The sequence below is a fragment of the Pinus tabuliformis genome, chromosome 5_2, assembly GCF_031772625.1.
Source record: "Pinus tabuliformis cultivar Carrire ecotype Pingquan chromosome 5_2, CPIR1, whole genome shotgun sequence".
Lineage (NCBI taxonomy): Eukaryota > Viridiplantae > Streptophyta > Pinopsida > Pinales > Pinaceae > Pinus > Pinus tabuliformis.
In genome coordinates, this window is record NC_142306.1 from 1,111,882,122 (window position 1) to 1,111,954,210 (window position 72,089).

The 72,089-nt window shown below is 41.5% G+C and overlaps 1 protein-coding gene across 1 annotated transcript; it reads left to right on the top strand.

The window, feature by feature from the left end:
• Window positions 1-28,751: 28,751 nt before the first annotated feature.
• Window positions 28,752-31,273, top strand: LOC149163118 (uncharacterized). The gene is made up of 2 exons (XM_089435351.1): window positions 28,752-30,225; window positions 30,405-31,273. The coding sequence occupies exons 1-2, from the start codon at window positions 28,752-28,754 to the stop codon at window positions 31,271-31,273; spliced, it is 2,343 nt and encodes a 780-aa protein (XP_089291477.1).
• The last annotated feature ends 40,816 nt before the right edge of the window (window positions 31,274-72,089 follow it).

The following is a 72,089-nucleotide window of genomic DNA, read 5'->3' on the forward strand; positions in this document are numbered from 1 at the left end:
GTGAAGGCCAAAGGTCGCCCTTCCTGCATTAAGACCGCCCCAATACCGGTCCCTGAAGCATCACATTCAATGACAAAGGATTTGGTGAAGTTAGGTAGTGCTAAGACTGGAGTGGAACACATGGCGTTTTTGAGAGCGGTAAATGCCTGTTGTGCTTCCTCATTCCAGAAGAAGGAATTTTTCTTTAGGAGTTGAGTGAGGGGCTTCGCTATGTGGCCATAATTGCGGACAAATTTACGATAATAGCCTGTGAGACCCAAAAATCCTCTCAAGCTCTTCAAAGTCTTAGGTTGAGGCCATTCTTGCATTGCCTGGATCTTTTTGGGGTCCACCTTGACACCTTCACGCCCCACAATGTGGCCCAAATACTCAACTTCTTCCATGCCAAATGAACACTTGGACATCTTGACAAATAATTTATGCTTGCAGAGTAGGTGTAGGAGTAGATCTACATGCTGAAGATGTGCAGCCCAAGTGCCACTATAGATGAGGATGTCATCGAAGAAGACAAGGACAAATTTCCTGAGATATGGTTTGAGAATGTGATTCATAAGGCTCTGAAAAGTAGAGGGGGCATTACAAAGACCAAATGGCATGACCAGGAACTCATAATGGCCTTCATGAGTTCGGAAAGCAGTCTTGGGAATGTCGACTTCCTTCATGCGAATTTGGTGGTAGCTTGAGCGAAGATCCAACTTAGTGAAGAATTGAGCCCCATTGAGTTCATCCAGCAAATCGTCAACCACCGGAATGGGAAATTTATCTTTGACTGTCAACTTATTGAGGGCCCTGAAGTCGGGACACATCCGCCACTCCCCATCTTTCTTGAGCACCATGACCACTGGGGATGAATAAGGACTAATGCTGGGATGAATGACACCTGCTTCCAAAAGTTCCTTGATGATTTTTTCTATTTCATTCTTTTGGGTGAACGGATATCTGTATGGCCGCACATTTGGGGGTTGGGCCCCTGGAACCAAGGTGATGCTATGATCATGTTCCCCTCGCGAGGGTGGAAGCTCATGAGGCTTTTCAAAGACTGGCAGATGGTTATTTAAAATCTGTTGCATCTCAGGATGAATTGGCAGAGACTTGGTTTCGACGACCTGGATGGCATTAAATTGAGCTACCACTCCATGATTGCCCTTTTTTAACAATTTTTCCATCCGATGCGAGCTGATGATAGAGGGGGTTCCCGCCTGGAGTCCACGGAGGGTATGTGTGTAGTTTTTCTGCTTAAAATTCATATATAACTCCTGAAAATCCATTGTGATTGGCCCAAGCATGCAAATCCATTCAGCGCTGAGGACAATGTCGCAACCCTCCATGTGTATGGCAAACATGTGGGTTTTCAACTGATAATCCCCCATGTGAAGTTTGACATTTTCACAGCGGCCTTCACATTTCATTGTGCCCCCATCCACAATTTGGACTTGGAAGTTATAAACTGCTCGTACAAAACAATGCACTGCTTCTGCGATTTTTTGATGGATGAAATTATGGGTACTTCCACTATCAATCAAGACTACTACTGGGTGATGTTTAAGAAAACCCCTGATTTTGAGAGTTTGAGGGGAAGAAATCCCTTCCAATGCATGAAGCGAAATAACTGGTTCGTTAGAGACATTCTCCTTTGGGTTGTCTTCTTCTAGCGCCTCATGTTCCTCAAGTGGTGGATCTTCCTCTGTTGAGCTGTAGTCAGTGGCATCTATTTGAAAAAATTTGGGCTCCTTGCATTTATGACCTGGGGAGTATTTTTCATCACAGTAGTAACATAGTCCTTGCTTCCTTCTTTCGGCCATTTCCACAGGTGACACCTTTTGGACCTTAAGTGTTTGAGTCGTGTTGTGAGCCTGTGGGAGACGACCTTTAGTGGGGAAATTTGGGCGACTGTATTGGGCTGCTAATGCACGTTCCACGTTACGGGCTACCTTGCAAGCCTCTGTCCAAGTGGGAGGATGGTGCAGTAAGACTTGAGCTTTGATGGCTTCTTTAAGACCACTGATAAAACATTTCGTGTAGAAATCATTTGAGAGACCCCAAGTGTGGAATGCTAAGGCTTCAAAAGCTATAATATATTCATCCACGGTACATGTCTGTCGGAGCTTAGTAAGACGACCCAAAAAAGAGTCCTCCTGTTCAAAGCGGTCTCGAAGAGCTTTGGTAAATTGGGTCCAAGTCTTAAAAGGTCCATTGCAACGTTGATGCCATTCCCACCATTGCCACTGTTCATTGTCCAAGTACATGCTCCCCAACATAAGCTTAGTCGCATCATCTAAGATATGATTCAGTTTGAAATACTGCTCCATTTGTGCTATCCATGCCGACGGGTGAGAACCATCAAATTTATGCATATCCAACTGGGAGGTCGCTGACTGGGTGGTGGGTGGATGTGCCAAACGTGAGGAGAGTGGCTAGACTCACCCTCATTGTATTCATTGTCATTATACACCTCCTCATGGGCTGGCTCCTTGCCCTTCGGGATTAATTGCTGGACCTGGAGAGATAGTTCGGTAAGCTACTTATTGATGGATTGGACAGATTTTTCAAGTTCGTCCATTCTTTCATTGTCCATTGCTTGAGCTCTAGTTTCTACCATACACCAACTTGATGAAAAATTGGGACCGCCTAAAATTTTTCACTAATAATTGAATGGTACCACCGTGCTCAGCTCATCGTCCTGATTCTGATGGGCTAGATCACCAATAAGCGCCCGGGAAGATCTCAGAGATTTTTTTTTTCCTGAAAACTCCTAACGGAGTTTTACTCCTTCCTGATCAATACTGCAGTCGCCAAATCCTCAAAATTTCAATGCGGCCAAAAGTCCTACGAAAATTATACCTCGGTATAGGAACCCTTCACAACAACTCTGATCTGGTGGATTTGAGAGATCTGAATGGCGGATCGAATAGCTCTGGGCGGCGGAACAGACTGCTGCTTCGGATCGGCTGGCTCTAATAGATCAAAATGACTGATTTGCGAACTCGAGACTGCGGGACTGATGTCGGCTGCTTCTGCACCCCTTTGCACCAGCGGATCTGGAATAGATGATGTGCGATCCCCCAATAGAAAAGGGAACTATGGTCTTGAGGAGTGTCAGGTGCTACAGATCGCAATACACATAAGGGTCTGGCAGTAGTACTCGGCCCAATGTTTCAGGGCTCTAACTAAGGAGGATCGACCGTACCCTTATCCGTACAACCCGACTACCCTATCGTACGGGCGAGTGATCTCTCTGAGTGCTGTTCTCGGTGTACTGTAGCCACAAGACGGCCGACGGTTTATCTATGGCGAGGTTTCAAGGGAGCCTAGGGGCTTCCGATATACCCAGAGGGTACGTGGAAAACAGTCCGTGCACGGTTCTGTCTAATGCGCTACTACTCAAAGGGGTACCCACAGGGGTTACAAGGGAGTCCAACAGACGTGACCACCTCTTGTATTTCCTGCGTGCATGCCTCCCCAAATCCGCAGGTTTATGCACTCAATGACAGATCCCGTGGTTTAAAGACGCCGGAACACGTCTCTAGCCAAAAAATTTTTTTGCTAAGAATTGGTGATCCCACCGGCCCTGGAAAGTGCTCTGATACCACTTGTTATTCTCTTAACCTGCAAAATGATACCCAATATAGAATATGCGAAGAAAAGATACCCAGAACACAGAATAGCAATGATTTTATTATTCAGAGAGTGATGTTCACTTGCCTCTTCGAGGGGGCAACCTCCAATAGAGCAGAGCTCGATTACAAAATAAGACACGAAACTCCTCGCAGGGAGTCTCTATCCTTTATATATGACTCATACATGCAATACCACGGGCCAATACCGTGGGTTTTATTAATACCATCTATCTAATACTACAACCCATTTGCAACTAACTGTGGTCCCGTCATTAATTACGGGTTAACCACTTACAAATATTAATATGGGATTTATTGACTCTTGACTATGACATGATCCCATGACATAAATAAGAGGGTTAGGGTGGGACCCTAACAACAGAGGTTTAGAAGAGCCATACAGGCAAGCCGATTGTCAGTCCTGGAAGCGACAATGTGGCCATATGGGGTGCACCAACATCTCCCCAAGAGGAGAAGGGACTAGGATTTCCTCCAAGGGGAATTCCTTGGTTGGTGGATTCCATTTTCTCAACCCAAGATCAACGTAGGAAAGGGTGATGAATATTCCGTTTAAAATAAATTTTAGACGCTTTGACACAACTGGTTTTTTCAATTTTTAAGAGTCGAGAAAAAACAAAAGATGACTCTAGTCGCCTTCGATTTTTAATGAGCCCGAAGTGACAAGTGCTCAGATGGACCTTTTCCGTTAAGGAGTTTAAAAAGGAACGAAAGGGACTGCTCTGGAAATCTAGGTAGAGGGATTACCAAACCAATCGCAAAACTGCAGAATACTTTTTACGATACGGTAGTCAATCTTCCCGAATGCTGTGTTCAGTGCATTGCGATCGATAGGGCGGCAGACACGGCTTCCTATGGATAAATGATTAAGCCTATTGTGGTCTCCCAAAATATACTCGACGGTACATGGGAGCACAAGTCCGTACTGGCACTTATCGTCTCAAAGTGGAGGAATCACCCAACCATCAGTGAGAACAACAGTTACCAGGTTTTACGACGCTGGAATAGGTCTCTAGCCTAGACTTCTAAATGTTGTGCGTTAGGTTCCAAAGCGTTGTTAGATTCATTGAATTTATATTATAGTTTATCTTGTTTATGAAGTTTGCCTTTCAGGTTCACCGTGAGATGTAGTATAATTCCTAAAATGCAATCTAAGATGATAAACAATCTTTTTATCTTCTTTGTGCAATGAAAATCATAGCTACTAAGGAAAGAAAGACAGAATTCTTTCACAAAGAGCAAAGAGCACACTCTAAATGCACTTTCCTAAATCAAACCAATGAGACTGTCTAAATGCAAATTCACATGCATGTATTTGTTTTCGACTTTCTTAGTATATGAATGATAAAAAAAAAGTTGATGCACAAATCTGAATTTCTTTTCAAGTGACAATTATCAACAAGTTTCTTTTTGAAATAAAAAATAGAGGCAATCACAACACCTTACAATTTTGAAATGAATACTTGTTTTTGACACTAGAAAAATTACAAATTCAGACCAAAAACAATAGTAACAGGATAACCGACTATCAACAGCAATCAAACTCTTTCCTATGATTGAAAACGACACTTGCGACACTTTCAAATCAAAGGACGACAGTGCGATTATGTTACTTTTTGAAAGGAGAACTGAAAATGACTCAACAAACACACAAAAACATTTACAGTTGTTTTGTACAAAGGAGGCGGAATAACAACAAGGAAAAGGGGTTTCAAACAGAGATATACTAATCACAGGCAGCAAAATTCATGAATAGAACTGGAAAGAATGAATCACAGAAACGAAAACTGAACAATGCCTAGCCTGATCAGTGCATCTGTAACACAGGGAATTTGAAATGCAGCGCACCTACTACACTCAGGAAGTGCGCTGAATTTCAGATTCTCAGAACAGTACCTGTGCTGGGCCAGAGACGAGACTTTGCTTGGGTTCCAGGTCATAGTTTGCAGTTCAGTTCATGGGTTTTCGCTGAGCAAAAGATAATCAGTAATGCAACAATCAGGGGTAGATCTAAGGAGGATCTAGGACCTATCACAAGGGCATTCAGAGAGTTTGTGAATCAATTGTTTAAATCATAAACAGATCCCAGAGATTAACTGAAGCGACATTTATCTACTTTGCATTTGCATAGCAAATGCAGTTCGAAAGCTACCTGGCACGACTTCAGACTCCGTCTGTAAGTTTATGAAATAGACAACAAGGAAGATAAACAAAAAAATTAATTCATCCCCAGCGGAGTCGCCATTTTGTTACAGGGAAAAGTGCCTACTCAGAACTGCTTATCCCACTAAGGTGTGATAGCTGCCTTAGAAACAAACAAAGTAAATCTACTTTCGGTTTTCCTTTATGAAGTATAGATAGAGAAGAACAAAGAAGACCAACCTCTGTCTTGCACTAATCTCCTAGTTCGATTCCTCTCTTTCTTGATAGTCCTTCACTACTTGTTCGCTTGCACGCCCAGCTTCACAGAGTACCTATAAGATCATAGTAGCATAGCACTATACAAGAACATGGATCTATAATCATAAACAATCTAGGATCAGATGTAAATTGACCATACAAATGCAGCAAACATAAATGACACAAGAGTATGGAGGAAAACTTGAATAGCTTTTATTGATAAACAAGAAAGAGCCAAGGGGAGTTACAACTAGTTGTTCTGACCCAGCATCATCCTCTCAGCAAGGAAGCCCTTCTTCACCTCATACAAAGCTTAGATCACCCAACAATTTGATGTTTTATCTCAAGAAACCAACAACAATTCCTTACAATATGCAAAATTCCAGCCTCTGGATCTCTGGGATGAGGGATCCATATATAGATATTTGTAAGGGAGATGAGTCAGCTTGTGATTTGATTAGTGTCTTCCCTCTAATAGCCCTTGCTTCCACTTGGAGATTGATGATCTCTTACTCATCCTTGGTCGAATTCTGAGAGGCAAGTGTCACAGGAGAAGTTTCTGGAAGCTTCCATTGCCTCTCCACCTCGCGGAATGACACTGCCATTTGTCATTTCTCGCCCATCGCACCCCATAGAAGGGATTTTTGAAATGCAATGCACCCACACAGTGTATTTAGGTGCGATGCAATGCACTTGGCCTATGGAGTAGCTGAAATGATCCTGTTTTGATCAATTCTGAGCAGTTTTTCATGGAGAACTTCTGGGAGAAGCTGTAATCAGTTGACCTTGTTCCTTTAGGGGTTAGAACAACACTTTTAGGGACTTAGGAGCCCTTGGTTTATGGAAATTTCATGCTTGGGGTTGTAGTGCCCAAAAATGTCTATAACACTGGTCCCTCAGCTGAAGACTATCTTCAAGCTTTTGTAGACTTTGCAGAAAACATGAATATCGAACCAGAAAATGTTTACACGAGATTGTTTGTACAGTCACTTGAAGGAAATGTAAGAATCTGGTTTAGTTAGTTCCCTGTAAATTCCATTAGAAATTGGGAAGAGCTTACAAACATATTTAAAAATCAATGGGGTGTAAAGAAATATCCTATTTACTTTCTAACTGAGTTTGAATAACTTAAAAGAAACTTTGGTGAACCTGTATCAGATTTTATCAAAAGGTTCAATAAAATTTATCATAAGATGCCCCCTGATTGTAAACCCCCTGTAGCAGCAGCTAAGTCTAGGTTTTCTAAAGCCTTTGACTATGATTTTGTTGTAATGCTAAGAGAGATAACTTCAAGAACTCTTGAAGATATGCAAACAAATGCTATAGAGGTGGAAGAAAATAGGGCTACTTCAACTTCCTTGAAAGCTAAAGAGGAAAAGGCCCAAAGAAAACTCAAATCTATTCAAGAGGCCTCTAGTTCCTCTAGTTCTTCTAAGACTAAAACATAAGATTCTAAAATAGATGAAATAACTTCTCATCTTAGAAATATATCTAGTAGAATTTCCAAGATTGAGACTCAACCTAGGATAGTTCAAGAAATAGTTACTAGACCCCAAAATCAAAATCAAGGTCAATATAAAAAGAATCCACAATTACAAATTCTTGAGAGACCTAGTAATGATCAACAGGTTCCCACTCCTTTAGTGATAGATGGCCAACAATCTGATGAAAATACTATGACTATTACTAAAGATATCAATAACATGGATACTTCTTCTAATCAAACAGTTATTATTCCTCTCTCACAACAAAATCAGGTTCAAGAAGATCAAGAATCCTCACATGTTTCTAAATACCATTCTTTGTCTAAACTTTTAATTGTAGAGTTGAACAAGAGATATGATCTTAGGCCTAGACCCAGCCCTGGAAGACCTCCTAAGGAGATTGCAATAATTGAACCTTGTACCAAAGCTACTGAAACTTAGACAACTATTATTCGACCATTAAATCAGTCAACTGATACTGCTCAAAATGATAAAAATGATTTGACTACATATAATGTTGAAAAAGAGTTAGAAGGAGTTAAAATCCCAATTCCACTTTCAGAACTTTCCAAAAACCCTGGGTATAAAAATCAAGTCTCCGAATGGATACAAAACACCTCGGTTGATGCTGAAAGTGATATCATTAGTCTGCAAGATGAAAAAACAGTAGTTGTCTTTGGTCCTAGCTTAGATATGATAGATGAAATAGTGCCCCCTTTCTATGTAACTCTTAAGACAAATGATTCCATGTTATATAATTTTGGAGCATCACATAACGTCATGAAAAAACTATCATGGACCATTTGAAACTTGACATAACTAGATCCTATCATGACTTGTACACCTTGTTGGAAATAATACTGAGAGGGGGGGGTGAATCAGTATTATCACATTAATAAAACTTTTTCATTTCCATAATCAGATTCATATATGCTACTTCCACAACTCCTTATGATTAAGTTAATTAATCTTCAATGAGTGCATTAGAACTTTATCAACCATATTATCAGTTAACGAATGCAGTAACATAGAATAGATCATCACACATAAGGCACACACATGAACACCATGATATAAGGTGGAAACCCAATGCGGGAGAAAACCACCTGCTGCAAGTCATCTCAATCTTCTTTAATAAGAAAATCCTTTTACAATATTTTGTACTAGTGCAGTCTTATACCAGCACGGGAGCTACAACCCCCTTTTCTCTTGTACTAGCCGATCCATTTACTAGTACACAGGCTTCTACCTGCTACAATGCTCCAAAGATTTCCTTTAGCTCTTGTACTAGCTTTGATACTAGTACGTAGGTGCTGACCTACAATCTTCTCTCCTCCAGGTACCACGTTTCATCAATTTTCAAACTGGATACACTGAAGCACAACACATAATCTGAAAGGCAACATTTCATCCAATTTTCATACTGAACCCAACAACAACTTTGAAGCTCATAATCAAACAACCTTCTGAATCACCTAATCATCAGATTCATACATATACAATGATATTATGAGAGTTATCAACCAGATCTAGTACATCAGATCACATGAAGATAAGTCATTTTAAACCGATCCATTCATCCAACAAAACTGAAGTTAATCATAATCATTCACTCAATTACTGCTGTTATCTGAACATAATATCAGAACCAAACATCACTTCAACAACCCAGATCATAAGAATGATAAGCAGAGATTTTAAGAGAAGTAAGCAGCTTCACCCATGTATTGCCTGCTTACAGTAAGCACCCTGCTCAACTGCTCGCCTGCTTACGTACGCACTCTGCTCAACTGCTCGCCTGCTTACATACGCACCCTGCTCAACTGCTCGCTTGCTTACATACACACTGTATCCATTGAACTGCCTGCGGACCTCCGCACCTGCAACCCTTCTGTGCCTGCGTACCGGCGCACCTGAAACCCTTCGTTCCTGCGTATGTACACACTTTTCTTTCACTGTACCTGCGTACCTCCGGGCATAGATGATTTCAAGACTTTAAGAATAACGCAGACAGTCAGATCTACAGATCTGTTCATGCGCCGAAGAGATCTCAATCCATCAGTAGATTCGCCTTATTTAGATCTAGACATTGCTCTCAAGAGATCATAATATTTCAGATCTAGCTCTCATAAGATGTTCAACCCAAAACATGCTCAAGCCAAATGATCTCCTTTGCTTTATATAGGCAAGCACCTCCTAAAATCATGGATCAATACCACGAGCCAAAACCATAGAAACACAAATACAGTCGGCTAGTTAAACATAAGAAACCCCACGTGTGCTTTTCTTTGCCTTGAAATGTGTGCACTGGGGTACGCACCTCCTGAACGGGATAACTGCGGATATGTATGCACTTTTTGTAACACCGGCCTGCGTGTATGCACCTTATGTAAGGTGTACCTGCGTACCCCTTATTTTCTTCAATATTTGATAGCTGATCATCAATCTCTGCTGCTGACTTGAAGTACTGTGATCTATCACCTGAATGGGTTGCCATCAAGGACAACACTTTAGCCATAAGCCAACAATCTCCCCCTTTGGACTTGATGGCAAAGCTTACTAAGAACTTGCCATTTGATTCCTTTGAGCTGTCCTGCATCTATTTATTATGTCACATTTGATATCTCTTTTGTAGATTCATCTGAATGTATATAAGTGAGATGATCTTCTATGAGTGGGTTGCCATCAAGTACAACACATGCATCATAATGCCAACACACCTTTTATTCTAAAATGGTGCCCTGCATAGGATTGATTAAGGATTTAGTAGTTACCCTTGCCCAAATTCCAGTGAAAAGTGTAGTGCTCGATATAGTTGTCACAGATATTCCTCCCAAATTTGGAATGCTCCTTTTTAGGTCTTGCTATGCCAAATTAGGGAGAACTCTTCAGATGGATATGTCTTATGCCACTTTTCCATTTTATGGGGGGGAACAACTAAGGTTATATAGAGAGGTAGGACTTGTGCACACTGTTTGCAAAACAGACCAGCCAAGGAACCATCCCATTTATGAAATTGATCAAGATTTTGGTTGCTTTGAACTCTCTTCAAACCAAATACATGAAACTCAAGTTAAAATACAAGATGTAATTGAAAGTCATGTCCCAAATCAAACTGATGTATGGAAACTATTTTTTGATGGTTCTTGTACAAAAGATGGAGTAGGAGTTGTGGTAGTTCTAATTTCACCAAAAAAAAAAAAAATATCACCCAATCATGCAAACTCAACTTCGAAGTTACAAATAATGTGGGTGAATATGAAGATTTTCTTTTGGGACTGCAATATCCAAAAGCTTAAATGTTCAAAACATAAGTGTTTTTACTGATTCAGAACTTATTGTCAAAGCATCGGAAGTACAACAGTCGTTGAAAGAACGAGAAGATCAAATACAAGCACTGCAACTACAATTGCAACAAGCCAACACAAATAATGAGGCACACAAATAGCTTGAAATGTTGCAGGAGGACTTCCAACAAATGTAGATAGGTTATCAAATAAGTTTAGACGGGAAGGGAAAACAGTTACAGGATTTACAAGAGATGCACAAGGACGACCCTAAGCTTACAGAGTTTATTTCAGAATCTATTTCCTTGAATGAACAATTACTGCAGCAGCAAGAAGTGTTGGGCCAAAAGATATCACAGTGGAATTATTATTGCGAAATGAGTGATAAGATCACTAATCAAGTGGTCGACTTACGAAGTGACTATGATCTGATTGATAAACGGGTGACTGAGTACTTGGCTTGGCAGGATGAAGACGAGGGAAAAAGAGCAGGTGCACCAAGGATAAATGAGAACCATAAAGAGCTGCTCTTTAACAAGTGGGACGATCAAATCAGGGAGGCAGAACAAGCGGCAGAAACAGCAGCCATGACAGCAAGCATTCTTATTGACTGTGTAAATGAGAATTTGCACAGAGCAAATTTGATCGCAAAAACCACCCCGGGATATTTACCAAACTAACTACAACGAGAGGCGGAATGGAAACAGAGAGCGCAAGAAGAGGAAAAAGCAATCCAAGCGTTGAATAGGTTAAATTGGGAATGTTACTGGACATACTTGGTAGAGTCGCATAGTCAGTGGATGACTGTGAAGTGTATCATAAATATGGCTGAAAAGATGGTACCAGCTCTCATCGATTCTGTTTTCTCAGCCCAGTTCAAAGCAAAAGTCAGCCAACCGACTCTCCTTAAACCAATGCTGAATATATGCAGTTTTAAAGACCAGATACAAAAGTAGTTTAGTTCTGAATTTAATTTTCACTTTAAATTTTGCTTAGAAAAAGGGCAGTCATTTTAAACCGCATCCTAAATTTTTGTAAATAAGCTATTATTAGATTTAGGAAGTAGTATTTAAACCCTTCTCATGCATTTAGAGAAGTGTCCAGAAATTTATCAAAAACTTGTCCTCAAAACATGCACTTTTTCACCCTCAGAGGAGGTTTTTGTGAATGAATGGATCAAGATTTGTTGATGTTTGCATTTGATATTTGCTACTGATGTTGCACTTCTGTACTCTTAGGGGATGTTAGAGCAAGGAGAGATAAATCATTTTTGCTTGAAGCTTATGAGTAGGACTAGTCATAAATGGTACTTTTATCTCTTGACCATTTCTGCTTATATGTTAAAGTGATATACAATTTTTAGTTGTTTATGTATTATTACATGAATGCTTGAGTTATCATTTGGCACTTTTGTACGGTGATAGCTATTTATTTATGCCTAATGTATGAATAGCTCATTATGCGATATGCTATTCACAACTATTTCATCTAACTTTTTATGCAAAGTGGTTCATCTTGATTGATTTCCTTTCTTATAATCGCTGAATGATCTTTATTACCAGTTGTTATTTGAAATCTCTTTAGATCGCATAATAGAAGAATTACATCCCGGGTTAGTATAGATTTAGATGTGCTGTTTATTATATTACAAAAGTATAGAATTAGATTAAAGTTTGAATTAGAATAGCTTAGACAGGAACTGTTAGATCAACAACATCAAATTCCACACACACACTCATAGATTGGGAAACTGGTCCCATTATCCCCAGTCGGACCCGCTATACCAAAGGGATAAGGAGCTGCCAACCAAGGTCCGGACCAGGCGGGTATCCCCCTTGTTGTCGACCTGATTTTCGGGGCTTCAACATATTTGGCGCTAGAAGGAGGGCTTGAAAATGTTGTCTGTTGGGGTTTGTTTTCAATTGTAACATTCGAATTAGGATGGCTTCTCTTAAACTTCCCATTTGTAGTTGTATCCATGTTCGTGCCTCTTCCAACACTCCACCCGAAGTGGTAAGTCTCTTGTTTCAGGTAAAATTCAATGGTAAGAGAAATTATTCTGCTTTTAATCATGCCCTTCAATTTATTCAAAATGTTTCAAATTCAAATTTTCAAGGAATTGATGAAGGCATTTTATGCAGAATTTTTACTCTCACATTTGTAGCAGAAGCTAGAAACTGGTGTAGAACCCTCCCAGTTGCCTCAATTCAGAGCTGGGACCAATTTGTCACGACTTTCATTTGTAAATTTGATTTCTATGATTACGATTATGTATATGATGAAATTGAATATCTACGCAAAGAAAATGAGTCTGTTAGAGATTTTAATATTCGATTTCATCTTAATTGTTTGAAATATGATGTTGAGAATGAACTCATGAATGAAGAATCATTAGATTGTGTTGATCATAATTATTCTCTGCCTCCTATCCCCGATCCAGTAGAAATTAGTCCAAGCTTTGTTCCATTTTCTTCTAATGTAAATGAGAAATCCAATTTGGATGTGCGAATAAGTCATGATGAAGAAACTTCCCAAAGCTTAGGGGACATGTCTGATCCAATACAAGAAGACAAAAGTGGCAATGTTGGAAGAAAGCCCGCCTTGGAATCGGAAAGCAACTTTGAGACAAAGTCAAATAATATGATCGCAACTCGACAAATGCAAATGCCAAGGTTAGAACAACAAAGTAATCCTCTTTCAAAAAACATGAGCACACAAAGGTATGATCTAAAACCTGAAATCTATGGTGAATGTAATGTACAAGAGTTTTCACAGGGAGATATTTTTAAATCCATTATTTTAGAGTCACATTTTTCTCTTTATCCTGATATTTTTAATGATGATAATTCCCCCCCCCCCAGTATTAACGATATCTCAGAAAGTACAGAGGATCATCCAAATGAATCACCATTAGGTTTTCAAGATAAAGAAGCAGCTATAGAACACCCTTTTGTCATTTACAAACATGAATGGCTTGACCCTCCTTGTTTGAATATACTGGATGAAAAAGAGCAATCTAGGGAATCTTGTGAAGTCATTTATGATAGCTACTTTGATGTTGAAGATGTTGATTTATCTCAAGTGAATCATCAGAAATCTGAGAATGAGAGATATTCTAATTCAAGAATTATTTCAGCCGATCCTCATTCCAAAGTAGCAGATCATTTGCATGATTTCACTACCCAAGAGAGTATTCCAATCTATGATTCATATCATGAACAAACCTTCACGCCTGTTCCCAATCATAATTTGTTTTCTAATTCGCAAGATGGAATTCGAAATTACTCGAATCCCATACTTCTGGCCAATCCTTGTGAAAGAGAAAATATTTCAAATCAATCCCAGTTGTGCTATAATATTACTTGTACAGATAGTCATTGCATTCTTTTTCGCTTGCACTCATTTTGTATAAAACCGGATTTTGCTTTAAATTTTAATTTTCAGACTCTTGATAGATTACTATGGCATACTGAGCACCTTACCGACAAACATTTGAGTGATGTTTTACCATTTTGGAAAATTGAATTTTGTCAAAGGAATGTAGAACTTTTTCAATTTCAATTCCAATCAATATCAGTTTTTCTTGAAAAACTTCTATCTTATCCAAAACAGCATCAACAAAATAGGGTATTTTTGGAGAATTGTCAACAATTCAAGTTAATTGATAATTGTCTTTTGAGAAATTTCCATCCATTCTTCATTGATTCATTCAGAGAGATATATTTGGAAACTTTCCTTTCATTAGAAATTGTCAAAGGCCTAACTTTCACACATAATAGAATACAGGCTATTAAATCCAAAAACTCATATTCACAACCCAGCCTGTCATCTTTCCTATTGAACGATTACCAATCCATAATGAAAACTCATCCTAATTTTTATGATCCGATAGGTATCCAATTGGAAAGAAAATTTCATAAGAAGGAGATTTCAGGCAGAATTCTTACCACAGTTACACTTTCTAATTTCACATTTAATGTTTTCAGTCCAGTAAAAAATTTATTCCTAATACTGATATTTGAAATGTATACACATGTAGGAATAAAAATGGAAAGATGGTTACACTGGAAATATCATTATACCTAGTCGATTTTCTGTGTATAGTTAAAATAGGAGTAGAATTAATTTAGCTAGGTTGTTAGGTGGATAGTTTATTTTTAACAGTTGGCAGGCAAAATAAGAGAAGTAATTATCCATATCATGTAAATAATCCAAGGGAATAGTTACCTCTCATTTCCTTAAATATGTTTTTCTATAATAAAATCTGTTGTCGTTAACAGCATTTGACATTTACTAAAAGACGCCAATTCTCTTTCAGATTTTGAACTTTTCGCTTGTATAAATAGCAAACCTTTTGGAAAGCTGATCTTTATTATTGATAGATACAGTTAAAGACTCTAGCCTAGATATGATCCTAGTTTCAACTTCAAAAATTTTGATGTAAGCAACCTTTAGTGAAGAAATTGTTTTATCTCAGTACAATGAAAGGTATTAATAACAAAATAAAGATTCTCTGTAGAACAGCTGTTTCCAAAAAACTCTATTATTGTTGTCCAGAGCTATCTTAAGGAAACAATGACTTCCTCCCTGCTAAGGAAATCACAACTTTCAGAGGAATAACCCAAGGATACACTTTATCTTGAAGAATAAGAGGTCTCATCACAAGCCGACTTATCATTATCACAAATATTATAACTTGCTGACTTTGCCAATATTGTACACCACAACAGGGAAATGCCTCAAGATTGCTGCAATCAAAAGACAAGGGGTCTCATCACGAGCCAGCTTGTTTAGCAAAGTTATAAATCAGGTGAATGAATATGTCATAATTTGGCTACCAAACCAAGACATTGTTCTTTAAAGAATAAAAAAGAAAATTTAAGCAATAAGTGTGGATATCGATTTCTCTTTGAAATTTGTAGGTCACCTTAAGTAGGATACAAGATCATTGCTGGGTAACAAGTAACCCTGTCGAGGCTATAAATGCCTGATGGCAGCAAAGGCTCTACCTACGATAAATGAGCATATTTAAAACTAGTTTACAGAGGAATCTTTGTTTTATCTTTACAAGACCAAGTAATGGCTGATGTAAATACAAGGACTACCCTGAGGAAGCAAATAGTCAAAGTAGAAAAAGGTTGAAACAAAATATCATTGACAGTTTAGAGCATAATGTACTTTATCTTTCCATAATAAAGTTTAATTTTCTAAAAAAGTTCTTGTTTTGGAAGTTTGAAAAATTCAATAGAAAAACAGAGATAACTAGTTCTTCCAAGTGAATCGCCAATTGTTGTGACCAGCAACAACCCCTCCCCCCTTTTCATTTAAGTGTCATCCGAAATACTAAATGTGTGGGGACCCTTAGTTAAAATTTAGGAAAAGCAAGAGTAGTGCTTAAATTCCTTTTCCGCAAAATAAAGTTACCATCGTAAGCTTAGGAAACTCCTTGGAATACTTAAAACCTAAGTCTATGATAAGGGAAAAATCTTTAAAAAATCGCATCGTAAAACGGTAGTAGAACGCCACCATTCAAGTGCAATCCTGGCATGTGCGAGATTGTGGTATTGAACAACTATCGCATCGCAATAAGAAAAAATTATAAGAAAAACTTCAAGATTTACCGATTTGCGATAACACCGATCGCAAGATCGCATATCGCAGGAAACAGGTTAACGAAATTTGTCATACATAAAACTTCTGCGATCTGCGATATTGCGATATCACGATAAGGCGATAGTTGCGATGTTAGGCCAGATCAATGTTGCGATGTTATATTTGTGCGATTTTACGATTTTGCGATGGTGCGATCTGCGATGTTGCGAAGCAAATCGCAAAATCGCTCCATCGCAGATCTTTCGGGCACGATATTCAAGAAAAGCTATTTGCCATAAGCTGACTCATGATCATGCGCTTTAAATGCTAATAAAGGAGTTAGTTGTCAGTTATTAATAAAATATGAACGCGTGCTTTTCAAAGAATCACTTCACGTAAGGTGGTATATTTGGTATGTCTGCGGCATTTAAAACTCTCCCATCACCCGTCCGGGTCATTCATTTCCATTTCACTTGTGAATTGCAGGAATGGAGAACGGAGGATGATACAAAGCAATACGTAGGTTGAAATGGGGAAGAAAAACAAAGCCCCGAGCTCCAAAGAAAAGGAAATGGCACCTTTTTATATAGACACGGCTTGTAACAGAGACACATGAATAGCTACGTGGTAAAGGCATGTACAATCTGCTCAAAGAAGAGAATCCCAGAGTAATGAAAGTTACCACTGTCGTGGGCTTATAGAGTTCTTTTGAAGCTTCTCTAGAAGAGCTAGCGTGCTCATTCCTACATCGGATAGCAGCAAGGCCCAAAATTCTCCCATACACAGACATGGTCAAGTGGATACTTGATAGCGCAGAAATGAAAAATAGACAGTTCAAGGTTCATGGTCAAGGGCTCATCGGGTCATTCGCTGCGTAGGATTTAAAGCTTATGTATCATTTGCCTAAGCCACAGGCAACTTATAACACACAATTCATAGAAAAATTCGTGAAGGAGAACCAGAACCTGTCAGAAACCACCAAAGATTGGTCCAGGAAAGATGAACCGCTCAAGAAAGATAAACACGGTATGTACAGTACTGGTTCCCTTACCTCCCCATATTGCTTTGCTGTTGCCATGCTCTGTAGATTATTTGGAATTCCATATATCAACAAAATTTCATCCGAATGGTTACCATTACTAGATGCTGCCACAAATGCCACTATTGTAGATTGGGCCAAAATTTTATCTGATAACCTAATCACGGCTATTGTCAGTTACCGGTCCAAAAGAGCTATGTCTCAAAGGATTTATCCTCCTTTTTACCTAGCCGCATATGTTATGGATTCAATATGTTATGTTTCTAAGTTCCCTGTTATGGGTTGGAAGTGGACAACTCAAGACCCCTTACCCATCCATGTCTATCATAAGATATTGTGGGACTCTTCGTTCACTCCATATTTCTACCAGATTTGTCACGGACTTATGCTACCCTTGTATAGAATGTTGTATGATAAATAACCCCTGAGGTGCTCACCTGAAGCATAGATAGATATCCTCCCCATCGCAAGATGGTTCGGAGAAGAATTGTTCACTTATGTTAGGGTATTTGGAAGTACTGCACCCCCTCATGTTCTACCTTTGTATATCCCTGATAAACTCCTAGCTCGAGAAATTGCATATCAAACCTATGCAGAAGCCGGCCTAACTAAAGACTTAAAGGACAAAAAGAAGGCTATATGGCCATAGTTTCCTGTGGCTTGTGGGGCCTTTTCGCTATTTTATGTAGGTCATGCGTTCACTGAAGTACAGAATATGACGTGTTTACAACTATTTAAATTCTCGGGAAGACCATTTGACCCGAATGAGGTTGCCCAGAATTTCACAACTACAGTCAAGATAAAAGTGTTCATTGGGAAAAAGGATTTATTTGATGATATATTCCAACATAAAAGCTCACTTCAAGAGATTTTGCGTGAATCCCAATTGCAATTGTCTCTAGAAGACTTTCAAAAGTTCATGGTATACAAAGAAAGAAGATTAGCCAGTATTCCTCTAGAAAAGCTACGGCTGTCTGCAAGAGAACCAACTCCAAGCATTAGTCTCAGTGGGAGTTCAAGCACTAACGGATCTAAATCTAAGTCTGAACAAGAAATGCCTGAACACTCTAAAAGATCCGGAAATGACCAAGATAGGAGCGAAGAGTCAGCTAAGGATACCGCTCAGTCAATGGAACTTCTACAACAGCAGGTTATTGCCTCCCCGCAAAGAGATCCTCCTCCTCTCGTCATTGAAACACCACCAGTCACGACAGAATTAGATAAGGAATGGGAAACCTTCAACGAACTGATCAATCTTGAAGGACAAGCCCTAAAAACACCTGTGAGCAATACACAGGTAGCACAAGAAGTAGTCACAACCATAGTCAGCGATGTCTCAAAAACAGAGCATATTCCTATTGCTCCATCTTCTGAGCTTATACTTAATGTAGAAGAAATTCCCCCTCTGGACATATTTTATAGTCCCCAACATAAAGCAGTGGTAAGAAGATAGAGAAAGAAAAGGAAATTAGAAAATACACTCTCTCAAGATGCAGAGCAATTAGACGTCTTGTGGAAAGATCCCACCAGCAATCCGACTGAAAATCTCACCAAACTATCTTAGATCGCAGGAGCGTATGCCTCTGCGACTATTGACAAAGCATCAGAAGTACAACAGTTGTTGAAAGAATGAGAAGATCAAATACAAGTACTGCAACTACAATTCCAACAAGCCAACACCAATAGTGAGGCACACAAACATCTTGAAAGGTTGCAGGAGGACTTCCAGCAAATGTAGATAGGTTATCAGAGAAGTTTGGACGAGACGGGAAAACAGTTACAGGATTTACAAGAGATGCACAGGGATGACCCTAAGCTTACAGAGTTTATTTCATAATCTATTTCCTTGAATGAACAATTACTGCAGCATCAAGAAGTGTTGGGCCAAAAGATATCACAGTGGAATTATTATTGCGAAATGAGTGATAAGATCACTAATCAAGTGGTCGACTTACGAAGTGACTATGATCTGATTGATAAACAGATGACTGAGTACTTGGCTTGGCGGGATGAAGACGAGGGAAAAAGAGCAGGCGCACCAAGGATAAATGAGAACCATAAAGAGCTGCTCTTTAATAAGTGGGACAATCAAATCAGGGAGGCAGAACAAGCGGCAGAAACAATAGCCACGACAGCAAGAATTCTTATTGACTGCGTAAATGAGAATTTTTACAGAGAAAATTTGAGCGCAGAAACCACCCCGGGATATTTACCAAACAAACTACAACTAGAGGCGGAATGGAAACAGAGAGCGCAAGAAAAGGCAAAAGCAATCCAAGCACTGAACAAGTTAAATTGGGAATGTTACTGGACATACTTGGTAAAGCCGCATAGTCAGTGGATGACTGTGAAGTGTATCATAAATGCGGCCGAAAAGATGGTACCAGCTCTCATCGATTCCGTTTTCTCAGCCCAGCTCAAAGCAGAAGTCAGCCAGCCGACTCTCCTTAAACCAATGCTGAATACATGCAGTTTTAAAGACCAGATACAAAAGTAGTTTAGTTCTGAATTTAATTTTCACTTTAAATTTTGCTTAGAAAAAGGGCGGTCATTTTAAACCGCATCCTGAATTTTTGTAAATAAGCTATTATTAGATTTAGGAAGTAGTATTTAAACCCTTCTCATGCATTTAGAGAAGGGTCCAGAAATTTATCAAAAACTTGTCCTCAGAACATGCACTTTTGCACCCTTAGAGGAGGTTTTGGTGAATGAATGGATCAAGATTTGTTGATGTTTGCATTTGATATCTGCTACTGATGTTGCACTTCTGTACTCTTAGTGGATGTTAGAGCAAGGAGAGATAAATCATTGTTGCTTGAAGCTTATGAGTAGGACTAGTCATAAATGGTACTTTTATCTCTTAACCATTTCTGCTTATATGTTAAAGTGATATACAGTTTTTAGTTGTTTATGTATTATTACATGAATGCTTGAGTTATCATTTGGCACTTTTATATGGTGATAGCTATTTATTTATGCCTAATGTATGAATAGCTCATTATGCGATATGCTGTTCACAACTATTTCATCTAACTTTTTATGCGAAGTGGTTCATCTTGATTGATTTCCTTTTTTATAATCGCTGAATGATCTTTATTACCAGTTGTTATTTGAAATCTCTTTAGATCGCATAATAGAAGAATTACATCCTGGGTTAGTATACATTTAGATGTGCTGTTTATTAGATTACAAAAGTATAGAATTAGATTAAAGTTTGAATTAGAATAGCTTAGATAGGATCTGTTAGATCAGCAACATCAAATTCTACACACACACACTCATAGATTGGGAAACTGGTCCCATTATCCCCAGTCGTACCCGCTATACCAAACGGATAAGGAGCTACCAACAAAGGTCCGGACCAGGTGGGTATCCCCCTTGTTTTTGACCTGATATTCGGGGCTTCAACAGAACCAATGCCAGGGTAAAGTCAATAAGAACTTGCAGAAACGGGGCAAGAACACTAGTCTTCAGACTAATCATGGATTCCCCAGCTGCGGGGAATATGGCCATTATACCCATCATTGTCCCAGCTTCCTGATTTAAAAAGGATACAAGATAGTAAGGGGAAAAGTGGCTAGCTAACTATAGTCATGCACGAACCCATTCCCTATCAGGGAGTTGTTAACACCCAACAACAAACTTCCCAAGCTCACGAATCTGTAGGGAACCTCAACAATACTCCTAACAATGATATCTTCATGATAGGAGAGAACATCCTATTTCAAATGATGAATCGTACTTATGAGTCTCCCCCATAGCCTAGTCCATCCACCTCAGCTAAGGCTATACCTACTGGACCATTGACCATTACATGACCTCCCACAGATGTCATGCCCAAAATGGTTAAAGGAACTTTATGACATGTAGGGCCCAATTCAAGATTTACCCACAGTTACAACATACTAGATGACTTGGCTTAGTTAGCGTCAGCTATGTCAACACTTGAATTCCTGGGGATGTGCCCAACCTAGTTGAAATCCATACTTTTCACTTTAGGTGCAATCGACCCATCAGATTCCTACCTCATGGTCTTTGACATGGACAAAGATACTCCTCAGCTACCCTCAACCATCTCTTTCCAAATCCTTGTCTCAATTGAGAATATCAATATACATCGTTGCATCGTCAACGAAGGGGCTTCCACATGCATCATGTCCAAATACATTGGGCAAAAATTAGGATCCCCTGAGCTTAAGCCTTCTGACATAACGCTCAGAGCGTATGATGGGTGCCCTTATGCTCACGTCGGCCTATACCCTAGTGTTCCATTTAAGTTGGCTAGAATAACTTTGTTAATAGACATTGAAGTACTCAATGCCCAGTGGGATTACAATATCCTCCTAGGCCAAAGCTATATGTACGAAATGCTTGCAGTCACCTCATCAGTGTTCAGATCATGATGTCCCCCCATGAGGGAAAGGTCATTAACATTGATCAATTCACATACTACGAGAAGACAACTTCACCCACAAAAGATGGCATGTTGCCCTTAGTATCCCAAGAAGTGGTCACTACATACATTAAGCTCATCCCATGCCATTTTAAGCCATCAAGCCTCCTAGGAACATTCCCATGAGACCCTCTGGTAATACAAGAGATTGTCCCAAGTACCAGAGTGCCAATTTGCATGATGACTTCATCAAACACCGCCTAAACACCGGAGTTGGTTCCAGACACCTCAACACATATAGATTAAGAAGGCAAGTCTTTACCTTTTTCAATTACACAAACGCCCTTCTTATATCCACCATCGGGTTTTGTTTCACACCAAGTCATCGCAATAATCATGTTGCCTAACCTAGCCCTCACAATACCAGTCTGGTATTTATCCCCCAAGACCATGCAATCTAGCACAAGTTACACTGTGACAGGGGTGTTCCCTATCCCTCCTGAGGGTGAGAAGACACCCTATATGGCACCTACCCAGGTTTCACCTATGCCACAAGTGGTGAGGATATCAACACCAGCTAAAAAAAACCAGTGAATAATAAGAAAGGAAAAAAGATGGAAGCCCCAAACACTTCCTCCTCGAAGATCCCTCAACCATGCACTTTGTGTGAAACCATAGGGCACCCCACCAATAAGTGCCCTGAATGACGCTAAAAGATCTGCTACATGCCCCACAAAATCCTGTAAACCATCTAACCTCTATCGAGAAGAAGAATTTACCAACGCATTCTAAAGCATTACGAACCAATCATAGTTGTCTCGAAGTGCCTCGATACAAAGATGTGTTAGCAACACTCACTCAATCCAGTTCCCCATTACTCTCCATAGAGGATGGCTCCAAAAATATTTTCTATGTCCTAAGTGAAGAAGCCTCTTGCTCCTGTCATCTAACTGGTCCATCAACCTCCACCTACAGTCGGAGGTGCCCTCAGCAGGAACATACCTCGCCATCACTGACATGTGCTTTGTGTGACACATCAGAACATTTAATCAACCAATTCCCTAAGTTATGAGCATTTAACCAATTGTATCTAGCTCCTCATGTCACCCAACTAACAAGATCAAGATATAGGTGTCACACTTGCCAAATTTGTGCTCGAAACCATCATGTGCGACACTGTCCACATCTTTCCCGATTTCATCCAATGTTAGGATTCATGTGGCGATTTATTGCAAAGAACCCAGATTTTCCCAAAGTAGAGACCCAACCATCAAGACATTCATCGCCCCCTAGGAATGAAGCATCAAGGTTTATTATGTGTGTATTCGAGGAAAAGTGACTCCCAACAACAAGGCCTAACCCTCATTATGTGAGCCCCCTTCAACACCACCAAAATAGATTGGATCTTCCATATGGTAACTAGGCATCAACACCTAGTACCATGAGACCAGTATGTGAAATCTGTAGCATTGCTACACATACCAATGAAGCTTACCTTATGTTACACACATTTCAGCAGCCTAGGATTCAACACCAACATCCCACAGAAGAATCTTCTCTTGCTCCTCGTACACCAATGAGAGAGAAAGAACTTCCTCTTAAGAGGCAGTAACCACCTATAACTGAGATTCCTCCACTACCCAATGATGACGATACACAACATCATATACGAATTATTTCCTCGTTTGTAGGAACCATGATCCATGCAGTATTCTCATCATTTTTTGGTGTCGATACAAAAAAGTCTACCACAATGGTAGTGCCAACTTTGATGATGAAAAACCATCCAATCTACACCTTGTCAACCTCTCTAGGTTCTACAACTTCAACTGACGAGTCATATTCATGTTCTTCCACTAGCACAGCCAAATCTACATCCCAAGACTTAGCCCACTCCCAGTCAACCTTGGATAAAATTTTCCACTTGGATGAAGATATTCGTGAGGCCATGATGCAACCAAAGTGTCCTTGGGATGCCATACATCATCGTTCTTTTTCTTACCCAAAGAAACATTTGCCCCTAGTAGCAAGAAAACCCACAACATTACACCATTGAAACAAAAGACTTTCTCTCCCCAGGAAAAGCGGATTGGTTCAAAAACCCCATCCCAGCACCTAATGCATTTGAGGAAGGTAACATGTCCAATATATCACCCACCATATAAGTGAATATTGCAAAAGATCTTGGCAAAACCGAGATAATCAACCTGGGGGAAGCATGCTCCCCCGAAGAAATAGTCACATACACATCCCTATTCCAAGAATATAGAGATATTTTTGCAAACACATATCAAGAGGAAAGGCAAGAGTAAGTCAATCAGCATCAAGATCGGTAAGTCACGCTAAACTTGGAAATTTGTTTGATGGTTTTAAAACAAAATTTCTTAGGAATCTAACAAAACAAGTTGAAATGTTAAGAATGCAACATGTAGGAAAAGAAAATGCTAATATTTGTATTGTAGAATCACATTATGTTAGACATTGTCCATCATTACCAAGGTTGAAGGAAGTCAATCGCCAATGCAGCTATGTTATGTATCTCGAAGAGGACCATGGTAGCCTATTTAGCCTAATATGATGCAAGAGCCTAATTCAAAATTTCAAGCTTATGCACATCCACCTCAAAGTAATTGGAACACACCCTTTCCTTAGCAACATTAGCCATATCAACCCCAAAACCAATCTTGCAAACAAGGTTTGCAAGGAAATTATGGGAGCCATCCACAATATCCTCAGTATTTTCCTCAATATTCTCCATACCAAACTCCATCTTATCCTTACCATTCACCTCCACCACAACGACAATCCCATCCACATTCATCTCAAATATCCACTCCCACTCAATTACCTGTACCACCATTTCCAAACCCACACATTGAAGTAACTCAGCCCACTTACAATGCTGAGGTACAACACTTCCAAACATCTCCTCTTGAGATCAATGTTATTCACCATAGCTCAGGAAGATTATTGCAAAAAACGGATTCTCTTAATATCATTGAAGGACTACATCTAGAAGAAGAATTTTTGAAAGAGAAGATCAAAGAACCATGGGTTGAAATTGATGAAGAACAAACATCAAAATTAGAGATTGAGTAAGCTCCCTCATGGTTACCATCAAATCCTCCATGTATTCAAGAGAACAATCAGCAAAAAGAGGAAGATTTGAAGGTCATGGTAGAAGAAGACATGAAGAATGATCCAGATCAGCAAAAGGACCAGGGACATCACAACTATATTGACATATGGTTCCAGACACTTACTAAGTTGCAACAATGCTCTCTTCTTCAATTGTGTTTGTATTCATAAAAGTCAAAGCATTTGATCACTCAAATTTAGGTACCTGTCAAAACATACATTTCAAGCCTACACATCATTTTTTCTGTCATCTTGATGTGCACATGGCTCTATTGGAAGTATTGTTATACTTGAAAGTTATTTTGTTTTTCAAGTAGGGCAAGGTAGAAAAAAATGAAAAATAAAAGAAAAAATAAAAATCTCAGGTGAAAACCTCCTTGGAGGCACCTCAGATTGGCTCATTGATTGAAAACCTCCATGAGGCAGTCAATGGGTTGGGAAAAAAAGGAAAAAAGAGAAAAAAGAAAAGATCCTAGGTGAAAACCTCCTTCGAGGAGCCTAGGAAGACCTACTAGTTGAAAACCTTATTGAGGAAGCTAGTAGGCCTAGAAGAAAAAAAAATAACAAAAATAAATAAAATAAATCTTTTCTCCATGTATCTATCTAATGAATGCATGTCCTCTCCAACATCTGGAAGAAAAAAAAACAAGTTGGTACCAAAAGAAAAACTGGTCAAGCCTAATAAAAAATAAGTCAAATTTTGACTTTCTCCTCCTTTGCTAAAATACTCCAACAATGCCAAGGTCATGCCAATCCATCACCCTCATCTATTTTCACCATCCACCCATCATTCTCAAGCTTCTAACATTCAGTTTGCTTGTTGTCCTAAACAACTACAGGATGCTCTATTTTACTACAGGATACAAAAATGCATAGAGCAGAATTTTTTTTTTACCATAACTTCTTTCAGTGATTTGGCTACTATCATTTTGAACCATTTTCAATTACCTATCCGATATGATGCTGGAACTGAGCTTTTGGCTAATTTCCAACAAGATCAAGAAACTCACATTTTAGATCATATCCAGGAATGGAGGAGAAGGAAGAGGCTTATTAAAGCCAATATTCCACAAGAATTCCTTCTTAAATGGTTTCTTAAATCATTACAACCTGAGATCTCTAATTACGTGTCTCTCTCCGGTGCTTTCATCGAAGAGCAGGCTATTTTCAAAGCCCAACAATTGGAACTTATATATTCTCAATCTGGGGTCTTCAAAAAATTCTACCTGATGCTCCTAGATCAAAGGTGGATATAGCCAAACCGAAGCCAGATCCCCAAGACGACGGGCTAGTTGGATCAATTGATGCCAACACGGCTAACCTACTGAATCAATTGCAGTAGTTATCTTTACAACTGCTTCTTCTATGCGGGCATTGTTATCTGTATCTACACTTTCCCAACCGATGTCTATAAACACCATCCAAACTTCTAACCCCAAAGGAAACCAACAATCCGATGGTAAGAAGAAAGGAAGAGGTAGGAAAAAGAGCCAGGATGGGAAGGGAAATACAAACAAACCTGGCAATGATGCCGGAGGGGGTAGGAAAGAGTCCAAGAAATAATTAAAATTTCCATTTAAGTTATGCAATGGAGATAATTTGACTCATCTTAGCCCTAAGATCCAAGATGCTTAGTGCTTATTAGTGCAGCATGGATCCTCTAGCTCCCAAGTTTTCCTCACTAACCCTTTTCCCCAAAGGCAACACTTACTTGCTGGCATAAACTCTAATGTTGGTTCCCCCACAGGGGGCAACCAGGAAGAGGATAATTCCTCAAATGTCTACATGATGAGCTCGCATATTGACGACAGTACACGATCACGTGATTATAGTGAATCAAAATCATCTAAGGCTAAGTCTGCTTCCAATGTCTCAAAGCTGTTCCATATTGAGAGGCCCTCTGTTGAGTCTATGCCTCGGATGTCAAAATGCTCTTCAAAGCACTCAACCATTAACCCTAATTCTAGGGCAGCCCAGAACTTCTCGATTGTATAAGATCCGGCTCAGAGTCCTTGTGCTATGTCAGCGTTAGAGGTACTCCAGTCGTGCCCCGTTCAAAGGAGTGCATTACTCTTAACAATTGGAGCAGTAGATCCAAAAAATTCTCTTTCGCTTACTTTTGATATGTCAAACATCAAAAAGAGACTCCCCCATCATATGGATTCCAGATAAAGTCTACATATCAAAAGACCAACATCTTTGAAACCATTATTGATGAGGGAGCTTCCACGTGTGTGATGTCCATGTCATGTTGGAAGGCCATTGGATCGCCTCAAGTTGTTCCTTCACCGACTCTATTGATGACATTTCATGGACATTCTCATAAGGCACATGAGATTATTCCAGCCTTTCCCATCTATGTTGGGGGAAAGGTCGTAAATATTGAGGTAGAAATAGTCGATGAATTTCTAGATTACAACCTCTTCTTAGGCAGGAATTGGATTTATGAGATAGATGCCATAGTTTCGTTGTTATTTTGCATCCTTTGTTTTCCTCATGAGGGGAGGATCGTAAAAGTTGATCAACCAGATTATTCTCCGGGTGACTCCCACGCATCTTCTGAGTCTAATGTTCCATTAGTGGACAATCCCAGGCAACCTGTATAGAATCTAGGAGCTGGGATGTACCCTTCTTTAATGGGTATTTTTTATCTTCCTTCTCCTATATCTAGAATCAATGTTATTTCATCCTCCAAGGGACCTTCTCAAAGAGAGTTCTTTCGAACTCATTATGTTTTGGACCCTTGGTGTTTACCCTCATCTTCCACCACATTATATGGAGGGAAGGTAGGTGGAATGGCATGTCCTATGTCTGCAGTAGAAATTGGTTATCAGTCTATTGTTAACTCTGGAGACTCCCATCCTACTCCTTTCTCACCAGAGGAGTTAGATGGAGATGTGGCTCCACCCTAGACCCTCGATTCAACTTCACCTCAGGATTTCTTAGATACAATCTTACCATCTGAAGAAGCAATTCTAAAAGAAATGATGGGTGTTGATAGACCATGGGATGATCTACATCATCGTTCATATTTCCTCCCTCATTTGCAAGAAATTGAGTCAAGTTTTTCTAGTCCTTCTACTAGTGATGTTCATACAGTTTTAAACCCTTTGGCCCTAGCACAATTTTCTACCGAAGGTAACATGTCTGTTATCTCACAAACTATATCAGTGAACATCTCTAGGAATCTTAACATAATCGAAAATGTCTTCATTGGAGCTGATTGTTCCCCTAAAGAAATTCAAACTTATATTGATCTCTTCAAAGAGTTTTGTGATGTGTTCACTTAGTCTTATGAGGAAATTCCTGGAATAGATCCATCTATAGTCCAACATGAGAACAAGACATACAAAAATGCTAAACCTATTCGTCAAAAACTTTGATTGGTTAATCCTAGAAAAAAAGCAGCTATCAAAGTGGAATTCAAAAAGCTACTAAAGGTGGGTTTCATATACCCCATTCCTTTAATTGAGTGGATCTCTAAACCAATCCACGTAGAAAAAATAAAGGAATGATTCGAGTATGTATTGACTTTAGGGATCTAAATAAGGCTTGTCTAAAAGAAAATTACTCCATGCCTTTTATCGATAAAATTATTGATGAATGTGGGAATGAATGTTGAAGAGAATCTTCTCGATCGGGCGGAGGCGAACTAGGGTTTCTGTAACCCATCCTAGGGTTTCTGCAGCCCCTACTACAGCAGGCTTGACTGGCAAAGCTCAGTACTGAAGGAAACAGGGAAGATCGGAGGTTTTCATGGTCCTGCCATAAGCGCAAAGGAAAATGCAGCCCCCTCAGGGGGAGGGCGATGCGCCTCCCCCAAAAAAGGACAGCCAAAAGCAGCAGACCGAAGACTTTGACAAAGAAAACAGACAGAATGAGGGCAATACGGACAGCAGCAAGCAACAGGACAATGAACAAGATCAGAAAGACAAAAATAAAGCAAGTTCCTCCACATGCAGACCGATGGCAACTCACAGGCCAAAAGTGGAATTTCCTAGTCACCGAATCAATGCCAGAATACAATTTATGAGAGATCATGCGCTGATTGGCAAGTTTATTGGAATATGGCCAACTGAGAGAGCGTTAAGGAGCTGGATAAGCACCAAATGGAACCCAAAGGGACACATCACTTTGCATCTAGGTCCAAAGGGGTTTCTCACTGTCGTTTTTAACTACTTGGAAGATCGCAACAGGATTCTGGATGGGGGTCCTTATTTTCTCAATTCTATAGGACTATATCTCAAAGGATGGGTTGAACGATTCAATCCAGACAAGGAAGACCTCAGTTATGCTCCCGTCTGGATAAGGCTGTACTCACTTCCTTGGGAATATTGGGAAGAAAACTCCCTCCAGGAGATTGGAAATGCTCTGGGCGAATTCGTCAAGGTGGCCGAGGAAACAAAATTATGCAGATACACGTCTTATGCCCGGATCTGCGTTTATATGGACCTCAAGCAAGCCCTGCCAGACACGGTAAGTCTCTTCCATGAAGATGTTGAATGGATTCAATTAATAGACTATGAGCACGTACCGTTTAGATGCAGGAAATGCCATGATCTAGGACACCTCTACAGAGATTGTCCTCTGAACAGGAAACCCCCTCCTCAATTGAGCTCAGATAACCAGGCGTCTGACGATTTTACCAAAGTGATAAACCGCAGAAGAGGGAACAAAAAATTGACAACCAATCCCAAAACCAATCAAGTCAGTATGTCAAAACCCTCAATGAGTAACAGCTTTGGGGCCCTGGCCAGTAATAATATGCAAGATCCTGATAATGGACCTCAAAATGACAAAGAATCCAACAAAGAGCAGCCGGAGAGCACTTCACAGCAACCAGGGGATATCTTATTCAATAAATCAACCCTTCAATCCCAAACCAAAACTCAAGCCTGGCATTTTCAAGGAATGGAAGTTGATAATCCTGAACCAAGCACCAAGACACTGAAGGAAAGAGAGGAAGCCTCTCAAGAACCCCAGATCATGGAGGAAGACCCTGAGAATATTGACATTGGTGAACTGGATATCCTAGGACTCGAGCAAGCATGCAAGACAGGGAACTTTGACAAAATACCAGACCGGCAAGTGGACAACCTGGTGGAGGTCCTCAATCGAGCACAAAAGAAATACTCTCTAGGAGTCCAGATCGGAAGTCAATGGGATGGTAAGTTCATCACCAAAGACAGCAAGAAGCGAGGAAGAAAAACAACCCTCGAAAGAACCATCAAGATAGGCGAAGTGCTAGTTGAGTCAGGTAGGTACGCCAAGCTGACCAAGTACTTTAATATCAATCCCAATCCTTCTCAATGAAGCTGATATCATGGAACATAAGGGGGCTCAACAGCCCTAGGAAAGGCAGACTATTAAAAAATATGCTTATGCAGGAAAAACCAAATATACTCTTTTTGCAAGAAACTAAATGTAATTCGACAGTTTTGGAAAAAATAGCAGCGAAAGCCTGGCCAGGAGGGCTAGTAACAGTTGTTGATGCTCAAGGGGCGTCGGGAGGACTGGCAATTCTCTGGGATGCACGAGTAATTCAACTCGACAATATACATGCAAACAAGAACTTCATTCAGGCAATATTTCATATAATTGGCACCAACACTCATGGTCATATAACTAATGTATATTTCCCTCAGGAAACCATACACAAAGCTGAAATTTTGGATACCTTGTCGGAGCTTAACTCAAATAGGCTATACCCGCTTTGGATATCTGGAGGAGATTTTAACATGATAGCAAGAATGGAGGAAAAGCAGGGAGGCAGAAGTAGAAGGAATAGAGATGGGAACCTACTAAAAGACTTTATTCAAAACAACTGGCTGGTAGATCTTCCTTCAAACAATGACATGTTCACTTGGAACAATAAAAGAGAGGGATTGCAACAAATAGCTTCGCGTCTCGATAGATTTCTAATATCAGACAATGCAACTCACCTGGGAGGGGAATTCACTGCCTCCATCCTTCCAGTATCAGGTTCAGATCACTGGCCCATAGCTCTCCAATGGAACCGGCCAGGCAACAGTATTAGGCGTCCCTTCCGGTTTGAGGCCTTCTGGTTAACTCATCCGGATTTCTATGAATTTGTTATATCAACTTGGCTCAAGTTCAATCCCACTAGTGGTACCAAGATGTCTATATTCCAACAGAAACTAAAGCACCTCAAAGGAGAAATCAAACACTGGAATCATACCACTTTTGGCAATATTTTCAAAGCACAGGCTACACTCAATCAAGAAATGAAGAATGTCCAGCAAAGGATCATCATCGAAGGATGCTCCGAGGAACTCGTAAAGTAGGAACAAGCTATTGAATCCCAAATTCTAGATAGAGCACAACAGGAGGAAACCCTTTGGAGGCAGAAATCGAGGATCAGATGGCTCAAGGATGGGGAAAAGAATACAATTTTTTTTCATAAAACCACAGTGCAACGCAGAATGAATAATTACATTTCCCACATCAAAAACGAGCAGGGAGACAGAATTGAGACGCATGAAGGCATTGAAGATGAGTTTCTCAGATACTTTAAGAAAGCTCACCAAGAACCCAGCATAGATAGAATGCCTGCAATAAACAAAATTTTAAGGAACATTCCATAATTAATCACAGAGGAGCATAATATTCTCCTTCTCAAGCCCACAAGTATGCAGGAAGTCGAAAATGTTGTTCATCAGTTGAAAGCAGGAAAAGCCCCGGGTCCGGATGCATTCACCTCCAACTTTTTTCATAACTTTTGGGATCTTATCAAAGTGGAGGTCTGGCAAGTTGTGGAGGAATCTCGCACTTTACGATGGATGTACCCAGGGCTGAATGCCACCTTCATCGCTTTAATACCCAAGGCAGAGGAATCCAATACTCCAGACAAGTACAGACTGATTGCTCTATGCAACATCATCTACAAAATTGTCTCAAAAGTGATAGCTACCAGACTGAAACCGCTGCTCCCTCTCATTATCTCGCCCGAGCAATTTGGTTATGTAGAAGGCCGGCAGATAATGGATGGTATCATTTTAACTCATGAAATAATCCACTCTTTGAAGCAAACCAAAAAACCAGGTATGTTGCTTAAAATCGATTTGTCCAAAGCTTTTGATAGTATCAGCTGGGTTTACATTCAAAAAATTATTACCGCCTTTGGCTTTGCCCCATCCTGGGTTAGATGGATTATCAATCTTTTGTCTTCCTCATTCTTTTTTGTGCTTATCAATGGTATCCCATCAGCTACGTTTCATCCTTCCAGGGGTATCAGGCAGGGAGATCCCCTTTCACCTTTTCTTTTTGTTATTATGGCAGAAGGACTAGGCAGGAGTCTAAATTCCGCTCTGCTCTCCCAGCGTCTCAAAGGCCTATCTTTCAACAATTATCCTACCTACTCCCACCATCAATTTGTGGATGATAACATGATTTTTGGTCATCCCTCGGTCCAAGAAGCTCACCTTCTCAAAGCCCTCCTATCAAACTTCTCTGATGCTTCCGGAGCCCTTATCAATCGTGTCAAATCTCAAATCTTTTTCTTTAACACCCCTGCTCCCACTCAAAAAGCCATTGCCCGTATTCTCAGTTTTACCATTGCTTCCCTTCCCTCCAAATACCTAGGAGCTCCCTTAATAGCCTTGGCCCTCAAGCACTCCTCTTGGAAAAACTTGTTAGAAAAGCTAGAGGCAAGGCTTTTCCTTTGGACTCATAGAGCTCTTAATATGGCCAACAAACTTGTTCTCATTAAGGCAGTTCTCCATTCCATGCCCTTGTATCTTTTCTCTATTCTTGCAGCTCCTAAATGGGTTCTCAAGGAGATAAAGAATCTCCAGCGCAACTTCTTATGGGGCAGTTCAGGCCCTAATCGAAAGTGGGCTCTGGTTAAATGGGACAATGTGTGTCTTCCGAAGAAGGCTGGGGGTATTGGGCTAAGAGATCCAGGGCACAGTAATAAGGCAATGGGAGCTAAAATATGGTGGAGGTGGCTTGAAAATCCTAACACCCCCTGGGCCTCCCTTTGGACAACAAAATATGCGAATAATAGCCCTATTGAAGAAAGAATTCGAATGTCAGAAGTAAGCACTGGGTCTGTAATTTGGAATTCGGCCATTCAACATAGGGATCTAATACAACAGCATAGTTTCTGGGAAGTTAAGAGTGGCAACACAACAAGATTTTGGGAAGACTCCTGGCAGCAGCTCCCAAAGATAAAGGACACACTCTCTAACCTTCCCTTACCAGAGCAAGGTATAAATCAGTTAGCAAAGGTTAATCAGTTCTGGGACCCCTCTTCCACACAGGGATATAGACAATGGATGGATGCCAAACAAATTATGATGCACGGCTCTGAGCAAACTCAGCTCTCTCTCTCCTTAGAATTACAAAAACGGAAAATCCTCATCTCAGAAGGATCGGACATACTAAGATGGGGATATGAAGAGAAAGGTACTTTCACCACAAGGGAAGCATATAAGATAATTATCAAAGAACGGATAATCAAAGACACTTTATGGGATAAAATCTGGCATTCCTCAAATTGGCCGAAGGTGTCTACTTTTTTATGGCTCCTATGTCACAATAAAATTCTCACATGGGATAATCTTAGAAAAAGAAGCTTCTCTGGCCCATCTATATGTCTCAACTGTAAGCAAGAAGAGGAATCAGCTATACATCTAATGCAAACCTGTCAAATAGGACGGAAGTTGTGGGAAAAGGTTACCTTCCGATGCCAAAAAGAAGGCAGAGTGCAAGGGGATATCAGAGCTACTATTCGCAATTGGAGTCACGAGCCATATCAAAGCAAACTCCTCAACACACTATGGTAGCTTATTCCTGGTCTACTGATGTGGAATATCTGGAAGGAGCGGAACAGAAGAGTTTTTAAGGATCAATCTATGTCTATAGAGCAGATATGGACCAAATTACATCAGAACATTAAGGAGTCATTATCCATTAAAAACTGGTCCCCAGAAGATTTTCCTTCATTGCAGCAGGAAAAATTAGTCTGGGACAGTTGGAAGATACATTTAAATCAACAACCTACCCTTAAAAACAATCCTACTAAGAAGAAACAAAAGTCAACAAAGTGGACTCCGCCGCCCAGCAACATGTTCCAGCTCAACTTCGATGGAGCTTCAAAGGGTAATCCGGGAAAAGCAGGTTATGGGGGAGTCTTCAGGGATCATTATGGCACTCCTCAACTCATCTTTCTCGGCTCAAAAGGTTGGGACTCCAACAACTCAGTGGAATTGGAAGGACTATGGCGAGGTCTCACCCTGGCTCAGGACAAAAGTTTTTTTCCACTTATCATAGAAGGGGACTCGCAAATCATCATAAATATGGTCACAAAACTAATGCAGGGATCCCCCATACATAAGGTCAGTAACAGTTGGAGGATGGCTCAAAGGCTCGAGCTAATAGACAGATGGCTTTCTCAACATCAAGCAATTTCTTTCAAGCACACTAAGCGGGAAGGAAATAAGCTTGCTGATTTTCTTGCTAATATAGGAGTGGAAATTGGGGTAGATCTCTTTGTAGGCTCAATCTCCAGCATAGCCTCCGAGGATCAACTCTCTGAGTTCCAGAATATTGTGAAGGATGATATGCTTCAGGAGGATGACACACACCCGGATGCGGGTGTTAATGTGCTGCATTTATGAGGGCTCGCTCAATGCAGGCAGCTGGCCCTGCACCTGGCTGGCAGACGAAAACTGTAGATCTCAATGGCATGCGCATTTATTTGGATGTTGGACGGAATGTTGGTCGCACAAATCGTCATTAATGTGCGCCTGGTTCGAGAGTTCATGCTCAAGGATTTATGTATGGCTTGGTATGTGGTTCACGCCATCACTCCTGGTTCTTTTCACCTCCACCCGTTGTTCTTCCCGCACCCCTGCCTTGCTCAGATTGTCTGGAAGCACGCCTGGGTTTTTTGTATCGCTAGGTTCCTCTGTGCTCAATCCCCCTCCTGTCAGCTCTGCCATTTTCCCTTTCTCAGCTGTTCTGTCATTTCGAGAATGCCTCGCCGTCGAGGAGTCTCACATCGAGGAGGTAATACCAGTAATAAAGGCAGAGCCTCTCATTCTACTCCTCAGAATGTAATCCCCATTGCTTCGGCCTCCCCGTCCTCACCGCCCTCTGGCCATGCTGGGCCTCTCCCGCACAATTCCTTTCAAACTACCTGCTTCACCTTCCATAGCAGGCTCAACAGGCCAGTTTTGTCTGCCAGTATCACGGTTATTCTTGCTGAGGAAGAGGACAATCCCAACAGCTCAGCCCACACCACCACCTCTCAATCTCAGGAAGACAACGTCCTTCAGGGGGAGATGGCTGGGGTTGTGTTTAATGCAGATAATATGCAGGACGATACCCCTGTTCCTGAAGCGCCTCCGCATCCGGCTGATTCAACTCAGCACGAGATCCTTGCTTGTGGACCGACTCATCATGCAGGCAACATCCTCAACCTGGTAACTCCTCTAGAAGGTGGTATCGAAGGAATTGAAGATAATGGTTTCGTCACCTGGGTTGCCTCGTCTAGCCAGGTGGACAAGGATATGCCCGACTCTCTGCAACATGCCGATTGATGTTGGTTCATTACCGACGGGTGGCATTCTTGCCTTTGCTCTATTTGATTTTATGCTATGTGTCTATGTTTTTGGGTCTCTGGTTATGGGTTTGGTCTCAGTTCTTGTTTGGTTTTGGCACTAGCCAACCTGTTCTTGATCTACAGCAACAACTCTGGGTTTGGCGAGTTCTGTTTTGCCTCTTTTTGTCCATGACGGGTATGACAGCATGCTTCTCAGTAAAGCCTCTGCAGGCGATAGTTATGATGTGTTAGACTCAGAACAGAATTGTTTTTTAGTGGGTCAGTGTCTAACAAATCAAGTTTTTGAAGTCTGTAATCCTGAAATGGTTGACAGTAGGATATATATGTCTCAGAATCTCTGGCTGAGGGCTGGCCTCTGCCCCCTCTGAGGTCTCGACCTCCATGTAGATATTTTTCTCTTTTTTAATAGAATTAGCATTTATGGAGAAAAAAAAAAAAAAAATTATTGATGAATGTGCGGGTAATGAAATTTTTTCTTTCATGGATGGATTCTCTGGTTACAATCAAATTACTATCCATCTAGAAGATTGGAACAAGACAACCTTTATTTGTCCTTGGGGTATTTTTGCGTACAAAAAGATGCCTTTTGGCCTCAAAAATGCTGGAGCCACTTTTGAGCGGGCCATGTCTTATGATTTTCACAACATCGAGCACGTTATAGAAGCATATCTAGATGATTTATCTACTTGTTCTCGAAAGAGAATTGATCATCCTAAACATCTTCGGTTGATCTTTGAGAGGTGTCATTTTTATAAAATCCGGTTGAATCTGAATAAGTGCATTTTCGCAGTCACATCCAGTCCGTTGTTAGGATTCATCATGTCAATAGAGGGGATTCGTGTTGATCCCTTTAACATTAAGGAAATACTTAAGTTGCCTTCCCCATCTTCCATACGTCAACTTCAAAGTCTCCAAGGAAAAGCAAATTTCATGAGGAGATTTATAGGCAATTATGCTGACATAACAAAAGGATTTATGTGTTTGCTTAATAAAGGCGTCCCGTTTGTATGGGATGATTTCATGCAATAATCTTTTAATTCTTTGAAAAAGCACTAACCTCTTCTCCATTGTTGAGTCCACCCGATTATAGCATATATTTTCTCTTGTATCTTGTTGCATGAGAATCAACCATTGGTATGGTTTTGGTTCACGAAGATGATTCCTTATGTGAGCATGTAATCTACTATCTAAGTCAAGGCTTGGTAGGCCCTGAAATACATTATTCTCCCATCGAGAAATTAGCTTTGGCAGTTGTCCATGCTATCCAACGGTTTCAACATTACATTCTACTTTGAAAAATGTTCGTCTTAGAAGTCGTCAATCCATTTCAATTTGTTCTCAGTAGGCAAGTGATTGGGGAAAAATATAATAGATGGATTGTCATTTTTTAAGAATTAAATCTCGAATTCATGTAGGTTAAATCTAAGAAATCTTTAGTATTCGCAGATTTGATATCAAAGTTTCCTTGTGAGGAAGAAATTATTCACGAGGAATATTTTCCTGATGAAAATTTATTTCTTATTTCTTCACAAGGTCCTTGGTATGGGGATATCATTATATATCTCCATACTTTGAAGTTTTCGCCCGCTTTTTCCAAAGATGAGCGTATAAATTTGCGTCACCTCACTAAGAATTATTTTATTATAGGTGACACATTATATCGTCATGGGATTGATTCAATTGTTAGGCATTGTTTAACCTTGGAAGAAGTTGAGTCACTTCTTAATGATTTCCACAGTGGAGCCTGTGGCGGTCATCTATTTGGGCTTGAAACAACCCAAAAAAAATTGCGAGAAGACTACTTTTGGCCTTTGATCTTCAAATATTGTATCAAAGCAGTCAAAAGATGCCATCCTTGTAAGGTCTATACTTGGAAAATGCGTGCACATCCAGCTCCTCGTTTTCCTGTTATCACCGTTAGTCCTTTCACGAAGTGGGCATTGATTTTACTACTTGTAATCCGCCTTTGGCACGAAATCATAAATACATCATTGTGGCCGTAGACTACTTTACGAAGTGGGATGAGGCCATGCCTACTTTTAAGAATGACAATGAAACTTCGGCCTTGTTTCTCTTCAATCAAGTTATTTCCCAGTTTGGTATCCCTAAACAGATTGTCACTGATCATGGAAGTCATTTCCAAAATCAACTGATCTTTGAATTGGCTCTGAAGTTGGGTTTCCGGTACGAGAATTCATCTCCATATTATCCTCAGGCCAATGGGTAGGTTGAAACTAAGAACAAATCCCTTAAAATCATCCTACAAAGGATGATTAACAAAGTTAGATGCAATTGGCACATCATGTTGTATCCGACACATTTGGCATACCAAATGTCAGTTAAGACTGCCACTGGCTTTACTCCTTTTAATTGGTTTACAGGTTGGAATCTATCTTTAATGTTGAATATGAAATTCCTTCTCTTAAACTAGTTGTTGAACTTCTTATAGAGACTTCTAGTCTCGAAGAGCACCTTGTTCATTTGGAGCATCTTGATGAGCAATGTCAAGATGCCACAACAATAAACGAATCCCATAAAAAGAGGGTAAAAACTCAATACGATAAAGTTGTTTGTCCTAAAATAAATTATGAAGGTGACCTTGTCCTAGTCTACGATCAAGAAAAAGATGCCTTGGAGGTAGGCAAGTTTAAGTCTATGTGGTACAGTCCCTTTATAGTCAAGCGAGTTTTGAAAAAAGGAGCTTATGAATTAATTGACTTTGAAGGAAACAATTTGGTGGAGCCCAGAAATGGGCTCTACCTTAAGAAGTACTTTTCTTAGGCTTCATCCGAGCACTTACTTGTTTGTGTATATTGTGTGTTTGTACATATCTATCTACCGATTTTAGTGATGTCGATATTTTTGATCTGCTTTGGCAGGTATTGATGGATGATTCAATATATTTAGGATTCGCCGATGGTGCGAGTAGGCATACTCGGAACCTTGCTTCCGCAGCTTGGGTGATTTATTATCCATCTGACTAGTTGATGGTTTCAAGAGGAGTATGTATCGCCCCTGCTTCGAATAATATTGTTGAATATGTTGTCGTTGTTAATTTTCTATCTAAAGCAATATCTCTTGATATTGATTCACTAGTGGTTTATTTAGACTCACAACTGGTGGTATCTCAACTGAATAAAATTTATCAGGTACAAGATCCCTATTTGTATTGCCAATTTCTGAGAGTATGATTGTTGCAACGATCATTTATTTATATCATATTTGTTCACATTCCACGATCAGAAAATTACTTAGCATATTTTAGTGCTAATCAAGCATTTGACTAGCATATAAATCATTCATCAAATTAAAAAACATAAAAAATAATCGAAGTATCATTTGTATATATGATCATCATAAAATCGCATGTATATAGATAGAGTGTTTGTGTCCAAAATAATATACAAAAATCAGGACAAAATTCCCTACAAAATTTGGGCTTATGCCCATCATCATGTATAATCATAAAAATATCTGATCATCTATCTAGCTGGCTCAGGATGAGCAGCTAGAAAATAAACAACAACATTGGCCACATGCTGAAATAGTCGCACCCAGTCTTGTGGTACTCCTACCACACGACACTGCATCTCCTCGGCTAAGTCCTCTATGGTTATCATGGGTACTTGGTGAGTCAGTCTCACCAAGTTCCTTTGAACTTCATGCAAAACTCTCTCTATCTCAGTTGTAGCCTCTTTGGCATCTCTTCCACGGCACCTATGTCGGGGAAATCCGTCAGGTCTCACTGGCCCCACATATGAAACATGAAAAATATATTTTGTAAGTGTCTTGTCTCATAAAAAATATTTTTAAGTTCATTTATATTAAAAAACCCAAAAAAATCTTAAGAAATTCAAAAAAATAAAAAATTGTTACCTATGCCACCCCATGCTGTATCTAGTGGTAATATTAAATCTGGATCTCCCCGGAAATCCATTACAGGATAGGGGTAGTCATCGACTACGATGACCTGTTGATCCCACCATGTGAAAAACTCGTCATCAAAGGTCATCCTGGGGACATTACTACCCCCTATGCATTTTGTCAGGTCAGCCCATCTACCCATCCACGGAACCCTCGCGCTGTTGATGGTCAATAATACCTTGGGTTGAAGCACAGTGTTGGCTTGTTGGGGCCTGACCCAAGTTCAGAAGTGATTTAGCCAAACAAATCTCGATACTACTGGCCCTTTAGGAAACAGCCCACGGAGCGCGGACTGAGGTCTCACCCGAAATAGTATGGGAGGGTGCTAGAACCAAGTTTCTGTACCCTAGAGATGTCTGATGGGTTCAAGTGGTCCGCGGTTCAACCCTGCGCGCACGTCACTACACGGACTTATCCGTACCTCACAGCCTGAGATGCTGCCTTCTCGCAGCCCTACTCGGGGACTGAACAATGTTATTATGCAATTCCTTACTAGTAATATAATATTAGTTGATTAACTTAGCTTATCTGTATGCCTTCAGTTATACTTAACAATATTCACAGTTCATACAAGTGCACGCAGTAAATAAATAGTATAATTGCAATTCATATCCAACAGATAATAACCCAAGAACAGATACACAGAATTCAGAATAATCTTCTCCTTATTATTCTCTTCCTTCGGTTATAGACTCTATTCCACCCTACGCACTCAGCTGTAGGGGTCCTCGCACCTAGCTACGAACTCTACTAGGCCTCTGTGCACTCAGCTACAGAGCCATTTCCTACTCTATGACACAAGACGCACTTTGCACTTCAACTTAATATCTAATACCTTTCATGCCCATCCTCTAAACCCTCCGATTCGATTCCATTAGATGTCTTTACAACTTAGAGCCTCGCTTTATTTATACAATCCCATGGTCTGTGGACCATGGGTAGGCCGACATTACATTCAAAACTAGGGTGGATAACCCTTTGACTCTAACATACATTTTGCGCCCGCACTTCGTGGAGATTTACAACAATATCAACTCAAAACTTGGGCTTTGAGCCCCAAAACATGTCATGGGGGGGATTCCATGCCCAACAGGCCCCCAACACAAACATCGTGACTTGCCTCGAGTCACTCTGTCAGCGCGGCGATCTTGGTGCAGAGTCCCTCCAACTGTCCTTGAACTGTGCTGATGTTGGCAGTGGACTGCGCTGCTGCTTGCTGAATTTGTTGCATCCTCTGTTCAGAGACCTTCATGGATGAATTGTTTCCTTACATCTGTACTGGCATCTGATGCGTATGTTTAAAGTCTCGTGCCTTTATCCGGCTCCTCGGAGCACAAAGACTATGCTTCGGCCAGCTAGTCAGATAGCCGGCCACCCTTGTAGGGATTCAAGTGGATACCATTTACTTTACCTGGGAAGGGTTCTCCATTTAGTTTGACTAGCTGGATCGTGCCTCCGTTTGTGACCTCCTTAACCATGTATGGTCCCAGCCAATGCATTCTGAATTTTCCCAGAAATTTTTCAAACTTACTGTCATACAATAGCACTATGTCATTTACCTTAAAGGTGCACAAAATGATATGGCAGTCGTGCCAGGCTTTTTCACACTAATTTTGTACACGCTGATGAAACCCAACCAAAAATCGTTCTTCCTCAAGTTCTTCCAATTGCGCGATCCTTTCCTCCGGAGCTTCGCGGTCTGTCATTCCTGTGAGCACTGCTATTTGCAGACTAGGTATGATATATTCCATCGGTGTGATAGCTTCCATGCCATAAACTAACCGGAAAGGTGTCTATCCCATCAGTTTCTTGCACGTTGTCCTGTAAGCCCATAGCATAGCAGGTACATGTAGGTCCCAATCGTTTCGCTGCGCATTGCACACTTTGATCAGCACAATTTCTAGTATTTTTTTGAAAGCTTCTATAGTCCCATTGGCTTGTGGGTGGTACAGTGTACTTTTCTGATGATACACCTAGAATTCTTCTGTGAGGGCATTGATGGTTTTGTTTAGGAAATGTGTTCCGCGATCACTCATTAAGATTTTCAGACAACCAAATCAGGTCAACACATTTTCAAACAAAAACTTCACAGTCGTAGTGTCCATGCAATCTTTGACTCGTTGTGCCTCTGCCCATCATGTTAGGTGCTCCGCTGCGGTGATTGTTGGCTTATAGGGGCTTGACCCAGGTTTGGAAGAGTTATTTAGCCAAACAAATCCTGCAGCTATCGGCCCTTTTAGCAACAGCCCGCGGAGCGCGGACTAAGGTCTCACCTGAGGTAGTAGGGGAGGGTGCTGGAACCAGGTTTCTGCACCCTTGGGATGTCATGATGTGGTCTGGAGGAGTCACGTGTTGTTCTATGGCCTCGCACTACTTTTCTTCCGCGTAGATCCGGAGCAAGGCAATTCCCTAATACTTATTATTAATGAGATGTTATAGATCAAATCTACTTTTTACTGTCTTTAAGCAAACATTTAATAGAGATAACCAGTTCATGCACCCATAAAAGTTATCGATTTTCATAAAATCATAACATAAGCATAAGAACCCAGATCAAACAGATATATCAACCATAAATTAATCAGATCCACAATATTTCATATTCAACACAGTGTTTCAGAACCAACTTAGCTTTATTCAACTCTTTCGCCAATACAACCAGATCCACCCTGCACACTCAGCTGCAAGGGTCCGCACACATAGCTATGGACTCTACTAGGCCTCTACGCACACAGCTGCAGAGCCTCTATCTAACCACCAACACCCTCGACTCAGACTTACGGATACTTCAAGACTTATGTCTTCAGAAACCCATTACATTCCAGATCCAACAGTAAATACCATCAAAAAACTGACTCCTAACTCTAGAGCCTTGCTCTATTTATACATTTCCATGGTCCGTAGACCATGGGCGAGCCAATTCTCTTCCTATTATTTTAAATTATTTTTGGGCAGACAACCCTTTGACTTGACTCATTACACTTCACGCTCCGCGCACTTCGTAGAGTCCTTACCATACCTTTCCCAAAATTGCAGGCTTTGAGCCCCAAAACTGTTATGTGGGCCCTCTGCTACCCAACAGTCCCCAAACACAATCATCGTGACTCATCCTGAGTCACTCGGCTCGTGTGACAATCTTTGTGCAGAGGTTGGTCAACAAATTTTGTGCTTCGCTGGTACTTGCAGCAAATTATTCCGCCATCTGTTGTACTTGTTCAACGCGTGCCGTCGACACATCAGTCTCTATCGCAGCTGCTTCCCCAGGTGCATATTCTACCTGCATGTGTGCCACCTTGCACTCAATGGTGGTGGAAACCACAAATGCCTCATCAAGTCATGGCTGGAGATGTTCTTTAATCACTACTTCTTTCTATTGGGCAGCATCAGCTTGTATTTTCAGGGCCTGGGCCTCCCTCATCTTGGCCAAGCGCTGCATAACAGCAACCGTCTGTGTGGTCCCTCTGACATTATCATAGGCTTGTTGGAGCTCCCTTGCCTCTGTTTCCAGTCATTGTAGGGTGGGATCTTCCTGGAGTGAAGTGAGCGTAATAAGTGACTGAGCCAACAAGTCAGTGCATTCCTTCATGGAACGTGTGATCGTTTCCCGGCCGGAGTTAATGATGCTTGGTGACCTCTGGTGGCATCGAAGGCTATACCTATAGTTTCAACTCTGCAATCTACAAACTAAGATCCAACTGAATCCTCATGGCCTCCTCCTTTGCTTCATGGAACCCACTAGCCAACTTGTGGATTCGTATGCCAACAAGCAACTCGGCTGCAATCTCCAGCTCAGGGGCACGCGAACATGCTTCCCCTACCAGTTGCTCCAATTGTTAACTCTGTGCGACGGCTTCATCCCATTGGAGGCTCAGCTGTTCTATATTAATTCTCTATTCGCTAAGTACCTATTCCACATGTCCTTCCTTGGTGCAGAGCTCCATCATGGTGTTTTCCTGGAGCTGGTACAAGCTTTCGTGCAGGAGGGTAGCCAAATTTAATCCAAGCCCAATAAGCCATCCTACCACAGCTCTGTCCTCCGTGATTTCTGTTGTCAATGCTCTTGCTAGGATTGCGATAGTATGAGCCATTTGGGCCTTTATCAGCTACTCAGTGGCTGACATACCCATACCCTCACGAGTAGTGATGGTTCCCGTGTGTGCTGCCCGTGTCCCAAGCCCCTGTATGTGCGCGCGAAGCTCCCCCAAAATAATTTATTGCTCTGACATGACCTCATCGGTTGCTTCCTGGGTGGCTTCGTGAACTATGTCCCCTATGTCACCTAGGTCACCCTCGGTCAATGTGGTCAGTTCTCCGTCCCATTTAGATGCCTTGGCCTTCTTCTGCGGCTTCGTCCATTCTGTCGGCAGTGACCGTTTTAAGGGCACACCCATGGTGGTTGATGGTGTTCCTTTCGTCCCTATCTCCGTGGCTGTCTCTGTGGGCACCTTCTGATCGCTTTCATCCTTTGTCGTCATAGCCCCTCCTTCCAGTGCCTTATCTGTCGAAGTCTACACTGCCTCCTGGGCCTCCCAAACCTCTGCAGCGTGTTGTTCATTTTGCTTTTGTTGTGCTGTGCGCTTAGCTTCAATCTTCTATTTTTGGATAGCGGCCTCATTGCGCCCCACCACATCTGGTCTGTGCCATTTTGGTGGCCAGGTATCCAATACCGCATCGATAGCTTCGTCAATGGCAAGGAAAGGGAGTGTGGTCCACATCTGGTTGGGGTCCTTGTGTGCCCAGATGTAGACAAAGTGCATGTCCGCTTTAAACTCAGCGATGTGCTTCACACTGTCATATATTTCGTTGGATAGATGGGGTTGCTGGTTGATCCATTGTTGAACATTTGCGTCCATTAGTATCTAGAAAATCTTAATGCCCTAGATTCTTGCAGCATCCCTTGTCACCCAGAGTGACACATACTTGGCGGCTTCTGGCCAATCCTGGTCCAAGGAGGGAAATTGGCTATCTTCGAGTAATTCAGTGGTAACCAGCACAATGGACAACAGCAACCACGCATAGTGGAAGGTCTTTCCCTCCTCTTGGACCTCCCTATAGCTGGTCAGGAACTCTTCACAAAGGAACTACGCCCAGCTAAACCGTGTTCCAGTTACGCATTCCTCAGCGTGCGCAATGACTATCGTTGGACCCTCGTTTCCGCGGGATTTCCGCATCACTTTCCCTGCACACAATTGGGTAGCAACGTGGACTGCTTTTTCTGAAATACTATCGATAACATACCCTCGCTGCCCTTTCTCCAGCTTATATTTCTTTTTTAGGGTTTATGTCATCGTCACATCGCCACTCTTATCAACAATTTCCCTAGGGTCTCTTCCTTCGCAGGGAAGCTGTGAGATCCTATGAATGAGTTTTGCCATGATGTGGACAGGTTTGTCAATCCATAAGTATCCATCATGTACCAGAAAGAGCAACTGTCTGATGACCAATATTGTAATAGGGGGGCAGAAAAAGTGGGGAATGGCCAGGAGACAGAGCAACCCGACATTCTCCACCTTTCGTAGCCATTCCTTTGGCTGAAGTGTCGTAACCGTCCCTTCCGCACTCTGCTCCATCAGTTCACTAGTCGCCAAATGGGGAAATTTTGTTGTATCTGCAAGGTCCCAGTCTTCAAATTTCATCGTCGAAATATGGCCAGTCACCGTGCTTTCAACTGGAACCCCTTTTGGAAGAGATAGGGTGATGAGTATATTGTCAACGTCATCCAGATTGGTAGGGACCTTAGCCTTCCCTTTGCTTGGAGGAACATACTTGGGTCATCGTATTGGCTGGATAGAAACCTCGTCGTGGTCTATTTCTTCGACATATGTCAGAGATTGTTATAGACATTTTTGTGCCTTGCAGCTCCAAGCATGAAATGTCCATAAACAAAGGGCTCCTAAGTCCCTAAAAGTGTCGTTCTAACCCCTAAAGGAACAAGGTCAACAAATTAAAGCTTCTCCCAGAAGTTCTCCACCCGAAACTGCTCAGAATAAGTCAAAACATGATCATTTCAACTGCTACACTGGCTAGGTGCATTGCATAGGACCTAAACACACTAGCTGGGTGCGTTGCAATGCACCTAAATGCACTACGAGGGTGCGTTGAGCTAGAAATGACAAATGGCAATGTCATTACGCGAGGTGGAAAGACAATGGAAGCTTCCAGAATCTTCTCCTATGACACTTGCCTCACTGAATTCGACCAAGAATGAGTAAGAGGCCTTCAGTCTTCAAGTGGAAGCAAGAACTGATAGAGAGAAAACACTAATCAAATCACAAGCTGACTCATCCTCCTTGCATACATCTATAAATGGATCCCTCATCCCAGAGATCTAGAGGCTGGAATTTTGCACATTGTAAGGAATTGCTGTTTGTTTTGAGATAGATATCAGAGTATTGGGTGATTTATGCTTTGTTGGAGGTGAAGAGGGGCTTCTTTGCTGGGAGATTGATGCTGGGTCAGGAATCATCGGTTGTAACTCCTCCTGGATCTTCTTGTATATCAATAAAAACTATTTGAGTTTTTCCTCCATGCTTTTGTATCATTGATGCTTGTTACATTTGTATGGTTAGCTTAAATCTGATCCTAAGCTATTTATGAATATAGATCCATGTCTTTGTATAGTTTTCTTCTTCTGTGATCTTACAGGTACTTGGTGAAGCTAGGCAAGTAAGGGAGCAAGTAGCTGGAAGCTGTCAAAGAAGAGAGGGATTGGATCAAAGGATTAGCGCAAGACACAGGTCGGTTCTTTCTATCCCCCTCTATCTTTAATTCATAAAGGAAATACAAAAGTAGGTTTTCTCTGTTTGTTTCTAAGGCAGCTGTCACACCTTAGTGGGATAGAGCAATTCTAAATAGACACTTTTCCCGGTAACAAAATGGTGACTCCACTGGGGAAGATTGTCTAATTAGTTTGTTTGTGTATCTTTTTGTTGTTTGTTTCATAAACTTATAAGTAGCATTCGAACTGCATTTGCCATAACAAATGAAAAGTAGACATCTGCTGCTTCAATCCATTCACTGGATCTGTGTATGATTTGAACAGCTGATTCACAAATGATCTGATTTCCCTTGTGATAGCTCTTAGACCCTCCTTAATCTACCCCTGATTGTGCATTACTAATTGCTTTTACTCGGCCAAAAACCAAAGACTGAACAGCAAACTATGACCCAGAACCCGCACAGATTCTCATTTCTGGCCCAGCGCAGGTACTGTTAAGAGTTCCTGCATTTCAGCGCACTTCCCGAAAGGGCAACCTACGCTGCAATCCAGTTTCTCTGTGTTACAGGTGCACTAATCGAACTAGCCCTGTGCAGCTGAGGTTCTTGTGCTTCATTCTTTCCAGTTTTGTCTCTAAATTTTGCAGCCTGTGATTAGTATATGTCTGTTTAAAAACCCCTTTTCCTTGTTGTTATTCCGCCTCCTTTGTACAAAAGAACTGTAGATGTTTTTGTGTGTTTGTTGAGTCGTTTATAGTTTTCCATTTCAAAAGTAGAATAGTCGTACTGTCGTCCTTTGATTTAGATCTGTCGCAAGTGTCGATTTCGATCATAGGAGAAAGTTTGATTATTGTTGATAGTCGATTATACTTTTACTATTGCCTTTGGTCTAAATTTGTGACTTTCTAGTGTCAAAAATGAGTATTTATTTCAAAATCTTAAAGTGTCGTAATCATCTTTATCTTTTGATTTCGAAAAGAAGCTTGTTTGTGTTTGTCGCTTGAAAGCAAATTCAGATTTGTACATCAACTTTCTTTTTAGCATCAATACTAAGAAAGTCGAAAACAAATACATGCATGTGCATTTGCATATTGACAGTCTGTTTGGCTTGATTTAGGAAAGTGCATTTACAGTGTGCTCTTTGCTCTTTGTGAAAAGATTGTGTCTTTCTTTTCCCCTAGTAGCTAGGATTTTCATTGCAGAAAAGAGATAAAAGTTTGTTTATCATCTTTTAGATTGCATTTTAGGAATTACATCTACATCTCGTGGTGAACCCAAAAGGCAAACTTCATAAGAAAGATCAACTTAAAATAAATTCAATGAATCTAACAACGCTTTGGAACTTAACGCACAACATTTAGAGGTCTAGGCTAGAGACGTATTCCGGCGTCGTAAAGCCTGGTAACTGTTGTCCTCACTAATGGTTGGGTGATTCCTCCACTTTGAGACGATAAGTGCCAGTATGGACTTGTGCTCCCACGTACCGTCGAGTATATTTTGGGAGACCCCTATAAGCTTAAATCCTTTATCCATAGGAAGCCGTGTCTGCCGCCCTATCGATTGCAATGCACTGAACACAGCATTCGGGAAGATTGACTGCCATAACATAAAAAGTATTCTACAGTTTTGTGATTGGTTTGGTACTCCTTCTACCTAGATCTCCAGAGAAATCCCTTTCGTTCCTTTTCAGACTCCTTAACGGAAAAGGTCCATCTAAGCACTTGTCACTTCAGGATCATTAAAAATCGAAGGAGACTAGAGTCATGTTTTGTTTTTTCTCGACTCTTAAAAACTGAAAAAACAAGTTGTGTCAAAGCATATAAAAATTTATTTTAAACGGAATTTTCATTACCCCTTTCCTACGTTGATCTTGGGTTGAGAAAATGGAGTCTACCAACCAAGGAATTCCCCTTGGAGGAAATCCTAGTCCCTTCTCCTCTTGGGGAGATGTTGGTCCACCCCATATGGCCACATTGTCGCTTCCAGGACTGACAATTGGTTTGCCTGTATGGCTCTTCTCAACCTCTGTCGTTTAGAACACCACTATTCTTGAACAATCGAATCAGCAATTAGACGAGTCCAGAGTTGCCCACCAGCCTTCTACTTCCTCTAATTCTTTTTCTCCTCCTTCCTCTTCGCTTGATGGGGCTGGTAAAGCCAAAAGTCAAGTTCCTAAGGAGAAGAAGGAAAAGAAGAAGAAAGAGAAGAAGAAGAAGGAGCCAAAGGCGAATGGGGGAAAACGAGTGTTGTCTAACGAAAATCCACACACTGCACCGACCAAGCCTAAATCACCATGTGTCATTTGCAAAGGAGACCACTTTCACAGAGATTGTCCTTGCATCCCTCGGATATTAAGGGACTGGTCTCCTAGATTGCACAACTCGGTGTCGTCAACCTCTGATGATCATGTTGAAAGCACACCGTCGACTAGTGAAAGTGAAGTCCCAGGACAAAAAGGAAAATATAGATTTCCTTGTAAACTGTGTGAAGGCGATCATGCCGTCCACCGTTGTCCCTTCTTAGACGAAGCTAAAAGAGTTTTGGATGATCGTCCAGTTTCACCGTTACGACTTCCTCCTGGATATAAAAAACTCTTGCCGAGTCCGTCACTAGTTGAAAATCCGGCTGGCCCGCTCAGGTGGTCGGTTGAAGCACCTATCATTGAAGATAAACCATCTGGATCCATACCAGACAAAAGTCAAAAGGTCGAGGCGACAGTTGACCCGGTCTTGCCTCCAGAGGTTTCATCTTCAGATGATACAATCACTGAAGAGAACAAGGATGACACCGTCCAAATTCTTTTCATAAGCACAGACTCCAACGAACATGGGGGAAATTTACCCGTTCCTTTAGCGCAGGAAGGAAGTTTGTCAGACTCATACCCGACCGTCTATTCGGTTCCACCTCCAAGCAACCTAGTTGTCTCCTTCGACTGGAATCAACTAGGCAGACCCCATTTACCAGCAAGCATACCATTCCGAATTATCGTTCAAATATATAGAATGGTTATGGCTGGTACCATCATAGATGAGGGGGCTTCTATGAGTATCCTTTCCTCAACTGCTTGGAAAGCACTTGGTTCGCCATTGCTTTTGCCTGAGATGAGAAATCTGATAGGCTTTGATAAAGGAACCAGTCGACCTTTAGGGATCCTTCCCGATGTGCCCATAACATTGAGAGGGAAAACCGTTCACCTGAACGTAATGGTAGTTCAAGGACCCCTAGATTACAATCTACTCCTTGGATGAGACTATATTTATTGCATGGGAGCCATTGTCTCCTCACTCTTTAGAGTAATGTGTTTTCCACACGAAGGAAGAGTGGTCAAGCTCGTGGACCAGCTTTCATTTCCCGGATCATACAGAGCAAATAGTCATATACCATCCCTGAATGGTCTTTTCACGCAAGAAATGTCTCAATCTCCAGTCCGTCCTCCCGATGAGCACAAGTAATTCAGAGGGATATGACTGAAACCTAGGGGGCATGCATCCTGGTCTGCTTCGGCAGGAAAACTTCGGGTATAGAGTAGGTTTCCGCGGGAGAATATGCCTAGTCTGTACCCCCGTCCGTGAGTGGAAGAGGGGGTTATTCTAGTACAGGATTCTCTTGTCAAAGTTATGTGAGTTGGCGAGCGCCGCCACTCACCTTTGTTTATCTCGGTAGACATCGCCGAAGAAGTGTTTTGTTTGCGCCGCAAATAGAACAATCTTTGGGTAACCTGTAAGAGGTAGGCCTCTCTCGGTAAAACAAATGTTTTAACAGACTAAAGAAGAGGTAACCTTGAAACTCTATTTTATACCCGGGGGCATGCAAACCTTTTGGAGTGCAAGCAAAGAGCGATTATTTATCTTCTTTTTGGATTAGTCATTTCCTAACTTGCATAAAGAAAGGATGTGGGGAAAAACTCTAAAAGTTGTCGTTTTATATGAGACATTCTTATCATACGACTGGATTTCGAGCAGTTTTAGCACATAGTTCAAGCTCATTAAAAAATAAACATAAGACATGAGCAAATGTTTCCACCCGCGTTTAAGCTCGTTAAAAAATGAACTATTCCCCGGTAAATAACCACCGTGAATGTAGTACTTCAGCCATTAAAGCCTTGGTCGTGTTTGCACCATCACCTCCACTTTTCCATTGGCCGATCATTCACCTCCATTTGATTGTTTACCCATTTTGAGGAACAGCTGTGAAGAGTGATTTTACTAGCCATCCTTGTGACACTGCCGTGATTGGAAAATTCCAAACCTTACCTGGAATCAGCTGCTACCCATTTTATCACTCATTCCTCAAAAGATGAGTCTCCTTTAAGCTCTTTTCAACTGACTCGTAAAATATGAAAAGATTGCTGAGCCATTGGCCTCTCCAGCTCGTTAAGGGGACAAGAAGTGCTATCCCTCATCTAGATTTTAATCTTTTTGGACCTGAGGGATTATTACACAAAAAGATCGAGCGCTTGTTTTGTTCGGCTCGTTAAAACTATCGAAAATTCATCCCTTCTGTATTGTTTTATACTTTTTCGGACTTAAGGGATTAGATGACGAAAAAGGAATTTTGGAGTTACCTTTACGTACCTTTTCAGACTCTCTAAAAATGAAAAGGACCGAGTTATCTTTTTCGTTAAACTCATTAAAAAGATTAATAGCGACAAACTTGTCTTTAGACAAGAACGAGTTTCACTATCGCTAGGCTCGTTAAAACATAGCGATGGGTTTGCCCGAAGGGAAAATTATAGAACAAGCATATGTTATCCTCCTCAAGCTTGACAAAAATAAAGAGGTACTGGTTAGCAATGACTGGGGAAAAATTGGGAAGAAAACTCAAAGAATATTTATTGGTAGCAAGTCGCTCTTGAACATGACACTTCCACTCTGTGTCTGAGTCAGGTTGGGTTGTTTCATTCACCGGTCACATCGCCATGGTCACACCATACCATCCACATTTGGGGTTAATGCTACCAATCCATCACATAAGTTTCGCCGACATGTTCAAGAGAAGTCATCCAGAGAAGTCACCTGTGTCCCACCCACTACCATACATTATACTCCATTCTTTCATGACCGCCACCCTGAACCGTATATCATCAGATCGTTTTCACCTCCATCAAAATCATTTGCTCCGTTCCGTGTCATTGATGTGGGATTCATTAAGGCCCTCCTGTGACGGATCACTTCTTGTCGACATCAGCTCATTATCCAAGAAGTTGGTCTAGGAACACCCCATTCAGTACTTTGAAGCTTTCATGCCTCAATGGAAAGTTTCTCACTTCCAGCGACAGGTTTACATGAATGACCTTCGACCGAAAGATTTTGCATGGTGTTCGATGCCAAGTCCTTTATTCACACCACGTGAATTGTACTGCAGTACCTTGAGGGTCATTATCATTATCAGTGATTCCTCTCGCGCTTGTTAACAGTTTACATCATTGACTGGTAATCAAGCGATGTCTTTCCATGTTCGACTTCAAAACATTTCTCACATGGATCGACTTGTACTTCGAGTGAAGATCGGACGAGATTGAAGACCCCGGATCTAGTTTCATCCATCTGGGCTGCGATATATATTCAGGGAAATAAAGACATTAAATGTACAACATTGCAGCACAGATAATCATCCTACCAAAAGGATGATGGCTCTATCAGAATCATCAATCTACAATCAGATGATTGTCTGTCCTATGTACATGAAAATGAATTTATAAAGCTGAGCATGGGAATGTCTGCCTCAGCTACATCATGAAAAACAGTATGAAGATAATGTATTGTATTGTATCTTATTACAGGTTTCCTCCCAGCATTGAAAGAACTTCGGATCCTCATAATAAAGCATTTCACCCGATTAACGGCCTCATACTTTAGGGGGCAACTGTTATAGACATTTTTGTGCCTTGCAGCTCCAAGCATGAAATGTCCATAAACAAAGGGCTCCTAAGTCCCTAAAAGGGTTGTTCTAACCCCTAAAGGAACAAGGTCAACAAATTACAGCTTCTCCCAAAAGTTCTCCACCAGAAACTGCTCAGAATAAGTCAAAACAGGATCATTTCAGCTGCTACACTGGCTAGGTGCGTTGCATAGCACCTAAACACACTAGCTGGGTGCGTTGCAACGCACCTAAATGCACTATGAGGGTGCGTTGAGCGAGAAATGACAAATGGCAGTGTCATTCCGTGAGGTGGAAAGACAATGGAAGCTTCCAGAATCTTCTCCTATGACACTTGCCTCACTGAATTCGACCAAGGATGAGTAAGAGGCCTTCAGTCTTCAAGTGGAAGCAAGAAATGATAGAGAGAAGACACTAATCAAATCACAAGTTGACTCATCCTCCTTGCATACATCTATAAATGGATCCCTCATCCCAGAGATCCAGAGGCTGGAACTTTGCACATTGTAAGGAATTGCTGTTGGTTTTGAGATAGATATCAGAGCATTGGGTGATTTATGCTTTGTTGGAGGTGAAGAGGGGCTTCTTTGTTGGGAGGTTGATGCTGGGTCAGGAATCATCGGTTGTAACTCCTCCTGGATCTTCTTGTATATCAATAAAAACTATTTGAGTTTTTCCTCCATGCTTTTGTATCATTGATGCTTGTTACATTTGTATGGTTAGCTTAAATCTGATCCTAAGCTGTTTATGAATATAGATCGATGTCTTTGTATAGTTTTCTTCTTCTGTGATCTTACAGGTACTTGGTGAAGCTGGGAAAGTAAGGGAGCAAGTAGCTGGAAGCTGTCAAAGAAGAGAGGGATTGGATCAAAGGATTAGTGCAAGACACAGGTCGGTTCTTTCTATCCCCCTCTATCTTTAATTCATAAAGGAAATACAAAAGTAGTTTTTCTCTGTTTGTTTCTAAGGCAACTATCACACCTTAGTGGGATAGAGAAGTTCTAAATAGACACTTTTCCTGGTAACAGAGATCCCTCTTCCTCCTCGTCGCTTTCAATTGTAACAGATTTTCCATTTTCTTCCATTGTGAGCTTGCTAACGTGCGGATTTTGCGCGACCTTATTACTGGTCCTGGTATCTACGGGTCCTTCTTGGTCCGCGGTGTCCTGGGTCATTTAGGGAGTTCAGCTGCCTGTGGCATGGGATTCTATGGGATCTCCTTGGTGGGGTTTATCGACCTAAGGAATGACTCTCGAAATTCCTTTGGCAATGCCTGAAACCACAGGCTTTCTTCCATTAGTTTGTCATTCATCTTGCTCCTCTCGGCTTGAACCCAAGGCGTCCTATTCTTCAAATGATTAAGCTTTGTTGTGTGCCCCTTCACTTGCTTGTTATATATGATTTCAAATTCAAAGTCAGTCGTTCGCCCTCTTCGTGGCTCATTAATGTGATTTTGGCGGTTACCCTTACGCCTTAATTTCCCGTCGCCCACTCCTCCGTGTCTTAAATGGGCCATCTTATCATGAACAATACCTGCAACGGTCGCCTTCCATCCCTCCCCCGTGGCAGCGCAGCCCCTGGTACGCAGATGCGTCCTATGCATTTGACCGGCCTTGCGCGTCGCGGCCAATTCGTGCAGTTTTCCTGCAGCTTGTTTTATAGTCCCGCACCCTCTTCCAACTGCGTGGAGAGCTGAGACTGGGCTTCCTACGGATAGTCAGGTGGTCGCACCTGTCATGCAAGCCTTCTGCTTCCCTACTAACCTGAGCTGCAGGCACCCTTTGCGTTCCTTTGAGTCTGATAGCGTATTGCGGTCTGTGCTCCCTTGGGCCCTAGGGTGCAGTCGCAACCATGCTAGCAGGGTCGCGGCTTGTCCTAGTAGTGTAGGAAAGTCGACCATGTCCGGTCCCCTCAATAGCTCTCTCGCGCGGCCTGTGTGGATGACTTCTAATTTTATTTTATCAATTTCTTCATCCAGCCTCACACTTTCCTTTCGTAGTCTAGCCCCCATTTCCTCTAACTCGTGAAGTTTCATTCTGCCGCACCGAACGGCTTCCCATAACTGTCGAATCCCTTCGCGTAGATCATCGTGTTCAGGTCAGACTGTAGGGGTAATGGCCCGTTCGGCCATGGATATAGTTCCCTTGGCATCCCTTGCTCGGTGTACGGTCTTATCGGCCCAGCGATCCCTTGTTACACATAGATTCATTTGGGTCGAGGGTTGCGCAACATACCACTGTACCCTTCGTTGTAAATGGATGACCGCCCTGCTCCAACGTGGCTGCCACGCACGTCCTCCAATCCGTACCTGGAACCACCTTTTGCCTCTCAGCTTCCTCTAGGCACACCACCTTGGTGCGCGCAATACGTCTTCTGACGAACCATGCTGCTTCTGGGGTACGACTAAGGTGGCAAGGTTGACAGACTTCCCCTCATTTGTTGCGTCGTCATTTGTTGGTTGTTGTCTTACTTCAGTGGTCACGCGTCGCAATAATCTAGTCATCATATTACAGTTGAGTGTTGTGACTTCTTACAATTGATTCTACCATCATTCAGTCTCATCATCTGAATCTGATGTGAAGGAACTATCATGTTCCCATAAGATTCTTCCATCCTCTGTGGGATTCACCCGATCCTGATCTTGCGTTGTTATCTGGTAGATGCAGTCCAGTTCATCGTCACTGTCCTCATCGCACACCGGTTTAGTGTAGCGCTCTCCTTTAGCCAGGTCCAACGGGACTATTACCCATAGTGACTTCTTTTCGAATGTCATTTTCCGTCTTTTTAAGTTGATGACCCCATTCATGTCCATGGCCCAATTAATTCCTAGCAATGCAAGGTAGGGATTAGTGTCATCAACAATTTCTATTACCTCGAAGTTGGTCTCTGTACTTACGCCTTCAATGTCTACTATCACCCCTTGCATTCAACCCATCGATAAGATCTTTTGCTAGTTGGCCATCCTTAGTTGAATAGGAGACCACTGTAGTGTGGGCCTACCCATGCGTTCCCACGTTTTCTTAGGTAACACATTCGCATCCGACCCTAAATCTAGAATGACCTAGTCCATCTCGTACTCGTCAATTTGCACTATCATACGCATCTCCTGTCTAGTGCACAGAGCATGTCTTCCCAGTTTCTGGACTATGCGTGGCTCGCCCGACCCTGCGCACTTAATGATCAGCTCTTGTAGTCCTTTAACGACTTTACTGTTGCACAACAACTTCATACATGTCTCTAAAAAGGTAGTAAGCATAGAGGGATCCATCCCTGGCTCAATTGGGTCCCTCCTATCAGAGTAGAGACTTCTGTGAAGCTCTTCTGAGCTTCCTTAGGCATCTTCTTCCCCTATTCCACCTCAAAGTTAGGTTCCCTTGTAGGGGTATCATGACCCTTCACATCTTCTGCAAACTCTTTCCGCACATCTCCTCCTGTGGGTGCGCCATTCCTCAGTACCATGTTTATGCTGGGGCATTCTTTGTGGGGTTCCGACCTCATAATTTGGAAATTTTGAGTTGGAGTGGGCTGTAATACTCCATTTTCACACATCTAGGCAATTAACGTCAGGAAATCTACCATTTCATAGTCAAACTGCTCATAGTATGGACAAGATATCCTCGTCGGGTTAGTGCAGTTACGATCGTAGTGTCTTGGCTCTCCATAGTTATAACAGATCAATTGTCTGCGTCCTCACCTAGGCCCCATTCCTCTTCCTCAGCCGCATCCTTGAAATCCCCTATGTGGCCCTACGACTGAGCCGAAACCTCGACTCGGTAGGCTAGGGTCCTTTCCATCATTAAGTTTTAACTCCGACACATTCGCTCATCATGACCCATTGATCTACAAAATTTGTAATACAACTGTTGCGGGGTCTAGGTATACATCTGCAACAAGTGGTAGTTGTCTGTTACGTGCTTTCCACCCACTTGAAAAATCTTGCACTAAAGCGTGGGTGTCAGACTTGGCCCTGCTTGTACCTCCAGTTTTAATGGCATTGGGCCCCCCCGCCAAATAGTTCACAAAGACAGGGCAATGGTCCTTGTCGTGTCCTTTACTTTTGCATTTAATGTATCCTACCTCTCTACACACCTCCGGTCGGGTCGCCCTTCCTTGTTTCAAGATTTTCATTTCTAAGCTCAGGTTTTGTAGTTGCGTGTGGATTTGTTGAACTCCCAACCCTGCATCCTGTATTGGAGTTTCGTGCAACCTCATTGCTGTCTCTAATGCTTCAACTTGGGTTGAGATCTTTTGCTTTGATAGCACCGTCCTCAGATGTGGTGTCAAAGACGCCACAAACCGTGTGTAGTGTTGCACATCTGTCAATGTCATGTTAGCCTCGTGGATGGTGCTTTTCAATCTATAATCTAGATCCCATGGGGTTTCGCCAAGTAACATCTCGATCTCCTTGAACCCAATGACCAACTGTCTCTGATTTTGGCCAACCAAATTCTTTGTTTAATTCATCCTGGATTGCTGTTATTCCCACATTCGGATGATCTCTTGAATACTTTATATACCACGTCAATGCGCGGTCCTACAACGTGCTAACCAAAGTAGCCTTTTTAATGTTATCATGCATTATGCCTTGGGCTTCCCATACAGCCTTTACCACAAACCAAAACTAACCTGGTTCCTCATTTCCTACACCCTTAAATATCGGCAACTTGACTGCGATTGCCATCCCAACCTTTGGTGGTGGCAGGAGTGGAGTCGGTGAAGATGGATTTGATGTCGATGAAGTAGGTGATGGCGAACTCGGAGGTGGCATCAGTGGAAAGCGTTGCTTAATCAACCAAACTGCACTTCCTGGAGAAAACCTCGCGAGCTCCTCACTTTCCTGTGAAATAGAAATCAGCGAACTATTCTCTAATCCTCCGGTTCCTCAGTAGCCTCTTCCACTCCGCATTACGCAAGACATCAATAAATGAACATAATTTGTTTCTCACAAAACAACATCTTAATCCAAGTATTAAATGATTTGATATACTTACCCCGTGGTCCTTGGAGAAAGCGCCTTTCTACTTCACTATAACTCGCAGTTGTGTCTATCGCGAACTTAGTAATAAACCCTCCAATTACCCGATCCAACTAGTGATCTACTACGCGTGTGATTTTATCTTCGGATGCTTCTAGCCTGCGCACCAATTCTAGAGTCCACACAATAGGTTGATCTAGTGTGCACCTTCCCACGCTATCAGATAACCTTGCAATCCACTCATACAACTCTATCGGAAATGTCACGAAGATCTCGTGGATATCTGTGTATATGTAACGATCCAACCACCCTTCCTCCGATATCCGCGAGTTTTTTTTCTTGAACCACGAACTCATGAAGCTTCTGATCCAACCAATCTTCAAGCTCTTTCTTTGTAGGATTCCATTTTTCCCACATTAGACATCCCTTAGGCAGATCCCGGTCCTAGAAACGAAACCATTTGTTGGCTTATAGGGGCCTAACCTAGGTTCGAAAGATTTATTTAGCTAAACAAATCCCGCAGCTACTGACCCTTTCAGCAACAGCCTGCAGAGTGCGAACAAAGGTCTCACCCGAGGTAGTAGGGGAGGGTGTTGGAACCAGGTTTCTGCACCCTTGGGATGTCATGATGTGGTCTGGAGGAGTTGCTCGTCGTTTTATGGCCTCGCGCTACTCTGCTTCCGTGTAGATCCAGAGCAAGGCAATTCCTTAATACTTATTATTAATAAGGTATTATAGATCAGATCTACTTTTTACTATCTTTAAGAAAACATTTAATAGAGATAACCAGTTCGTGCACCCAAAAAAGTTATAGATTTGCATAAACTCATAACATAAGCATAAGCACCCAGATCAAACAGATATATCAACCATAAATTAACCAGATCCACAATATTTTAGATTCAACACAATATTTCAGAACCAACTTATCTTTATTCAACTCTTTCGCCAATACATCTAGATCCGCCCTACGCACTCAGCTGCAGGGGTCCGCGCACACAGCTGTGGACTCTACTAGGCCTTTGTGCACACAGCTGCAGAGCCTCTATCTACCCACCAACACCATCAACTCAGACTTACAGACACTTCAAGACTTCTTTCTTCAAAAACCCATTACATTCCAAATCCAAAAGTACATACCATCAAAAAACTGACTCCTAACTCTAGAGCCTTGCTCTATTTATAAATTTCCATGGTCCATGGACCATGGGCGAGCCGATTCTCTTCCTATTATTTTACATTATTTTTGGGTGGACAACCCTTTCACTTGACTCATTACACTTCGCGGAGTCCTTACCATACCTTTCCCAAAATTGCGGGCTTTGAGCCCCAAAACTGTTACGCGGGCCCTCTGCTACCCAACAGTAATGATGTAGCACGCGCCCGTCTTTCCCTGAGGTTTGATTGGTCCCACAAAGTTGACTTCCCATTTCTTGAACGGCTGCAGTGTCATCTATGGATTTAATGGCATGTCATCCCTTCGTGATGGTTTTCCAGTCCTTTGAGATATATCACATGCCTTACAGTGTGCTTTTGAATCCTCGTGCAGGGTTGGCCACCACAACCCTACGTAGAGAATATTTTGTGCAGTTTCTCGTCCTTCATAGTGTCCTCCTGTAGCACCCCCATGTGCTTCTACAAGGATTTTACTTCGTTCAAATTCAGGTACGTATCTTCGCAATATCTCATCATTGCCCATTTTATATAGGTGCCCTGCGATGACAGAAAAGTCCACTGCATACACCACCAATTCCTTCTTCTGTTGGATGGAGTATTCCTTCGGTGTATTCCCTGTTGTCAGAAAGTGGATTATATCTTCAAAGTGTCCATCCGCGACACACACAACAAAATTCTGAGCATCAGGTAGTCCCTCCTCCAAATTAGTGGGTTCCTCGCCTGTCTTAATGCACGACAAGTGATCTGGTCCTACGTTCAAGCATCCTAGATTTACTACGACCTCAAAATCATATTCTTGGAATAATAAGAGCCACCTGCATATGCGCCCCCCCAACACAAGCTAATTTACCAGATATTTCAGCGCAGAATGGTCGGTATACATCTTGAAATGTCCTCCGAACAAATAGTGTCGGTATTTCTAGAGCACGTACACCATTGCCAACACCTCACGCTCGATGGTGGAATAGTTCTCTCTTCTTTGGACAAACTCCAGCTTGCAAATGTGATAGGGTGATCCAAGCCTTCCCCACCCTCCTATGTGAGCACCGCTCCCAACGCGATACATGACGCATCAACCTAGACATGAAACTCCACATCCCATTTTGGGAAGACCAGGATTGGAGCAGAGGCCAATTTCCCCTTCACGACATCCAAAATTTTCATGCAATCGTCATTCCAGAAAAATGTAACATCCTTTTTTAGTAGTTTTTCCATCGGCACGGTGATTTGGGCATATCTTTTGATAAAATTTCTATAGTACCCGGTGTGTCCCAAGGTAGCGCGCAGCTGTTTAACACTTCGTGGTGCTTCCAAATTTAGAATAACGACAATCTTCGTAGGGTCCACCATCAGTCCCTGTTTGCAGACCACATGTCCCAATAGGTTTACAAAGGGAACGAGGAATGTGCACTTCTTAAGGTTCAACGCAATCTGGTGTCATCGCCAAGTATCCAGCATCAAGCGTAAACTTGCTACTTGGTGCTTAACTAATCCAAAGATAGTCCAATCATCCAGATAGACCTCCAAGAACTTGTGGATGTATTATTTGAACATGGCAACAACGATGTGCGAAAATATGGCTAGTGCATTCTTCAATCCAAATGGCATAACGGTGTGTTGGAAGCAACCCCATTCTGTTGCGAAGGTCATTTTGCTCCTGTCTTCCAGCACGATCTTGATCTGGTGGTACCCCGAGAACCCATTCATGAACAAGTATGCTTCTTGTCCGCCAACATTTTCCAATACTTCATCTGTGAATGGTGTCGGGAATGGGTCATGTACACAGGCATCGTTCAGCTTCCTGAGGTCCACACATATTCTTATTTCACCCTTCTGCTTTTTCTCCTGTACTACCATAGGACTCACCTAGTCGAATTCTTCCACTGGCTCAATAATTCGGCTATGAGCATTTTATCTAATTCTATGCGGACCTTTTCCTTATATTTTGGATTCAAGCAGTAAGGCCTCTGCTTAATCGGCTTCATGTCAAGTTTTAGGGTGATCTTCATCATCCTTAAGTCACCAATGATCCCTTTTAAATCCGTAATTTTGGTCGGGAATAAGTCTTGGTATTCATGGAGTAAATTTGCAACCTTATCCACCATGGCATCATCCCAATAATCTCTAAGCATGGCATACTTTGGTTCTGCCTCTATCCCAATGTTTACCTACTTTGTTTTTAGCAACACGATGATGTTGGGATCCTCAATCAATGGTCCTGGAACCTCACGACATCCTTCCATTTCTAGAATGTTAATATTCTGTGGATCCTCATCATCCTCCTCAACATTTACATTGTAACATTCCAGCACGTAGCTCAGCTGTGTCGCCCATTCCAACTGAAACACTTCCATTGGCTCCTGGGGTATTTTGAAGATAGCTGCTTTTACTGCTTGTAGCACATCATCAACTATATCCCACCAACGATCTTCAAACATGAAAGTGAACAGAAATCCCTCGCGCAAGATATCCCATTCGCTCGTACCATGGCAGACCTCCATCTCAGTATATCAATTCATGGGTATGACATTTGTGTATGATAGAACAAATGCACCCAATTAGGCTGTGGCTCTTCCCTGTAGACCTTGGTCCACTTCGCGAAGTGTGCACGTGGATCATCGTAGCCATCATATTTGTCTATTAACCACATCTATGGTTTCCCAAATCGTAGGTGCATCATCTTTCTGCATTCACGCCAGTCCTCGAAACTATGCTGGTGCATACCCCACCACCTTCTGAGCGTAAAGAGCAGTGCCCATTTCAGAGCATCAAACCGCTACTATTCTGGCACTTCGCTTTCAAATTTTTTCATGAATTCATCCACCACGGGCAACCCGTCATACATAGGTATCTCTCGCCTCTGTTGCTACACATCATAGTGACTGTTAGCGCTGCTACATAGCTTCGGTTTTTGGAGGTCAGAAATGAGCTTGGTCCGCTTGGTCATGCTTAAAGGGAAGCTCATATCGGTCACTTTCTCCTTTTCCTTTGCCTCGCTCATTCTCCCTTCATCAGTCCTAAAAATGATTAATTCCTTTATCAAATCCCGGTTTAATCACTATCGCAGATCGCATCCGTGTGTGTACAAAGGCCGTGCCCCTCAACTTCCGCCGATGCGATATTGAGATGTGATCTGATCACAATCGCATCCATGTGTGTATAAAATTTGTGCCCCTCTGCTTCCACTGATGCGATATTGCAATGCGATCTGATCGCAATCGCACATTGCCATATGTAAAAGCCCAAAGAATTACCTAGAAAACCCGATCTAATGATTCCCATCTCGCTCGATCACTCCTCCGCCGTCTGATCAGTTCCGCCCAGATCCAATGACCCATGCTTATTCCACTCCCGCTTCTTCCGATGTCCCTTGCCAAGCCATCTCCACTACCTATCCACCCGATCCAATAGCCAGTCTCGCTCCTCCATCAGACTATTCCACCCACTGCATAGACCGCATACCTTAACCATTCCATGCTCCCAAAAGGACGAAGGTGACCAGTTTTCAGTACCAGGTGCATTTCCTCCTCAACAACCACATTCAAGAAATAGTATGGCCGAGAAGGAAAAGGACAGAGCACAAATAGGCAAACACATTTAACATTTATGGGACTTCATCCCATACGACATTCCAGCCACCTGAGAGGACAACAGAGTACCCGAGAAGATCAATTTCATCCATTGTAGCAAGAAAATCGCACTCAGACTCCATGAGGGAGTTAAAGCGATTGGTGGTCAATTATGACCCCTCCATACTTAGAATGGCCGAGTGCCTGTGTAATGAAACTCTATATATACCCAAAAACAAGATGAAATCAGGGGGAATGGTTATTGTTTTGATGTAAGGTTCAACTTCTAGAGACTATAACTGCTTTGATACTTGCAACGTCTCGTCAGCATTTTCAGCTAATACAAGCTTCTTTTTCTGTTAATTTCTCACTTTCCATCTCTTTTCTATTATAGGTTGTGCTTGATATGCATTTTTTCCTGAATTCTTGATGTTTAGCATTAGAGGGGTTATCATCCCACCTCTATGTTTGAATATTGCATGTGTCAATGAATGTGTTAATTATGTTTCTTTTCACTTAGTGGCAGAGAGCTGTCATCCTATCTGTTCACTAGGGAATTAGATTTTCATACCTTTTTGATGGTTGCAACTGGCCATCACAGGGTCCTATGCATGCGCTGGTGTGGTCAGTATTCTCCATATTCACCCAGTCCTTAAACTGTGAGTAATTGGTAGTCTAAATCCTTGTAGTCTGGGGGAGTTCACACATGTCTAGATTCAAGCAAAGTAGGAGTGGTTATCTAGCTTGAATATGCATCATTCCTTCCATTTACCCATTCTCAACATTAAGTTGAGTTTGTAATGTTCCCGAGCATCTCCAAGCTACAACCTAGGAGAGTTTCTTGGGGTGATAACATTAATTGGCACCGTTGCCGAGGAGAGGAGATTGAAGCTCAGCTTCCCTAAGAGAATGACACATTTCCATGCTTTGATGATAGACAAAGTCTGGAAACATTTATGGTTGTAATCATCTATCTGGTAGCTCTACTGGAGAACCTACCTGGTGGCGACTCCACATTTCACTTCTCGCTCAGTTTGTGAGGCATACCCAGAGAAATCCTCAGAAATCACCAGCTAACCCAGTGCCTGACCTTGAGAAGATTTCTAAGTAGAAGAAAACATCACAGAAAGGAGCATCAGGATTAGGTACACCTAAAAAATCTTATGAATCTCTGCAAGAAAGGATTGTAGCTGAACATGTACAGTTTAAAGATCTAGAGCCTAGCACTGTTAGTGAAGAAGTACTTGCAGAGATTCATAAAGCTCCTTGTTCATTTAGTTCCCCTTTGGATCTCAGTCCAAAGAAAGCCTCCCATACAGTCCATCATACTCCTTTGTCTCTGTCATCTATTTTGTTACTTCCTACCATTCAATCTGCCAGTATCCTTCCATCTATCCCAGTCATGGCAGGCCAGCAAGCTCCCACGAAGATGGAAAGAATCAAAGCTGCTAGGTATGGACCCCTGTTCTTGCCTGTTCCTTTGAATGCCATGCCTACAGGAGAGTATCAGAAATATATGCCCAAGTTCACTGGTACAGAGGGAGTAACAACTAAAGAACATTAGAGGATGAGAGCGTATAGAGAGGGGGTGAAATACAAACCATCTCTACCCGATGAGGTCAAATTCTCTAAACGTTTTGAGGTAGATGATCAAATCAACCCGATTTTGCAAGTCTTTGATGAATCGGCTGACATGCAGACTGAAAAAGAGAAGGGGAAACAATTATGGCGGCCCAGTAAATGGGCAATTTTTGAAAATTTAGGTTGTTTAAGGTTTTCAAGCCTTAATGTTGTAAATGTGTTCTTTGATAGGTTTTAGTGTAGAATTAATTAGACTCTATGCCCAATGGAATACTAGGCAATGTTTTTAATCTTGTTCTGATGTAGAAGGCAATGGTCTATGGTTCTTGAGACCTCACAGGGAGGATCTCATCCCTAAAAGGAGCCAATGTTAGCACTTCTACATAGCTTCGGTTTTTGGAGGTCAGAAATGAGCTTGGTCTGCTTGGTCATGCTTAAAGGGAAGCTCATATCGGTCACTTTCTCCTTTTCCTTTTCCATGCTCATTCTCCCTTCATCAGTCCTAAAAACGATTAATTCCTTTACCGAATCCTGGTTTAATCACTATCACAGATCGCATCTGTGTGTGTACAAAGGCCATGCCCCTCAACTTCTGTCGATGCGATATTGCGATGCAATCTGATCGCAATCGCATCCATGTGTGTATAAAATCTGCACCCCTCTGCTTCCGCCGATGCGATATTGCGATGCGATCTGATCGCAATCGCACATCACCATATGTAAAGGCCCAAAGAATTACCCAAAAAACCTGATCCGATGACTCCCATCTCACCCGATCACTCCTCCGCCGTCTGATCAGTTCCACCTAGATCCAACGGCCCATGCTTATTCCGCTCCCGCTTCTTCCGATTTCCTAAGCCAAGCCATCTCCACTGTCTATCCACCCGATCCAACAGCCAGTCTCACTCCTCCATCAAACTATTCCACCCACTGCACAGACCGCATACCTTAACCATTCCATGCTCCCGAAAGGACGAAGGTGACCAGTTTTCAATACCAGGTGCATTTCCTCCTCAACAACCACATTCAAGAAACAGTATGGCCGAGAAGGAAAAGGACAAAGCACGAACAGGAAAATGCATTTAACAGTTATGGAACTTCATCCCATACGACATTCCAACCACCTGAGAGGATAGCAAAGTACCCGAGAAGATCAATTTCATCCACTGCAGCAAGAAAATCGCACTCAGACTCCATCAAGCAGTTAAAGCGGTTGGTGGTCAATTATAACCCCTCCATACTTAGAATGGCCGAGTGACTTTGTAATGAAACTCTATATATACCCAAAAACAAGATGAAATCAGGGGGGATGGTTGTTTTTTTGATGTAAGGTTCAACTTCTAGAGACTGTAACTACTTTGATACTTGCAGCGTCTCGTTGGCATTTTCAGCTAATACAAGCTTCTTTTGCTATTAATTTCTCAATTTCCATCTCTTTTCTATTCTAGGTTGTGCTTGATATGCATTTTTTCCTGAACTCTTGACGTTTAGCATTAGAGGGGCTACCATCCCACCTCTATGTTGAATCTTGCATGTGTCAGTGAATGTGTTAATCAGGTTTCTTTTCACTTAGTGGCAGAGAGCTATCATCATGTTTGTTCACTAGGGAATTAGATTTGCAGACCTTTTTACTGGTTGCAGCCGGCCATCACAGGGTCCTGTGCATCTGCAGGTGTGGTCAGTATTCTCCATATTCACCCAATCCTTAAGCTGTGAGTAATTGGTAGTTTGAATCCTTGTAATCTGGGGGTGTTCACGCATGTCTGGAGTCAAGCAAAGTAGGAGTGGTTATCTGGCTTGAATATGCATCATTCCTTCCATTCACCCATTCTCAACATTAAGTTGAGTTTGTAATGTTCCCGAGCATCTCCAAGCTACAACCTAGGAGAGTTTCTTGGGGTGATAACAGTGACCTTATCATCATGTTGCAATTTAGTGTAGTTACCTCGTGTAACTGGTTCTGCCATCGTTATATTTCCTCGTCCGAATCTAATGTGCAAGAGCTTTCGCTCTCCCACGAAATCCTGCCATCCACTATAGGATTTACCCAATCTTGTTCCTGATCGGTTATCTTGTAGATATAGTCTAGCTCATCATCATTCTTGTCATCGCGCACTGGCTCTATGTAGCGAGATCCTTCTGCAGGGTCTAAAGGTACCATTACACATAGTGACTTTTTCTCAAAAATCATTTTGCGCATCTTCAGGTTTATCACTCCGTTCATGTCACTGGCCCAATCAATTCCGAGTAGCATGGGATAGGGATTGTTGTCATTGACAATCTCCATCACTTCAAAATATGAAAGTGCGCTCGCACCTTCAATGTCTACGGTTATTCCCTGCAATCTTCCCATCGGTAGGATCTTCTACTAGTTCACCATCTGCAATTGAATGGGGGACCATTGCAACACAGGCCTACCCATGTGCTCCCATGTGCTCCCATGTCTACTTTGGTAGTACATTCGCATCCAATCCTAGATTGAGAATCACTTGATCCATTTCATACTCTCCGATTTGCGCAGTCAATCTCATTTCCCTTCCTGTTCGCTATGTGTGCTTTCCGAGCTTGCAGACTATGTGTAGTTCCCCTGGTGCAACACATCTAGTGATGAGTTCTTGCAGTCCTTTCACTTCTTTGCTGTCGCGCAACAGGTTCATGCATGTCTCCAGAAAGGTACTGAGCATTGAAGGATCCATCTCCGGTTCTAGTCGATCCTTACTACCTGAAGTGGAGGCCTCTGTGAATCTCTTCTTAACTTCCATGAATGTCTCCTTCGCGCTCTCCAAATCGAACTCTAGTTCCTTTGTAGGAGCCTTACGAACCCAAGAACTTTCTTCGAGTTTCTTTCCCTTGTCATCTCCTATTGTGATACCACTTTGGAGTATGATGTTTACTTCAGGTCCTCTTCGAGCAGCTCAGACCTCATCATTTGCAAATTTTGAGTCAGGGGAAGCTAGAGTATCCCTTTATCGCGCAGCCTCGCTATCAGTGTAGGGTAGTCCTTCGTCTCATGATCAAACTGAGTACAATATAAACATGATGCTCTCATCGGATTTGTACAATTGCAGGCATAATTCCCTGGCCCTCCGCAATTGTAACAAATCAGCTGTCTGCGACCCCTTCCTGGTCCCATTCCACCTCGACCTCGTCTACCCCTGAAATCCAGTGAGCGCCATCGCTGCATTTTGATCGAGGGCTCGTGTTTCGGTCTGCACTTTGTAGGTAGGCGTCTGATCCATCATCATCTCATAACATCTATAGGTGCGTTCATCATGGCCTACTGATCTGCAGAAATTATAGAACAACTGCTGGGACATCTGTGTATACTTCTGCAAGAGATGACAATTATCCGTAGCATGTTTTCCTCCTATCTAAAAAATCACGCACCATAATGCAGGTGCCACGCTCGGTCCTACTTGTGTCTCTGGTCTTCATGGCATTGACCCTCCTCCTGCTGAGTAGTTCATGAAGACTGGACAATGGTCCTTTTCATGCCCCTGACCTTTGCATTTTATGCACCATACCTTCTCACCTGGCTTTGGCCGAGTTGTCCTGTCTCGTTTCAAGCTCTACATTTCTAGACACAAATTTTTTAGTTGCACATGGATTTGTTGGACTCCCAAGACAGGATCTTGTATTGCAGTCTCGTTCAGTCTCATTGCAATCTCCAAAGCTTGGGCCTAGGTGGATAACTTCTGCTGTGACAGCGTCGTCCTTAGATGCAGCGTTAGTGATACTACAAACCATGTGTGGTGTTGTCCATCTGTCAAGGTCATGTTGGCTTCGCGAATCATACTCTTCAGTCTATGATCTAGATCCCATGGGGTCTTGCCTAGAAGCATCGCGATTTCCTTAAACTCGATAATCGATTATGTCTCTGATTTTGGCCTGCTAAATTCCCTATTCAGCGCAGCCTGGATATCTGCAATCCCCACGTTTGGATGGTCATTAGAATGCTTAATGTACCATGTTAGTGCGCGATCCTGCAATGCGCTTACCAACATTTCCTTCTTTATATTGTTATCCACGACTCCTTGTGCTTCCCATACAACTTTTACCACGAACCAAAATTGGTTCGGATCTTCGTTCCCTACTCCTCTGAATATTGGCAATTTTATCACACTCGCCATATTGAACTGTGGTGGTGGCAGAGATGGAGGTGAAGATGGTGAGATTGGTGGTGGTGTAGGTGGAGGTGGTATGCGCAGAATTTGCTGCCTTATCAGACTGATTGCACTTCTTGGTGAAACTTTCGTGAGCTCTTCCTCAGTTTCTCCGAGGCGAAATCAAGGGGTTATTTTCTATTTTTGCACTACCTTCTTTTCTATATATCCTCCCACCTCGCGTAGCCCCAAACATAAATTTATTCACATAACCTTCTTTTCACACAATAGCATTTTAATCCAAGTGTTCAAAGATTTAATGTACTTACCTCTCGGTCCTTTGAGGAAGCATCATTCTGCCTTGTTGTAGCTGACTGAAGTATCAACCGTGAACTCGATGATAAACCCTCCTATAATTCAATCAAGCCAATGGTCCACAGCTCGCGCAGTCTTATCTTCTGATGCTTCTTGTCTACGCACTAATTCTGGAGTCCACACAATCGGTTTGTCGAGCCTACACCTTCCCTGACTATCTTCTAGCTTCGCGATCCACTCATACAACTCAGAGGGGAAGGATGCAAATAAAATTTTGTGGATTTCCTATATAAGTAGTGCTATAACCACTGTTCCTTTGATACTCGCAGATTCCTATTTTCCTATGCCGCGAACTCATGAATCTTTATGTCCAACCACCCTTCAATTTCTTTCTTTATCAGATTCCAGTGACATGACATCAAACATCCCTTATGCAAATCCCAATCCCGACAATGGAACCATTTGTTGGCTTGTTGGGGCCTGACCCAGGTTCAGAAGTGATTTAGCTAAACAAATCCCGGCACTACTGGCCCTTTTGATAACAGTCCGCAGAGCGTGGACTGAGGTCTCACCTAAAGTAGTATGGGAGGGTGCTAGAACTAGGTTTCTGCACCCTAGAGATGTCTGATGGGTTCAAGTGGTCCGCGGTTTGACCCTGCACACACGTCCCTACGCACACTTACCCATACCTCGCAGCCTGAGATGCTGCCTTTGTGCAACCCTACTCGGGGGTCGAACAATGTTATTACCCAATTCCTTATTAGTAATCTAATATTAGTTGATTAGCTTAGCTTATCTGTATACCTTCAGTTATACTTAACAATATTCACAGTTCATATAAGTGCACATAGTAAATAAACAATATAATTGCAATTCATATCCAACAGATAATAACCCAAGAACATATACGCAAAATTCAAAATAATCTTCTCTTTATTATTCTCTTCCTTCTGTTACAAACTCTATTCTGCCCTGCGCACTCAATTGTAGGGGTCCGCACACCCAGCTGCGGACTCTTCTAGGCCTCTGTGCACTCAGCTGCAGAGCCTTTTACTACTCTACAACACAAGACACACTTCACACTTCGACTTAATCCCTAAGACCTTTCATGCCCATCCTCTAATCCCTCCAATTAGATTCCATTAGATGTCTTTACAACTTAGAGCCTCACTCTATTTATACAATCCCATGGTCCATGGACCATGGGTAGGCCAACATTACATTCAAAACTAGGGCGGACAACCCTATGACTCTAACATACATTTTGCGCCCGCACTTCATGGAGCTTTACAACAATAGCAACTCAAAACTTTGGCTTTGAGCCCCAAAACATGCCGTGGGGGGATTCCATGCCCAACAACCACGTACTTTCTCAAAGAAGAACGAGCATAAGATTGTGCCATATCTGAAATTCTTTGTCTAACCCTTCTGAATGGAAGTGAGTTGGTTCTTCATATTGGTCAGTAGAGGTGTACACCAATCAAACACAGTAGTGAGCCATTCCACTGCTAGGCTCATGGATACACATGAGGCCTGATGTAAAGTAGCAAAATCGTTTACCCTAGTGATGGTAAATAGTAGGATTTTCAAGGATAAACTCTCTACGTGCTAAATATGACTTTCAATCTTTTCAGGATGACCACGACAGTATATGCGGACGTAATCTTCTACACTGAGACTACCTCTCGTCCTACCAGTAGAATGCACTATCTCTCCACTTCGAGAAAGACCAGTAATGAAGTAAATATCTTCTATCTCTATCCTTAGGGACATCTGATCAATCATGAATGCATTATCCTCTACACTCCAGTAATGAATAAGAAACTCAAGCAATCATGTATTCACCTTCATGTTTGGCATTTTAAAGAATTTTAGCAAGCCACAAACTCTCAAAGCATCTAAGGCATTTTGATCCTCCATTACTTGGTTATCAATGGCACTATGCTCTCTTTCACGCCAAGTGATTGTTATCCTGCCCAAAAAATATGTTTTAAATTTTTTACTCGCACACACGCGGTTTCCCTTTTTACACAGTGGTGTGTAGGGCCCTTGTATAAGTGGGTTCCCTATATTCAACACGCGTGTACACTGAGTTGAATTTTTTTTACATATTTTCCTACAATCAAATTATGCAAAAACATATAAAAAGTATCACAAATGATTAAAAGCATGATAAAAGGGTTCCCTGGAAGTTATGGAGCGATTTGAACAGTTGGATTTGACAGAGGAAGTTTTTTTGAGTTTGTCTCTACAGCTCCTTGCTCAAAACACAAATGAAACAAATGTGAGTCCAAAAGTCCTTATATAGGTTGAAAAATAAAGATTATTTTGGATTTAAGACATATGTGGTATATATCTTTAGATATAGTTACCGCAGTATCCACAGTAAAACTTATTTTTCGTCAACGTTTCAAATCCTAACTAGGATCCATCATCAAGACTTTCTTGAATGTTGATAGAAGAAGAGCTTAATTGAGGGATTTAAATAGTTGTGAGGAGAGTGGATTTTAGGATGAGATGAATGTCGGCTTTGTTTTTTTTTTAATTGCAGATTTTTAATTTTTAAAATTATTATTATAATTATTTATCTTAATATTATTAAACCCTAATGATGAACTCAATAACAATTATTAATAATATTAAACCTTAATAATGAACTTTAACAAATAATATTAATAATTATTAAATATTATTAATAATGTGAAATAAATATTTATTTTTATTTTTATTTTTATATATATTAGAATATAATGAATAGTAATATTGTATTAAATTTTAAAATTTTTCATTAATATTAATGATAGCTAATGTATTAAAATTAATTAGTAAATTGTATTAATATTAAATTTTAATCTATTAATATTAATAATAATAATTAATATATAAATAAATTGATAATATTAGAAATCAATATTAATAATTAATAATCACTTAATAATTAATAACAAATAATAAATCAAATAATTTGATAATTAATATCAAGACCTAATAATTAATTGAATAATTTGATAACTAATGTCAAGACCTAATAATTAATATTCATACCTAAATTTTATTTTATTATTATTATTATTATTATTATTTTATTTATTATTATTATTATTTTTATTATTTTTTTTTGTGTCGCCCTTTAACAAAGCACCCAAAACAAAATCTCTCATCCATTAGGGTGGGATTTAGTTTGACTTAGTAGAGCCTTAACCTTGTTATTGAGTCAGTACTCCTCTGATTGGTTACCTATTCCAGTCATATGGAGAGTTTTCTTATGCCTCCTGCATGATGAACTTATACAAGGTTATCATATGCTGCCATGTAGTCATAGTTGAGTCGTGCTTTTGTTCAAGGGAAGTAAACATGATTCCACCTCTCTACAGTGTCTCTTGACCTGTTTTTCAGTCAGCCATCCCTAGTTTTTAGCGTCATGTTCATTATCACATCAGCTATATTGGTCCTTTGCTCATGCCAGTTTGAGAAGGTCTCCATTGACTTCTTGTTGGCGAATCTTTCTCTTATCGACTACGACAAATTGCTTTGAGGTCAGATCTAGAGCTACACCCTAGCCCTATTTTCATTATTGATAGGTCACCTTATGCTTAGCATCGATCAGTATCATGGGTCCTTGACTGAGTGGTTTCCCTTGTGTTCGACATCAACTTTCATTATCACACATTGTGATTCGTGCAGTGCCTTGGTTTCCATTTGACCCTATTGGTGGATTCCTCGCCTCTGTGTCAACTTTCATTATTGGTTGGTTCAAAGGGTTTCTATTGTGCACTAGCCACATCTTGTGTACGCTGGAAACGTGGTTTGGTTGGGTTACTACATCTTTGTTCGTCTAATTCCTTCCACATTATTTGCCTACGGGTTACACTCGCGCTAGATTGATGAAGGATGTATTAATGTCTTCCTTCTAGTGGATCTTTTCCCATGGACTTCAGCTTATTGCTCTAGGAAAGAGATCTAGAGTCCATTTGGTAGTACCTTAGGGTTTGCAGTCATCAGTGGTAGATTCCTTTTCTGTCGATAGTGGGAAAACATCATTGTCTCCCAATTGATAGATTCTTCCAAGTGTTCAACTACAACTCATTTATTCGCACTTGTTAGATTCTACTGGTTACCTTGACTTTGATCATCATTATCGATGAGTAGCCTCATGTTTGTTAACGGTATATATCAATGATCGGTAATCAAACGATTTCTCAAATGGTCGACTTCAAATCATTTATTACCATTTTGTAGAAATGTACCACGATGGTCAGTGAAGACCTCGAGTTTGCATTAGCATGTCTTGGT

Bases quoted from the DNA above. Each gene is read 5' to 3' on its own strand.
- LOC149163118 (XM_089435351.1), top strand. From the start codon at position 28,752: ATGCAGCCCCCTCAGGGGGAGGGCGATGCGCCTCCCCCAAAAAAGGAC. The intron at 30,226-30,404 runs GTAGGTACGCCA...GTAATTCGACAG, and splicing joins CGAAGTGCTAGTTGAGTCAG to TTTTGGAAAAAATAGCAGCG.